The sequence below is a fragment of the Hemitrygon akajei genome, chromosome 20, assembly GCF_048418815.1.
Source record: "Hemitrygon akajei chromosome 20, sHemAka1.3, whole genome shotgun sequence".
Lineage (NCBI taxonomy): Eukaryota > Metazoa > Chordata > Chondrichthyes > Myliobatiformes > Dasyatidae > Hemitrygon > Hemitrygon akajei.
The window spans coordinates 7235597-7307685 of NC_133143.1; the positions used below are offsets into that span (position 1 = coordinate 7235597).

A 72089-nucleotide genomic window follows, 5' to 3' on the forward strand; every position below is an offset into this window, starting at 1 on the left:
CCTCCAGTGTGTCCAGTTTGACTCCCATAACAGAGCCAGCCTTTCTAATCAGTTTATTGAGCCCATTGGCATTAGCCATGTTGATGCCATTGCCCCAGCACAGCACCATGCAGAAGGTTGTACAGAACTGGCGACAACAGACTGGTAGAACTTGTGAAGGAGAGGCCTGCATACTCCAAAGGAGCTCAGTCTCCTCAGGAAGTAGAGGTGACTCTGGCCTTTCTTATACACAGCCTCTGTGTTGGTGCTCCACTCAAGTCTGTCATCCAGGTCCATCCCCAGGTACCTGTAGGTCCTCATGACATCCACCTCCTCACTATTAATAGTACCAGGGAGCAGTGCGGGCTTAGTCTTCCTGAAGTCCATCACCATCTCCTTTGTCTTACTGATGTTGAGCTGCAGATGATTCAGCTTTGCGCTATTTGACAAAGTCCTCCACTAGAGCCTTGTACTAGTCCTCCCGTCCTCCCTTTATACACCCAACTATTTCTGAGTCATCAGAGAGTTTCTGCAGATGACATGACTCGGTGTTGTATCTAAAGTCTGAGGCGTACAGGATAAACAGTCCCCGTGGGGCCCCAGTGTTTTTGCCATGTCTGACACACAGCCCTGAAGCCGCACAGACTGTGGTCTGTCAGTCGGGTAGTCCGTTATCCAGAACACGATGGAACTGCCAACCTGCATTGAACGGAGTTTTTCCCCAGCAATGGTATTGAAGACACTTGAGAAATCAAAAACCATGATCCTCACAGTGCTGTCCTGCTTATCTAAATGGGAGCAGGTAGACGACAGCATCGTTGTCTCCAACGTGGGTCAGAGGCTCTCTTCCCCCTCCCCCCAAAGGCTGTCAGCTTATTTGTAATATTCCTCTGAGGCTTCTTCATGTCTACTGGTACTTCTCTGCGGTGACTTCATTCACTCTAAACCTCAAACCTATGCCCTCTAGATCTCGATTTCCCCAACCCTGGGAAAAAGCCTGAGGCATTCACCCTATCGGTGTCCCTCATGATTTTATAATCACCTCTCAATCTCCTACGTTACTATCGTATCCGGCTGTACCACCGTCATCAGCAGCCCATTCCACGCACTCACCACTCTCTGCATAAAAAACTTACCCCTGACGTTCCTGAGGCAGAGGCAGAAATAAACAGGAGCTACAGGGAGATAGTCACCCCTAGGAGTCAGGAGACACGTAGTTGGGTGACTGTCAGGAGAGGGAAGGGGAATAGACAGGAAAAGCAGAGCACCCCTGTGGTCGTTCCCATCAACAATAAGTATACCGTTTTGGATACTGTTGGTAGGGACGACCTACCAGGGACAAGTTGCAGTGGTTGCATCTCTGGCACCGAGACTGGACCCTCAGCTCAGAAGGGAAGGAGGGAAAAGAGGAGAGGAGTAGTGACAGGGAATTCGATAGTTAGGAGAACAGATAAGCAGTTCTGTGGGAGATCGAGAATTCTGGATGGTCTGTTGCCTCCCTGGTGCCAGGGTCTGCGATATCTCAGATCTAGTTCTCCGTATTCTGAAGAGGGCAGCCAGATGTCGGGGTCCATGTAGGGACCAATGATGTGGATAGGAAGAGGGAGGAGGTCCTGTAAAGAGAGTTTAGGGAGTTAGGTGCAAAGTTGAAGGACAGGACCTCCAGGGTTGCAATCTCAGGATTGCTACCCATGCCACGTGCTAGTGAGGCTAGAAATAGGAAGATAATGCAGCTAAATACGTGGCTAAGGAGTTGGTGCAGGAGGGAGGGCTTCATGTTTCTGGACAATTGGGCCTTGTTCCAGGGAAGGTGGAACCTGTTCCGATGGGATGGGTTGCAACTGAACTGGAAGGGGACTAACATCTTTGCAGGAAGGTTTGCTAGTGCTGCTCCGGGGGGTTTAAACTAGATTTGCAGGGGGAGGGGAACCAGAGTGTTAGAGCAGATAGTGAGGTGGAGGATAAAGGTCAAGTGAGAGCTGCAAGTATAGTGCATGGAGTAAAGCCAGATCTAACATATAGAGAGGCTTTGAGGAAAGAGAAGCAGAATAAAGGGTATAAAGGTAGTAAGGTAGAAGGGCTAAAGTGTGTGTACTTCAATGCAAGAAGCATCAGGAACAAAGGTGATGAACTGAGAGCCTGGATACATACATGGAATTATGATGTAGTGGCCATTACAGAGACTTGGCTGGCACCAGGGCAGGAATGGATTCTCAATATTCCTGGATTTCAGTGCTTTAAAAGGGAGGAGGGGTGGCATTACTGGTCAGGGATACTATTACAGCTACAGAAAGGGTGGGTAATGTAGCAGGATCCTCTTTTGAGTCAGTATGGGTGGAAGTCAGGAACAGGAGGGGAGCAGTTACTCTACTGGGGGGTATTCTATAGGCCCCCTGGTAGCAGCAGAGATACCGAGGAGCAGATTGGGAGGCAGATTTTGGAAAGGTGCAAAAATAACAGGGTTGTTATCATGGGTGACTTTAACTTCCCTAATATTGATTGGCACCTGATCAGTTCCAATGATTTAGACGGGGCAGAGTTTGTTAAGTGTGTCCAGGACACATTCCTGTCACAGTATGTTGACAGGCCGACTAGGGGGAATGCCATACTAGATCTAGTATTAGGTAACGAACCAGGTCAGGTCACAGATCTGTCAGTGGGTGAGCATCTGGGGGACAGTGACCACCCCTCCCTGGCCTTTAACATTATCATGGAAAAGGATAGAATCAGAGAGGACAGGAAAATTTTTAATTGGGAAGGGCAAATTATGAGGCTATAAGGCTAGAACTTGCGGGTGTGAATTGGGATGATGTTTTTGCAGGAAAATGTACTATGGACATGTGGTTGATGTTTAGGGATATCTTGCAGGATGTTAGGGATAAATTTGTCCCGGTGAGGAAGATAAAGAATGGTAGGGTGAAGGAACTATGGGTGACAAGTGAAGTGGAAAATCTAGTCAGGTGGAAGAAGGCAGCATACATGAGGTTTAGGAAGCAAGGATCAGATGAGTCTATTGAGGAATATAGGGTAGCAAGAAAGAAGCTTAAGAAGGGGCTGAGGAGAGCAAGGAGGGGGCATGAGAAGGCCTTGGTGAGTAGGGTAAAGGAAAACCCCAAGGCATTCTTCAATTATTTGAAGAACAAAAGGTTGACAGGAGTGAAGATAGGACCAATTAGAGATAAAGGTGGGAAGATGTGCCTGGAGGCTGTGGAAATGAGCGAGGTCCTCAATGAATACTTCTCTTCGGTATTCACCAATGAGAGGGAACTTGATGATGGTGAGGACAATATGAGTGAGGTTGATGTTCTGGAGCATGTTGATATTAAGGGAGAGGAGGTGTTGGAGTTGTTAAAATACATTAGGACGGATAAGTCCCTAGGGCCTGACGGAATATTCCCTAGGCTGCTCCACAAGGCAAGGGAAGAGATTGCTGGGCCTCTGGCTAGGATCTTCACGTCCTCATTGTCCACGGGAATGGTACCGGAGGATTGGAGGGAGGCAAATGTTGTCCCCTTGTTCAAAATAGGTACTGGGGATAGTCCGAGTAATTATAGACCAGTGAGCCTTACGTCTGTGGTGGGAAAGTTGTTGGAAAAGATTCTTAGAGATAGAATCTGTGGGCATTTAGAGAATCATGGTCTGATCAGGGACAGTCAGCATGGCTTTGTGAAGGGCAGATCGTGTCTAGCAAGCTTGATAGAGTTCTTTGAGGAGGTGACCAGGCATATAGATGAGGGTAGTGCAGTGGATGTGATCTACATGGATTTTAGTAAGGTATTTGACAAGGTTCCACATGGTAGGCTTATTCAGAAAGTCAGAAGGCATGGGATCCAGGGAAGTTTGGCCAGGTGGATTCAGAATTGGCTTGCCTGCAGAAGGCAGAGGGTCATTGTGAAGGGAGTACATTCAGATTGGAGAGTTGTGACTAGTGGTGTCCCACAAGGATCGGTTCTGGGACCTCTACTTTTCGTGATTTTTATTAACAACCTGGATGTGGGAATAGAAGGGTGGGTTGGCAAGTTTGCAGATGACACAGAGGTTGGTGGTGTTGTAGATAGTGTTGAGAATTGTTGAAGATTGCAGAGAGACATTGACAGGATGCAGAAGTGGGCTGAGAAGTGGCAGATGGAGTTCAACCCAGAGAAGTGTGAGGTGGTACACTTTGGAAGGACAAACTCCAAGGCAGAGTACAAAATAAATGACAGGATACTTGGAAGTGTGGAGGAGCAGAGGGATCTGGGGGTACATGTCCACAGATTCCTGAAAGCTACTTCATAGGTAGATAGGGTAGTTAAGAAAGCTTATGGAGTGTTAGCTTTCATAAGTTAAGGGATAGAGTTTAAGAGTCACGATGTAATGATGCAGCTCTATAAAACTCTGATTAGGCCACACTTGGAGTACTGTGTCCAGTTCTGGTCACCTCACTATAGGTAGGATGTGGAAGCATTGGAAAGGATACAGAGGAGATTTACCAGGATGCTGCCTGGTTTAGAGAGTATGGATTATGATCAGAGATTAAGGGAGCTAGGGCTTTACTCTTTGGAGAGAAGGAGGATGAGAGGAGACATGATAGAGGTGTACAAGATATTAAGAGGAATAGATAGAGTGGACAGCCAGCGCCTCTTCCCCAGGGCACCAGTACAAGAGGACATGGCTTTAAGGTAAGGGGAGGGAAGTTCAAGGGGGATATTAGAGGAAGGTTTTTCACTCAGAGAGTGGTTGGTGCGTGGAATGCACTGCCTGAGTCAGTGGTGGAGGCAGATACACTAGTGAAGTTTAAGAGACTACTAGACAGGTATATGGAGGAATTTAAGGTGGGGGGTTATTTGGGAGGCAGGGTTTAAGGGTCAGCACAACATTGTGGGCCAAAGGGCCTGTACTGTGCTGTATTGTTCTATGTTTTATCTCCTCTGTACCTATTTCCAAGCACCTTAAAACTGTGCCCTCTCATGCTAGCCATTTCAGCCCTGGGAAAAAGCCTCTGACTATCCACACAATCAATGCCTCTCATCATCTTATATACCTCCATCAGGTCAAATATTACTGTTTTGCAAGGTGTACTATGGAAATATGGCCAGTATATGGGGCAATATGGCCGTGTAGTGGCTAGCACAATGTTTTACTATACTAGTGGCCCAAGTTCAATTTCTGCCGCTGTCTATAAGGGTTCTCCCCATGACCACGTGAATTTCCCGCACCTGCTCCGGTTTCCTCCCACAGTCCCAAGACGGACAGGTTAACTGGTCCTGTGACTAGGCTAGGGTTAAATCCAGAGGGGCTAGTCAACGAGCCTGGAAGGAAGGGCCGGAAGGGAAGGGCCTGTTCCATGCTGTCTCTCAACAAATAAAGAAAAATAAATAAGCAATTATGAATCACATAGTCTATCACCATGGTTACTTCTAGGGCTGTTGTCTGTAGAACCAGCTTTCCAATACAAGCCTGAAGTAATATCAGGGAACATTATTGAAGTTAAGCCCACACTTCTGGATTTTGTTATAAACCGGGGTTAAGAAAGATTGTATCAGTGTCACCTCATGAGTGTGCAGTGTTCCTTGGATTGTTTATGTTATGTCTAATTGTCTGTCTTTGGACTAGCTCTGAGTTCTCACTTTGCTTTGCAGGTGTCTCATTTGGGATCATGGGAATTGTGCTCCCTTTGTGTTTATTCGATTTGGGATCACTGAATTAGCACAGAATTTTCAATGTCTTGCATTGTAGTTGTTGTCTTTGGGGGTTCTTTCTATGTCTGGACTGTCTGATTGGTCCTGGATTCCCACATGGTGTATTTCAGAGGGACTCACTTTGCTTGTCTGGTGAAACTCTGACTGTGTATCCACAGTGATTTCAGTTTCTCAAGATTCTGTATAGTTTGCCTGGGTTCTTGTTAGTTTTACTGGTTAATTTTTGAAATAATTCTTGTGTTTTGTTTAAATTGCTGAAGTCTCTGTGATTCCTGCACTTGAGTTTGTCAGTGACCATAACATTTTGAATGTGTTCCAATATACTTTGCCATGTTTTAGCCTTCCTGTGTGTTGTAATCATACCTCAGTTAGCCGTGTCTGCTGGGATCAGAAGATCAAACTTTTGCTGCGAGTTAGTAAATTGTGCGTTCTTGCCCAACTCCAGAACCTTGAGCATCACAACTTAAGTTTGCAGTGAAAGTGTCCTGCGTTGCCAGAGTCTTTTGGAATGATGCATTGATGGATCTGTTGACTTATTATATCGGTCTTCTCAGCTGAATGTGTAAGATCTCAAAGAAGGATTAAATTATCCTGGTGCCTGGCTAATATTTATTTCCCATTGCACTTTCACTAATTCAGATTATCTCACCATCAATTATTATCTGTGAGGAATTGCTGTGTACAAATTGATGTCTTGTTTCCCATACAGCCACAATGACCACAATCCCAAACTTGATTGTTGACTCTGACACCCTTGGGATGTCCTCAGGTTGCAAAAGGGATGGCAGAGATTCGTGTCAGTATTTTGTCTCGCTACCTTGCTTGGAGATGGGCAGTAATCTCCACCATTCTCGCTGCAGATGGGCAGTAATCTCCACCATTCTCGCTGCAGATGGGCAGAGATCTCCACCATTCTCGCTGCAGATGGGCAGTAATCTCTACCATTCTCACTGCAGATGGGCAGTGATCTCCACCATTCTCGCTGCAGATGGGCAGTGATCTCCACCATTCTCGCTGCAGATGGGCAGTGATCTCCACCATTCTCGCTGCAGATGGGCAGTAATCTCCACCATTCTCGCTGCAGATGGGCAGTGATCTCCACCATTCTCGCTGCAGATGGGCAGTGATCTCCACCATTCTCGCTGCAGATGGGCAGTGATCTCCACCATTCTCGCTGCAGATGGGCAGTGATCTCCACCATTCTCGCTGCAGATGGGCAGTGATCTCCACCGTTCTCGCTGCAGATGGGCAGTAATCTCCACCATTCTCGCTGCAGATGGGCAGAGATCTCCACCATTCTCGCTGCAGATGGGCAGTAATCTCCACCATTCTCGCTGCAGATGGGCAGTGATCTCCACCGTTCTCGCTGCAGATGGGCAGAGATCTCTACCGTTCTCGCTGCAGATGGGCAGTGATCTCCACCGTTCTCGCTGCAGATGGGCAGTAATCTCCACCATTCTCGCTGCAGATGGGCAGTGATCTCCACCGTTCTCGCTGCAGATGGGCAGTGATCTCCACCGTTCTCGCTGCAGATGGGCAGTAATCTCCACCATTCTCGCTGCAGATGGGCAGTAATCTCCACCATTCTCGCTGCAGATGGGCAGTGATCTCCACCGTTCTCGCTGCAGATGGGCAGTGATCTCCACCATTCTCGCTGCAGATGGGCAGTGATCTCCACCGTTCTCGCTGCAGATGGGCAGTGATCTCCACCGTTCTCGCTGCAGATGGGCAGTGATCTCCACCGTTCTCGCTGCAGATGGGCAGAGATCTCCACCGTTCTCGCTGCAGATGGGCAGTGATCTCCACCATTCTCGCTGCAGATGGGCAGTAATCTCCACCATTCTCGCTGCAGATGGGCAGTAATCTCCACCATTCTCGCTGCAGATGGGCAGTGATCTCCACCGTTCTCGCTGCAGATGGGCAGTGATCTCCACCATTCTCGCTGCAGATGGGCAGTGATCTCCACCATTCTCGCTGCAGATGGGCAGTGATCTCCACCGTTCTCGCTGCAGATGGGCAGAGATCTCCACCATTCTCGCTGCAGATGGGCAGTGATCTCCACCGTTCTCGCTGCAGATGGGCAGTGATCTCCACCGTTCTCGCTGCAGATGGGCAGAGATCTCCACCGTTCTCGCTGCAGATGGGCAGTGATCTCCACCATTCTCGCTGCAGATGGGCAGTAATCTCCACCATTCTCGCTGCAGATGGGCAGTAATCTCCACCATTCTCGCTGCAGATGGGCAGTGATCTCCACCGTTCTCGCTGCAGATGGGCAGTGATCTCCACCATTCTCGCTGCAGATGGGCAGTGATCTCCACCATTCTCGCTGCAGATGGGCAGTGATCTCCACCATTCTCGCTGCAGATGGGCAGTGATCTCCACCGTTCTCGCTGCAGATGGGCAGAGATCTCCACCATTCTCGCTGCAGATGGGCAGTGATCTCCACCATTCTCGCTGCAGATGGGCAGTAATCTCCACCGTTCTCGCTGCAGATGGGCAGAGATCTCCACCGTTCTCGCTGCAGATGGGCAGTGATCTCCACCGTTCTCGCTGCAGATGGGCAGTAATCTCCACCGTTCTCGCTGCAGATGGGCAGTGATCTCCACCGTTCTCGCTGCAGATGGGCAGTGATCTCCACCATTCTCGCTGCAGATGGGCAGTGATCTCCACCATTCTCGCTGCAGATGGGCAGTGGGGAGATGGCTGCAAAGTAGATGTATGAACCCAGGAGGAAGCACTGTGCGAGATTTTCACACCAGCTGTGTGTGCAAGCATTTCCTCCCCACGCCAATGGCTGCCGGAAGCTGCAGATGCTCCAATTAAATCTGATGCCTCAACAATTCACTTCATAGGAGGTAACGCTTGAATGTTGAGGTTGGTCCCGTTCTCCTGAAGGCAGTCAAAAGTGCAATCAAGGCTCATCTGTTTTACCCAGTGGCTATGTCATGGTTGATCTAAAAATTTAGAAATTTCTGCCTTGTTTTCCAGTCTCTCCATTGCCTCACACCCTCCCTCTCCATGTAACTGCCTCCAAAGTTTTACTAGTCACTACCTCTTGCTGTCTCCCAAATTGAATTGCCTCACCATTGCCTTCAGCAAACAATAAGTTAACATCTGGAATCTCTCCCTAAAATTTGCTTTTGTCCTATGAACAAGTTTTGCTATTTCAACTTTAACTTGGCACCAACTTTTGTTTTGTTTTGCTTTACTCCCACAAATGTCTTGGAATGTCTGTTACATCAAAAGGCTCCACATAAATACCAAAGCATCTGTCTCTTCTTCAGTAATCAGCTGCCCTACCTTCACTAATTATGGAGAACAAAATTCCACAGAGTAACCACAAAAATACATAAGTTCAAAGAGCTTAGTGTACAACCAAACAGGGAATCCAGGGTAGACTTCAAATAGCAATGCAATGAATCTTGTGAAGTATAATAGATCTTCTGTGAGCTCGTTACAAAATACAGACTGAAAGCAGGTTGCAGCCACAGCCCAGAACAACACGTTCATTGCTCGTTAACAACAGCTTGCATGTATTACATGAAACTGGGTCAGAGCAGACAGAAATTAATCTGGAAGCCAAGAAGGAAATCTTCAGACAGTTGACCAATACTTCAGACAAAGAGTAAAATAATTATGTGCTAGAATAACTTAATAGGTCTGGCAGAAACTGTGGACAAAAATGGACAGTTTTGGGTTGAGCCCCTACATCTGGACTGAAAGAATAGGGGAGATGGTCAGTACAAAGAGTTGGAGGAAGAGCCGGTCAGTGGTACAGGGGAGATGGTCGGTACAAAGAGTTGGAGGAAGAGCCGGTCAGTGGTACAGGGGAGATGGTCGGTACAAAGAGTTGGAGGAAGAGCCGGTCAGTGGTACAGGGGAGATGGTCGGTACAAAGAGTTGGAGGAAGAGCCGGTCAGTGGTACAGGGGAGATGGTCGGTACAAAGAGTTGGAGGAAGAGCCGGTCAGTGGTACAGGGGAGATGGTCGGTACAAAGAGTTGGAGGAAGAGCCGGTCAGTGGTACAGGGGAGATGGTCGGTACAAAGAGTTGGAGGAAGAGCCGGTCAGTGGTACAGGGGAGATGGTCGGTACAAAGAGTTGGAGGAAGAGCCGGTCAGTGGTACAGGGGAAATGGTCGGTACAAAGAGTTGGAGGAAGAGCCGGTCAGTACAGGGGAGATGGTCGGTACAAAGAGTTGGAGGAAGAGCCGGTCAGTGGTAGAGGGGAGATGGTCAGTACAAAGAGTAGGAGGAAGAGCCGGTCAGTGGTACAGGGGAGATGATCAGTACAAAGAGTAGGAGGAAGAGCCGGTCAGTGGTACAGGGGAGATGGTCAGTACAAAGAGTTGGAGGAAGAGCCGGTCAGTGGTACAGGGGAGATGGTCGGTACAAAGAGTAGGAGGAAGAGCCGGTCAGTGGTACAGGGGAGATGGTCGGTACAAAGAGTTGGAGGAAGAGCCGGTCAGTGGTACAGGGGAGATGGTCCGTACAAAGAGTTGGAGGAAGAGCCGGTCAGTGGTAGAGGGGAGATGGTCAGTACAAAGAGTAGGAGGAAGAGCCGGTCAGTGGTACAGGGGAGATGATCAGTACAAAGAGTAGGAGGAAGAGCCGGTCAGTGGTACAGGGGAGATGGTCGGTACAAAGAGTAGGAGGAAGAGCCGGTCAGTGGTACAGGGGAGATGGTCGGTACAAAGAGTTGGAGGAAGAGCCGGTCAGTGGTACAGGGGAGATGGTCCGTACAAAGAGTTGGAGGAAGAGCCGGTCAGTGGTACAGGGGAGATGGTCGGTACAAAGAGTTGGAGGAAGAGCTGAAGCAACTGGTAGGTGGATCTTGATGATGATGGGTAATAGCAGATGGAGGAGAGAGCTAGAGACAGCAGCTTGGTCAAAGAGGTAGATTTCAATGTGTGTCTTGCAAGAGGAGAACGAGAGAGATAGAAAGATTTCTGAGTGAACTCCAGGAGTCCAGAGATCAGGCAGCTGATTTGTCACCAGTGGTGTGTGAAGCAGTGGTGGGGAGATGCTGAAGTGGATTAAGCTCATGGAGAGAAGATTCGCAGCTGGTGAAGGGAAAGTGGTGCAGGGATTTGGAAAAAGGCACAGAAATCTTAAAATGGAAGAACTGCTGGACCAGACCAGATGTGGGTCAGCATGCATGAGGCTGAAGGTGAATGGGTGTGAGCTAAGACAGAGTTTGAATGAGCTGGAGTTTATAAAGAGGTAATCGTTGTTTCGGATATAGGGAGTCAGAGCCCGTCACGTTGTATCGTTTGATGGTCCTTTACACTGCCCAGTTCATCATCCATGTTGACCAAACTGCCCATCTGAGTTACAGTGATTGGTTCATCGCTCTCTAAATCTTTCCTATCCACAAACCTGTCCAATTGCCTATTTCTATCTTTCATATCTCTTTTTTTTCCTTTTCATAGTTCCCTGACCTGGAGTCACATGCTGACTTTGGTTCTTTGTGGGAATGGGACCTGCTCTCATTGTCTCACGACTGGCTGTTTTTCAATAAGCCAAGGATGCGGCCTAGAAGACCAGCACGTCTTCAGGGTTCCGGGATCTCGTGGCGGGCGGACTCGAGGTCGGTGCTGCCGCAGGCAACGGATGTGTCGTGGGAGTACACGGAAGATCGAAAGCAGTGAACCCTCTGCCCTGAGCCCCGAGATCTTCCGGCACAGAGCTCGGAAAAAGCGACTTTTCACATCGTAAATCAGCGAGTGGTTTGTTATGTCTCCCCTCTGGCTGTGAAACGGGGACACCTCTTTATCCCTTATTAGGGAGAGGGAGCCTGTGGTGTGTCGAATACCGGGTGAACAAGTAGTCTTTGGGGCACTGCAAGTCCGTGTCTTAATTGATGCTTTGCTGCACGCTTGAGTGCTCGGTGGGGGTGTCAATGCATTTTGCTGGCGAGGGAGGGGGTCGTTGCTTTACTGCTGATTGTGCGGGGGGGAGCTGGGGGGTAACTTCATTCTTTGGGGCACTCCTCTGTTTTTGTGGATGTTTGTGAAGAAAAGGATTTTGGGATGTATATTGTTCATAGTTTTACATGCTTGGAAATAGGTACCGAGGGCATGTCAGGGCAAGTTTTCCACACTGAGAGTGGTGGGTGTGAGGAATGCACTGTCAGTGATGGTGGTGGAGGCGGATACGATAGGGTCTTTTAAGAGACTCTTAGATAGGTACATGGAGCTCAGAAGAACAGAGGGCTATGCGCTAGGGAACTTCTAGGCAGCTTCTAGAGTAGGTTACACTGTGGGCCGAAGGGCCTGTAATGTGCTGTAGACTTCTATGTATGTATACATTTTTCTGCCATTGAATGTACCTATTGAAACCTATTAAATGTCATAACTGCACCCACCTCAATCACTTCTCTGACAACTGGGTGCACATATCCACCACTCACCGTGGGAACAACTTCCTCCTCCAACCCCCTTTAAATCTTTTTCCTCTCACCTGAAACCTATATACTCTAGTTTTCGCTTCCCCGACTCCAGGGAAATCCTTTGGATATTCGCCTTATCTATACTTCCTCGTGACTTGACAAACCTCTCTGAGGTCCTCCTCGGCCTCCTACACAAAATGCCCTAACCTATCCAGCCTCTCCTCATCACTCAAGCCCAGTTACATCCTCCAAATGTTTTTACCCCTTTCGTAGTAGTTGATTAAGTTTGCACACACTATAATTGAGTAATAGCGTGTATGCACCTAACAAACCAGTAATTACGTATATAATCAAAAAGGCAGCGATCAAAGAGTTTCTAATCTTCCAAGAAAAGGAAAGTTTATGATGAAGATCGTTGAAAAGTTCTATCATAACGTTCTCGGCCGCTTTCCCCTGAAATTCGCTTGCTGCCGGGGTAGCTACACAGAAGATAGCGCAGCTGCCGAGCTCACCGAGAGCTGGGGACCCGGCGAACGTGGGAGTGGCCAAGCAGAGCGGAAACCTCATCAAAACCAAAGCCGCCATCCCAGCCAGCGTTTGGGCGAATTTTGGTTCGAGTTCAGCTGACACACTGTTTCAGTAACGACACAGCACCGCCAGACCGCCAGCAGCGTGAAATCTGCCTGCCGCACAGCCTGACACTTGGAGGAAACAACTCCTAAACGAGGTAAGCAGAAGAGAATTGAGTTTGGTAAGCATTCTGCTAATAGTTCGTTTCTGCTTTAAAAGACCATTGGGAGTGGGTAAAACTGGGTACAGTTCGGTGTGTGGGCTGGGCTAGATGTTCCGGAGCTGCCACGCCGGAACCTGGACACACTCCGGGGGCAGACAGCGTCTGTGGAGCGAAATGGGCAGGCGGTCTTTTCACCTGCCTGACCTGCTGAGTTCCTCCAGCGCTTTGTTATTCTGAGAAATATTCGGGGTGTTGTCTTCTTCTGTGTTTGGCATTTTATATACACAGTATTTATATTCATAAAGATAAAACACATTGCTTTGAAAATCTTGAAAAAGTTAGCTTAAAGTAGTTCCTCACAGGAAAGGTACATGGTTGGTAGAATTTTGAATGAAATAAAAATGAAGAGCGATTTTTAATAGGCGTTCTTTCTTGTCGTTAGCGTGTTCTGCAATTTGCTTCCAGATGTGGCTAAATCACAGGATTAAACTCTTGTGTGAAAACGAAATGCAGACGGTGTTGATACAGACCGGTTGCTATGTCTTGTGTTTAAAAACGCCGACATGCTGTCTTTAATTGGGGCATTCGGGAAGGAGGTCCCCGTGAATCGGTAGCTTTAGGCACAATGTGAAGATGTATTTTAATCAGATTCGCGAAATACAAAGTCTTTGTCTCGCAATGCCAAAAAACAACACAGGTTGGGGCTTGTTGCCACCCTACTGAGTTTAAACGAAATAATGTCTTGCCTGCTTTAACTGAAAGGGAGGGAAGCTGACCTGGTAGTTTGTTTTAGAAAACACATCTGACCTTGAGTAAGGGAGTCACACGACACAGAAACAGACCATCCATCCAACTGACCTACACATCTGTATCAATGTTATTTATCAGCACAATCATGTTCTAATCCTTGCAGTTTCAAGAGTCCTGGTTTGATCTTCCTGTAAACAGACCACACCATCTTTGCTTCTCAAGAACAACATTGCATTTCTATTTTGCCCTTTTAGGGGCAAAAACAGGTCCAAGATGCTTCAAGGGACTGTCAAACCAATGAGAGATGTTTGCTCAAAGTAGAAATGCCTGAAGGGGAGCAGAGGTGGACAGGTTTCGGCAATGAACGAGAGCTGAAAGCCTAGTTGCTGAAGCCTCAGGTGAAACAGCCCTGCGAAGATTGACACTGTGGAACACAAATACCTTGGAACGTTATACCCTTGCAAATATTTCTGATATTGGATGGATAAGACCATGGAGAGGTTTGCCAACGGGGACAAGGATTTTACAATTGAGGTGGTGTTTTCACCAGGGGTCAGTATGAGTTTGCAAGCACATTGGAGTGGGGGAACAGGAACGGGAGCAAGCCTCAGGAAGTAAATACAGGATGTTTATCATCTGCTAATGCCAGACTGTGAGGAAATCACTCAAGCTATTAGCAATTTACCCAGCAGTCTGAATGAATCTAAAGAATCTCAGGGAGTTTAAGACAAAGGTACCTTTTATTATAATATGATAGAACTCACCTTGCAGTGTGAGAAGGAGAAGCTAAAGTCAGATATATTAATATTACAGTTAAGTAATGGTACCTACAGAGATGAGAAAGATGCTAGCCAAAGTTGATTGGAAGACCATAAGACATAGGAGCAGAATTAGGCCATTCTGCCCATCAAGTCTGCTCCACCATTCCATCATGGCTGATCCTGGATCTCATTCAACCCCATACACCTGGCCTCTCACCATATCTCTTGACAACCCAACTAATCAGGAACTTAAACACGAGGAAATCTGCAGATGCTGGAAATTCAAGCAACACACAGAAAATGCTGGTGGAACGCAGCAGGTCAGGCAGCATCTATAGGGAGAAGCGCTGTCGATGTTTCGGGCCGAGACCCTTCGTCAGGACTTATCAACTTAGGCTTTAAATATACCCACAGACTTGGCCTCCACTGCAGTCTGTGGCAGAGTATTCCACAGATTCACTACTCTCTGGCAAAAAAAACTTCCTTCTGTTCTAAAAGCTCTCCCCTCAATTTTGAGGCTGTGCCCTCTCGTTCTAGACACCCCCACCATAAGAAACATCCTCTCCACATCCACCCTATCTAGTCCTTTCAACGTTCGGTAGGTTTCAATGAGAACCGCACACATTCTTCTAAATTCCACTGAGCACCGGCCCAAAGCTGCCAAACGCTCTTCATATGTTAACCCCCTCATTCCCAGAATCATCTGCGTGAGCCTCCTTTGGACTCTCCCCAATGACAGTACATCCTTTCTGAGATAAGGGGCAAGAACTGTTGACAATACTCCAAGTGCGGCCTGACTAGGCATTATCTACTTTAAATTATTTTCCCCTTGTATAAATGCCAATATTGCATTGCCTTCTTTACCACAGATTCAACCTTCTGGGAGTCTTGCATGAGTCCCTTTGCACCTCTGATGTATGAATTTTCTCCCCATTTAGATAATAAACTGCACTAATGGAAGAGGAGACTAATAGAGCAGCAGTGGCTGGAGTTTCTGGGAGTAATTCACTGTGGAAGACACTAGCGGGATGCCAGAGATACACAAGTGTCAGGGGGCAGAAGTGCTGTTACTAAGGAGAAGGTACTTGGGAAGCTGAACGGTCTGAAGGTAGATATGTCACAGGGATGAGATGGACTACACCCCAAGGTTTTGAAAGAGATAGCTGAAAAGATTGTGAAGACATTAGTTGTGATCTTTCAAGAATCACTAGACTCTGGAATGGTTCCAGAGGACTGGAAAATTGCAAATGTCTCTCCACTGTTTAAGAAAAGAGAGGCACAGAAGACAGGAAATTATAAGCCAGTTAGCTTCAGTGGTTGGTAAGATGTTGGGGTCCATTATTAAGGATGAGGTTTTGGGGAGCTTGGAGGAGCATGATAAAATAAACGAAAGTCACCTGGTTTCCTCAAAGGGAAATCTCTGACAAATCTGTCGGAATTGTTTGGAGAAGTAACAGGCAGAATAGACAGGAAATGTTGTGGATGTTGTTACTTAGATCTTAAGAAGGCCTTTGATGAAGTGATGCACATGAGGCTGCTAAACAAGATAAGAGTCCATGGCGTTAGAGGAGATATGCCAGCATGGATAGAAGATTGGCTGGCTAGCTGGTAGGAAGCAAAGAGTGGGAATAAACGGGGGGGGGGGTGCTTTTCTGATTGGCTGCTGGTGACTAGTGGTGTGCCGCAGAGGTTGGTGTTGGGCCTACTAATTTTAATGTTATATTTTGATAATCTGGATGATTAAATTGATGGCTTTGTGGCCAAGTATGCAAATGATACAAAGATAGTTGGGGGGGGTGGGATACAACAGGTTATGTGTTGGTGATAATTGGGCAGGGTTTTCTTCAAACAGTCCTGGTTAAAGTCACCAACTATAACTTGAAATGTGCTGGGATAGGCTGTTTCTTGTCTGCAGACTGCATCGTGCAGTTTTGCAAGAGCCTGCTTATAGTCTTCCAGTGGTGGTATATAAACTGCAGTCAGGATCATGAATGAGAACTCCCAAGGCAAATAGAACGGTCTACATTTGATCGTTAGGTGTTGTAAACCAGGGAAACAAGAGGTTAATATAATCCTTGGATTATATTTATTGGTTTAAAAGCACACGTCACCACCTTTTCCTTAGCAGAGTTCGCTGTTTGATCCATTCTGGTTGGATAGCTGCGTCCAGTGTGTTCACTGTTAACCATGTCTCAATGCAACAGACAACGGAAATCATCAATCTGATTTTCCTGTGATGTAGGGTGGAAGAGGGTTCATTCTGGTTTGACTCGTCTGCCATGTTTCTGGCCATGCTGTTGACTTTTAAAGGCCTTGGAGTATTATGAATAGTTTTGGGTCATATGTCTAAGAATGGTTGTGCTGGCATGTGAGAGAGCCCAGAGGAGCTTTACAAGAATGATCTCAGAAATGGAAGGGTTAACATATGAGGAGCATTTGAGTGCTCTGGGCCTGTATACACTGAAGTTGAGTAAAATGAAGGGGGGCTCATTGAAGCCTACCAAGAGTGGACATGGAGAGGATGTTTCAAGTAATGGGAGAGTCTTGGACCAGAGGATACAGCCTCAGAATAGAAGGACATCTCTCTAGAAAAGAAATGAGGAGCAATATCTTTAGCCAGAGGATATTGAATCTGTGGCGTTCATGTAACAGACTGCTGTCGAAGCCAAGGTATTGGGTATATTTAAAGCAGAAGTATATGATTCCGCTTTATAGCAAAATAAGATTCTGTTTTAATTCCGACTCCCATTCCAACATGCTGGTCCATGGCTTCCTTAACTGGCACAATGAGACCACATATTCTGTCTGTGTAGCCTCCAACCTGATGTCATGAACATCGATTTATCCAACTTGTAGTCATTTTCCCCCTCTCCCTTCCTTCTTCAATTTCCCACTCTTACATCTTCTCTTCTCACCTATCACCTCCCCCGATGCCCCTCCGCCTTTCCTTTCTCCCATGTCCACCCTCCTCTCCAATCAGATTTCTTCTTCTCCAGCCCTTTACCTTTTCCAACCATCACCTCCCATCTTCTCACTTTATCCTCTCTCCCTCACCCATCTGGCTTCACCTGTCACCTTCTAGTTTGTACATTTTCCCTCTGCTCCCATTCTTCCTTTCCAGTCCTGAAGAAGGGTCTCAGCTGAAATATTGATGTTTACTCACTTCTCTAGATACTGCCTGACCAACCTGAGATCTGGAGCATCAGCAAGCTATGTGATCACAGTCAAGCTCCCAATTGTGGGCAATATGTGCAATCAGAACTAGGGTAGGTGTCCACAACACAGGAATGTGGTAAATTTAGAGTGCTCAAGCCTTTCCAGCCTTACTTAAACTCACCAGGGTTTAGTGGGAAATGTATTGCCATCACTACGGCGTGGGAAAGGGGAAGAGGATATTAATAGAGCTGGTCAAGGCACCAAGCTGTCTTGACAGCCTGTTGGGAAGGACAGCACTGTCAGTGAAGTTGTTGGTGTGTAATAACTGCTCCCCTTTCTTTGCAACTTTGTCAATAGACAATAGGTGCAGAAGTAGACCATTCGGCCCTTTGAGCCTGCACCACCATTTTGAGATCATGGCTGATCATCTACTATCAATACCCGGTTCCTGCCTTGTCCCCATATCCCTTGATTTCCCTATCCATAAGATACCTATCTAGCTCCTTCTTGAAGGCATCCAGAGAATTGGCCTCCACTGCCTTCCGAGGCAGTGCATTCCAGACCCCCACAACTCTCTGGGAGAAGAAGTTTTTCCTTAACTCTGTCCTAAATGACCTACCCCTTATTCTCAAACCACGCCCTCTGGTACTGGACTCTCCCAGCATATGGAACATATTTCCTGCCTCTATCTTGTCCAATCCCTTAATAATCTTATATGTTGCAATCAGATCCCCTCTCAATCTCCTTAATTCCAGCGTGTACAAGCCCAGTCTCTCTAACCTCTCTGTGTAAGACAGTCCGGACATCCCAGAAATTAACCTTGTGAATCTACGCTGCACTTCCTCTACAGCCAGGATGTCCTTCCTTAACCCTGGAGACCAAAACTGTACACAATACTCCAGGTGTGGTCTCACCAGGGCTCTGTACAAATGCAAGAGGATTTCCTTGCTCTTGTACTCAATTCCCTTTGTAATAAAGGCCAACATTCCATTAGCCTTCTTCACTGCCTGCTGTACTTGCTCATTCACCTTCAGTGACTGATGAAAGCAGAACCACCCAGGCTAATTTCGTTTCCATCCACTCAATATTTTATGCATGTTTATCATGGTTTACGTTTGTTATCTTTTTAGGCACAAGCAGAACGAGTTACCGTGGACATACTGGAAGTGTAGATAATCTAGGTCCTAAGAGTATTTGGGGTAGTAATGATCTTTATTTATTCACTTCAGCAAAACACAGAGCTTTTGACATAGATGATGGTCATGACCCCGACTGTATAATACAGGATATCAGTGGGTAGGATTGCCCTGGTGTGTAGGAGCAAGAATAATATAGAAGTAGCATTAACTGTACATATGCATTACCATGTCTTTATTTTCTGTTCAATGGAGAATTTCTGATAGGAGCAGCTGTTGCAAATTTGTACCTCCTCCCAGTTCAAACCAGGGTGGCTTGAAAAATTTTTTGTTCAGCAGAAAATGGGAAACTGCTCTGTGGGGTATAAGAGTTGATAGGCAATAGCTCGCTTTTAAATAAGTAATACATAGTTTGCAGCAAATTTATTTCTTTAAGTCTGGAATAATCATTCAGCATGGATCACAGAGAAGTTAATGACAGTATTAAATCCGAGAAAATAACTTGTAAAGTTTCCACAGAAAGCCAAAAATGCTGAGGACTGGGAGTGTATTAGAATTCAGTAAAGGAGGGCCAGGAGATTGATCAAAGATGTGAAAGTACAAATATTTGTGCTTACTAGAAAGAGAAAGGCAGACTAGAAGGGCTTCTTTAGGTATGTAAGAAGGGAAAGTCAAGTGATTACAAATACAAGTCCCTCACAGAGACAGGATTTATGATAAGCAATAAGCAAATGGCTGAGGAATTAAACAAATTCTTTGAGTCTGTCTTCAGAGAAGAAGACATAAAATATTTCCCAAAGAGCCTCTACAAATGAAGAAATCAAATAAATAACTTTAAATCTAGGGATATGAAGGGGCCTGAAAAAATGGATAAACTCCAGAATTTTGAAAGGGGTGACAGCAGTTGTGATGGTAATCATCCAAGATTCTACACATTCTGGACTGGTTGCTGCAGTTTGGAGGGCAGCAAATGTGCATTCACTTCTTAAGAAATGAGAAAGACACAGAACTACAAGTTAGTTCACCTAATGTTCATGGTAGGAAAATTGCTAGAATCTATAATTTAAAGTTGTGATGCCAAAACACCAAGGAAGAAATAATTTGATTGATCCGAGTTAACAAGAAAAGTCACATTTGATGAATCTACTGGAGTTCTTCAAGAACGTGTCTGGTGGAGTAGTTGAGGAGCAACCAGAGATTGAACTGAATTCAGATTTTCAGAAAGTCCCACCAGGAGGTTGGCGAACAAATTAAGGAATTGGGATAGAGTGATTAATATTCTGGTATGGAGTAAGTTGGCTAGCAGATAGAAAATAAAGAGTAGGAATGAAGAAATGGATAAATGGATCTTTCTCAGCCTGGCTGGATGTGGGGTTTCATAACCTTCAATGCCTGATCTCAACTAGTCACAGTCTGAGGAAACCAAACATAAAGCCTTCACGTAAAGTGAAACATAAAGTCTGTTGAATACATACATCTAATTGGGAATTTATTAGTGATAAGGATGCAAAGAGTCTTTAATGTGATATACGCACAAGGTAAGTGAACAACAACATGGCAAATGGTGTATGGTGTGGGGAAAATGTGAGGTCAATCACTTTGGTAGAAAGTAACAGAAATGCTGAGGATTGGAAAATATTGGACATTCCCAATCAAAGACCAACTGTCGGTGTCACATAGAATGTATGCCACTAAAAACTAACATGCAGGTATAGTGGGCCATTATGAAGGCACACATATGTTAACCTCTATTGAAAGAGATTACTTATGTATAATGTAACCGGGTGATCATCGAATGCTATTCATTATCGTTAAAAAGGCATCCATCTGGGTAATGCTAGAATAGGTGCCTGTGCCTTTAAGTGGAGATGGTGACATCATTACGCACGCACGGGATAGTGGGGAGACCATTTTGTTTTCTGCGGCAGAAGCTGGTGGGGCGTTGGAATCGAGCTCCCCCCACCCCCAGAGGTACTGGGCTTGGTGAGGAAAGGTGAGCATTAATTTATAATATCCATGTGAATTCGTTTATGCTTGTTGGCGAATCGAGAATATCGGTAATTTATCATCTTTTACATGTGGATGCTTTAGATTTCCAGGAGTAAAGAACTCGACGCTGGATAGCGTGGCTTGTGAAGTTCCTCACTAGCCAAGTAGGTCAGTCTTCCTGTAATTTAACTACCAGGCAATATCTTGTAAAAGTTGTGCCAAAGTGTACCTTTTGTCTAACTTTATTGTATCATGACTGATTGTGCACGTAACAGTGTAACGTGAATGTTACGCTGCTATGTATAAGGTACAGGGTTGGGGGGATTCTAATGTAGTACTGCATTAGTTTTGTGCGGTTTTCTTTATATCTTTATACTGCATACGCAATTCGTCGATACACAAGTGTGTGGATCGAAGGTTAAAGGGAGATTGTAACGGCAGGACCTGATTGTAAAGTCATTGGTTTTGTTTTAAGACCCTCTTCTGGCACTTAACCATGTAAAACAGATAAAGGAATTAAAACCCGAAGAGGTAATTGTTGTCCTGAGTGTGTACTTTTCCCCGGGCTACAACACTTGGTACCAGGAGTGGGGTTAATTCCAAGCCAGTGTAGCGGGTCTCTGATTGTTGTATGCAGTATAATCTACAATACCTAATATGGTAGTGGTGTAGACAGGACCGTGTTCCCGTTGGGTGGAAGGAGAGAGTGCCTGTTGCCTTGTGGTCAGCGCGGTGGAGCCTCGGGACTGGGCCGGGACGTCAGGACGCAGAGCAGTGATAGACAATAGACAATAGGTGCAGAAGTAGACCATTCGGCCCTTCGAGCCTGCACTGCCTTTCTGAGATCATGGCTGATCATCTACTATCAATACCCGGTTCCTGCCTTGTCCCCATATCCCTTGATTCCCCTATCCATAAGATACCTATCTAGCTCCTTCTTGAAAGCATCCAGAGAATTGGCCTCCACTGCCTTCCGAGGCAGTGCATTCCAGACCCCCACAACTCTCTGGGAGAAGAAGTTTTTCCATAACTCTGTCCTAAATGACTTACCCCTTATTCTCAAACCATGCCCTCTGGTACTGGACTCTCCCAGCATCTGGAACATATTTCCTGCCTCTATCTTGTCCAATCCCTTAATAATTTTATATGTTGCAATCAGATCCCCTCTCAATCTCCTTAATTCCATCGTGTACAAGCCCAGTCTCTCTAACCTCTCTGCGTAAGACAGTCCAGACATCCCAGGAATTAACCTCGTGAATCTACGCTGCACTTCCTCTACAGCCAGGATGTCCTTCCTTAACCCTGGAGACCAAAACTGTACACAATACTCCAAGTGTGGTCTCACCGGGGCCCTGTACAAATGCAAGAGGATTTCCTTGCTCTTGTACTCAATTCCCTTTGTAATAAAGGCCAACATTCCATTAGCCTTCTTCACTGCCTGCTGCACTTGCTCATTCACCTTCAGTGACTGATGAACAAGGACTCCTAGAGCTCTCTGTATTTCTCCCTTACCCAACTCTACACCATTCAGATAATAATCTGCCTTCCTGTTCTTACTCCCAAAGTGGATAACCTCACACTTATTCACATTAAACGTCATCTGCCAAGTATCTGCCCATTCACCCAGCCTATCCAAGTCACCCTGAATTCTCCTAACACCCTCAAGTGCAAGCTGTCAGAAGAATCACAGAAAAGAACAATGCAGTAGTTGTGGATGACTCACAGCCCCTGACCTGACTTGGGCAGCAAGATTTTTCTGAGATTCTAAGAATTGGCACCATTAATTCCCGTAAAGAAGTCATTTTGAAATAGGCATTGAAGAAAAATGTTGTTTTGTGTTGAGAGCTGAGTAGTTGGATAGCTCGGTTCCCGGTACTGACTCTTCGTTGTGCGGGCAGAAGTCTAACAACACTTCGCACCCATTTCACGTAACCTGCCAGCAGCTCAGCTGTTTGAGATTTCAACTGCAACCCATTTAAAAAGGTTTTAAACAGATCTCTTTCATCTGTCCATCAAACATTACCATTTCTTTCATTTCCTAAGGGTGTTTTGATCCGGCCTGGTTCCACAGCTGCTCTGAATTGGAACTGCCTGAAGAAAAACCTGGAGTGGGAGGGCAACAACCCATTTGTCATGGTTGGCCTGTGAACTGGTGGGGTAAAAGAGGAGGTTCTGCTGGAGGGCAGATGGGTCCAAATTCAAATGCAGAAGCATAAAGGTAATAATCACTGAAACCACATGTAAAGTGGGCAATAAGATGAAAGAAATAGATTGGCGGGGAAAAAAATGACTTCAATTCATGGGATACGGGCATCTATACTGTTACTCTGAGACAGAATTCACTTGAAAAAGCTGGGTTCAGAATTCCATTTAATCAGATAACTAGGGCTGCCTATCTAAATAATGTTTTGGTGTTTAAACCCATCATTGTGTGTCATTCAGAGTGGTGACACGAGTGCCAACGCATCCAGTTTCCTGAGCACAGCACAGCGCAGAGCAGGGCAGTGCGGGATCTCTCCCCTGCTGGGATTGCCACACAGACCTGGTGTTCTAACTCCCAAACTGAACAACACAGTGGAAGGCAGACGAAGAGGGAATCTGGTGGGAGAGGACAGAACAGAGGTGGGGAGCCAGGGAAGCTGATGAGCTGGTGGGGAGGGGAAGAGAGTCACTAGAATGAGGGAACACAAAGGTTGGTGGGGGGGGGGGGAACAAGGAAAACAGAAAGGAGAGGTTATCGGAAATTACAAAAACAGAATATAAGGTGTTACTCTTACAGTCTGTGTCTGGTCTCAGTGTGGCAGCAGAGGAGATGTGGACAGACATGACAGTGTAGGATTGGAAGTGGAACCGAAATGACTGACTACCAGGACCTGGCAAATGCGGTAGTGAGCGAAGGTGCCTGATAAAGCAGTCACCCAATCTGTGTCAGAGTTCACTGATGTAGAGGAAGCTGTGCCAGGAGTACTGGATGAAGTACCAACAAAGTCAAAGGTTTCCTCAGCTGGAAGGACTGTTCAGGGCACTGAATGTTGGTGATGGAGGTGCATGGGCAGTTGTAGCACTTACTACAGTTACAGGCAAAAGTGTGAGGAGGGAGATTATGGGGAAGGGCAAGTGGACAAGGGAGTCATAGAGAGAGTGATCCCTACCAAAGGTGGGGGGGGGTGGGGAGGAGGGTGGGGGTTGGAAGGGATGTGCCTGATAGTGGAGTCCTGCTGGAGGTGATGAAAACTGTGGAGAGTGATGTGTTGGATGTGGAGGCTTCTGGGATGGTAGGAGAGGACAAAGAACTCTGTCCCTGTTATGATGGAGGTAGGGGAGGATTTGTAGTTGAGGGAAGACATGCAGGAAATAAAGGAGATGTGCATGAGGGTATTATTGATAATTGTGGGAAGGAAACACTGGAAAAGAGGGAGCATCTCAGTTGCCCTGGTATGGAAAGCCTCATCCAGAGAAGAGAGGCAGTAGAAGTGGAAGAACTGAGAGACGGGAATAGCTTCCTTACGTGGCAGTTTAAGTGAAGTTGACTATGCATCATTTCCTTTAACATGTATTGGACACCTACTATCATCTGGGCTTCAGAAACCAAGGTCTTACTGTAGGAGTGGGGAGAATTTAGACAAACAGAGATTAGGCCCTGCCTTTTGGGTGTTAAAACACTGCTCTGGTATATGCCAGTAGTGTGTGTAAGAGAGCAGGTGTGCCCAGCAAGTGCACACATGTCCGTGTTCAGGCAGAGGAGACTTTGCTCACTGTTACCCTCCTTGTTTTTCACCTCCTCAGCCACAACTCCACTCACACTTCAGCTCCAGCTCCCAAGCCCAGTAGCATACCCATCCCTATTCCCATCTCCTGTTCATTTACAGAATGTGGGCATCACCAGCTAAGCCAGCATTTATTGCCCATCCACAGTTGCCCTTGAGAAGGTGGTGATGAGCTGCCTTCTTGAATCGCTGCAATCCCTGAGGTGTAGGTACACCCACAGTGCTGTTAGGGAGGGAATTCCATGATTTTGACCCAGCGACAATGAAGGAACGGTGATATGTTTCCAAGTCGGGATGGTGAGGGACTTGGAGGGGGATTTCCAAGTAGTGGTGTTCCCAGGTATCTGCTGTTCTCGTGGTGGTTGTGGGTCTGGAAGGTGCTGTTTTGGTGTGTTGTTGCAGTGCATCTTGTAGATAGTACACACTGCTGCAACTGTCCGTCGATGGTGGAGGGGTTGGATGCTTGTGGAAGGGGTACCAATCAAGTGGGCTGCCTTGTACTGGATGGTGTCGAGCTTCTGGAGTGTTGATGGAGCTGCACTCATCCAGGTGAGTGGATTACACTCCTGACCTGAGCCTTGCAGATGGTCGATGGGCTTTGGGGAGTCAGGAGGTGAGTTACACACTGCAGGATTCCTAGCTTTTGACCTGCTCTGGTAGTCATGGTGTTTATATGGCTAGAGCAGTTCAGTTTCCTGTCAATGGTAGCCCCCAGGATGTTGATAGTAGGGGATTCAGTGATGGTGATGCCACTGAATGTCGAGGGACGATGGTTAGAGCCTCTCTTGTTGGAGATGGTCATTGCCTGGCACTTGTGTGGCTCGAATGTTACTTGTCACTTGTCAGGCCAAGTCTGGATATTGTCCAGGTCCTGCTGCATTTGGGTCTGAGCTGCCTCACTATCTGAGGAGTCACAAATGGTGCAGAACACTGTGCAGTCATCTGTGAACATCCCCACTTCTGACCTTATGACCGAAGGAAGGTCATTGATGAAGCAGCTGAAGATGGTTGGTCCTAGGACACTTCCCTGAGGAACTCCTGCAGTGACGTCCTGAAGATGAGATGATTGACCTCCAACCACCACAATCATCTTCCTTTGTGTCAGGTATGATTCCAACCAGCGGAGGGTTTTCCCCCTAATTCCCGTTGACTCCATTTTATCTAGGGCACCATGATGCCATTCTCAGTCAAATGCTGTCTTGATGTCGAGGGCTATCACTCTCACCTCACCTCTGGTATTTAGCTTTATGGACCATGTTTGGACTGAGGAGTGATGAGGTCAGGAACAGAGTGGCCTTGACGGAACCCATATGGAGCCTCCGTAAGCAGGTTATTGCTGAGTAGGTGCTGCATGACAGCTCTGTTGATGACCCTTTCCATTACTTTGCTGATGATTGAGGATAGGCTGATAGGGTGGTAATGGGCTGGGTTGGACTTGTCCTGTTTCTTGTGGATGGGACATTACTGGGCAATTTTTCACATTGCAGGGTAGATGCCGGTGTGGTAGCTGTGCTGGAACAGCTTGGCTATTGGAGTGGCAAGTTCTCAAGCACAAGTCTTGAAGACTATTGCCGGGATTTTTTCTGAACCCATAGCCTTCGCAGTATCCCATGCTTTCAGTCGTTTCTTGATATCACATGGAGTGAATCGGATTGACTGCATACTGACAGCTGGGATGCTGGGGACTTCCGGAGGAGGCTGAGCTGGATCATCTGCTCGGCTCCTCTGACTGAAGATTGTTGTAAATGCCTCAGCCTTATCTTTTGCACAGGTGTGCTGGCCTCCTCTATCATTGAGGATGGGGTATATGTGGAGCCTCCTCCTCCTCCAGTGAGTTGTTTGATTGTTCACCACCATTCACAGCTGGATGTGGCAGGACTACTGAGCTTGGATCTGATCCATTGGTTGTGGGACCACTCAGCTCTGTCTGTTACTTGCTGCTTACGGTGCTTGGCCTGTATTGTGGCCTCACCAGGGTGACGCCTCATTTTGAGTGCAAGCCCTCCTGCACTCTTCATTGAACCAGGGTTGATCCCCGGCCTGCTGGTGATGTTGAGTGGGGGATATGCTGGGCCATGGGGTTACAGATTGTAGGTGAGTACAATTCTGCTGCCTCTGATGACCCACAGCACCTCATAGATGCCCAGACTTGGGCTGCTGGATCTGTTCGAAGTCGATCCCATTTAGCACGGTGGTAGTGCCACGTTCTGGGATTGGTGCTGAGGATCGAGATATGCAGACAAATCTGAACTCCAAAAATGAAGGCCTGTTAGCCGGAACTAAGCCTATGAATCTCTAAGTCTGCAGGGGAGGTCAAAGCCTGGTGTCCGCAGGCCCGAGTCTGCATCTGCGGGAAGCTGGAGCTGAAGGCCTGCCCTGGGGTTCAGGTGCTGTGTGGGTAGGAGGGAGAAATAGGGCTTGATCTTACTGTTGTTGCTTTGTTGCTGTGTTATTCTGAGGGCATGCTGTGTTGGAGCCAGAATGTGTGGTGATATTTGCACGCTTGGCTATGTTACCTGAGCTACAGCTGACAGACAGAAGAAATACACCAGGCTCTCTCCTTCTAAGGAACTTTTGCCAACACATTTACCATGGTCACATGTGAAGAACTGCCTGAGTCATTTCCTGGAAATCTGCAAATACCAGGAGAACATTTCTGCAAAAGAAACTGTTTTAACATATAATTAGGTAAACTCTTCGCTTGACTGAAGAAATACAAGTGTGCAGTTGGAACCTCATGAGAAAAGCATCAAATCACATTTCCTTTCTTATCAACAGTCAGCAGAATGCTTGCTCAAATCTAAAATTTGCACAAAAATGTTTCCTGTTTTGTTTCAGAATTTACCCCAAACATTGCTATGGGCCATGTTCAGCATTCCCTGAGGGTCAACCTGCATACCCCTCTCTAGAACAGGATTATTAATTCACATCATGTAGTATCTTCGTGTTGTCTTTGCTAAAACATTGCAATCTAATGCAACAATGCCGAAGTATCAATCCTGTGGCCTAATCTGAGCCCGATTCCATGCGGACCACCATACTGCAAAAGAGTCAAAAGACATTCACATCCCTTTCGAGAGGTGCGAAGTGCGATGTGGACAGTGCTGTAATATCGAAAAGGTAGCAGCAAGCTCCCACAGAAACAATGTGAAAATGGCTAGATACCCTGTTTTATTACAGAATAAATATTGCCTACATCCACTTGTCTGTGCTTCATAACATGCTAGAATCTGTAATCCAGTAAGCTTAAATTGTCAAATTCCATAACTTTGTGCCTCAGCCACCCAGGGAAGAATGTGTTAGTGACAGTCCATGGAGGTGGTTCGAGGCCTTGGACATTTTTGTTGTAAATGTTGGGCATTGGTAATGTAGAATACTGTTCGATTCACTGATGGTGGGAGAGCCGTGTGTCCTCGCTGTGGCCCTCATGCCTGGGAGTTGCCTGTTGTGGCTGCGGGGCAAGAGGACGCCGGAGCCGGTTGTTTGGGGACTGCCCTTTCCTCTCGGTGCTGCCCCCAGTGTTCACTTGGTGGAGGTTGCGTGGGATTGCATTCATCTGCGGCTGCATTAGTGCAAGATGAGGACTGCTGAGGGCTTGTTCTTGCAGAAGCATATGGCTCCAGATCAACATCCATGCTCCATCAGTCTACAGGACATGACGGTCAAGGAGTTGGGCTATGCTTTTATCATTTTTTTTGTAACTATGCTGTTCTACTATCGTGATTATATGTGCTGTGTGTGACTGTTGGCACTGTGTTTTACGCCTTTTGGCCCCAGAAGAACACTATTGGTTTGGCTGTATTCATGTGTATGGTTCAATGACAATTAAACTTGAACTTGAAACCTAACAAACGATGGGATCTGGAGCTCTCTCCCCGTAATGCCGAATGGTAGGCTAGATGATAGGCTTTAGAGTGAAATCTACTGAACTAAGAAAATAAACAGTTGACACCTGGCAGTCTGATGCAAGCAGTTTGTTCTTGAGCATGTGGGGAAACAGCTTGTAGGCTTTTCCATCAAGTTACAGGCAGTCATGACTTTTACATAGAAAATACAGCCCCACACACCATTTGAGTGGACAGTAGGCCTTTGATACAGTTGTTACTGAGCTGTTCACATTTGGGGGGGTTCAGAGATGGTGCAGCAAGCAAACTCCTCTTTACAGCTTTGGTGGCAGATTTGCCCGTTTGTTCAATGTACTCTCTTCAATATCCTGTCCTCTCCAACATGGTGAAGATCACTTCTTTTGCACTCTCTTGGTTATTACTTGCCTTTATGCTCTATTAGTCCCTACAGACTCTTTGGATGGACTGACTTATCATCCATCATAAATACTTCAGAAAGAATCTGTGGTGGAGATACAGGGGAGTGAGAGTAATAGGATTGTTCATCATATCTTTGTTCTGTAATGTGCTATTCCCTTTTGAAACTTGACAAAGAGGGACTTCCATCACAACTTCCCAACCAAACTCGTCACATTTGGCAAGAGAGAGGTGAGCAAGGGAACATCAGAGATGATAAAAAAAGGCAAGAAGTATTAGAGAAATAACAGTCTAGTGAGAATAAGGAATTGAAAGGAATATTTGACAGAAGAACCAAACTAAAGTCAGTGTCCTCCCTCCCCTCCCCAATACCCCAGGCCTACATCATCAGCTCGGAGGCCCTATTACATGCAGCTGGTAGTTTATGATGTTTACATGCCGACAACAGACTTCAGAAACATCTTCTGAGCTTGTCACAGGAAGAGATTATCAGATATCAAAGAAACAATTCAAGGGTGTTCTCAGAGTTTCCTTGATAATGGGAACTTCTTACTGATTTGTGGCCCATAACTGCTGAGAGTCTGGAAGGACATTTAGCCGTGAGAACCATGAGTCCATTCATGGTAAAAGGGGCATACCACTCCCAAACTAACCACCCACTTATTCCCCAAGAATCTCCTGCCCCACCTGAGAAAAATTCGACATCGTCCTCATTAGTCACCTCAGAACGTAGAGAATGGGAGCGAGAAAGCCCTTCCCTACTCCAAAGTCGAGCCTAAGAGAGAAGAGCATTGTGAATCTTGGTGGGGATGTACATCAGTTACAGGAGTTGGGAGGAGATACAGGGAGGACTTCTGAGCAGAGCAATGCCTTGGAGCAGCATGGAGCGAAAGGATATAAACATACTTTTGACTGACAAATTGGCCTGGAGCTAAAAGAAATCCACAAAGTCTCCAGTCCTTGGATGTTGGCTGCAGGTATGATCCAAGGAATTTCAAATATAGACCTTTTTAAAATACTTCAGAAGAGGGCCATCTATTCCATCTCACATTAACAAGTTACACTAAGTGATGGGGGACAGATATGAACTCCTCTGTCATTATGTTTTAGAAAGCATGTAGAGTTACAGAAATTTACAATAAGCAAATTCCAGCAGAAACATAACGTAAGTGGGAATAACATTATTTTGCCAGTAGTTGTAAAACATGACCTGTTAAAACCAAAGAGGGGTCCATTTTGACCCAGATAAGTTATGTTTTCAAATTATATTAAAAATTTCATCTTACAAGGTTGTTTCATGGTCGCTTGAGGAGGTGAATGGTCAACATTGTCACCATGTCGTGGTGGAGAAGCTTGTGTGGTCCTGAGATCCCAAGAGCGATGCCATCTGGAACTATGCTCCTGGTAGAGTCACCCATGGCAGTAAGGTCGAGGGTGAGGTCCCTGACAAAGAACAATCCAACCAAGACCTCGACGGTGGAACAGGCGGACAAAGTTACTTCAAACTCAACAGCTGTGAAGGCGGATGAAGGCTGCAACAAATCCATCAGCTCCAATCGTCGTGGTTTCCATGCAACTGGAATCAGTTGGTTGATTTGTGAAGTATTGTGAGCTTCTTAGAGTGCAACATCAAGTACATGTTAAACAAATACACACACAGGCATCTTCGCTCTGTGGAAATGGAATGAAGACCATCATCCTCGACCTCGAGGGATAGCCACGACAACAATGACAACAATCAACATCCATTGGTCAAAATCACTTCGCATTTGCAGTTATTTCTGATATAATGTAGGAAATCCAGGAGACAATTTCTGTAGTCAGCTCCTATAAATAACAATATAACAATCTGTTCTTTCACTCTTACAACAATAATCATCACATTTACAGATTTATAGAACAGGGCACGTCTGCATTCTTCTCAACACAAGACAAGTCAATCAGTTAGCTTACAAAGTTTACACTCTATCAGTACAACATTACAGTTCCTTCACACACTTAAGTCCATCAAACCTAAGACTATTATTGTTGTCTATTTAATATTTCAATAATACTTTAGTAATCTTGTAAATATATAGTTTGATTAAGCATTCTTGTTTGTGGGTTATATGTATAGATGTGTGAATTGCATACGACGTCACGCTGCCACGTGATATGTGCGTACCTCACTTAATTAAACACGACGTTAGACATGCATTTCAGACTCCCGTGTCTTTTAAACTAATTTAGTGTCTTGAAGTTACAAAACAGAACAGTGGTGAAGAAATATTTTTAAAATAAACCTGACATGCTGAAGCACAGCAGGATTTTCAAACTGAGGAATGGTGAGTAAAAAACGCAGCCTAGCACATGCAGACTGTCGAGTTTTTTAAAAAGACAGAAAATGTAAGAATTCACGCATTCATAACAGTGAGGACTGGGTGAAAATAACATTTAAAAAATGCAGAAGTGGCTGGCTATGTTGGGAAAAATTGACGCGTTTGATTACATAACAGTTAACTGGATTTTATATATTGAGCCAATTGAACAGTATTAAAGCAAATGAGAAAAGTACCAATTTTGCTGAATACATTGGGTTTAAGGTATACAATTTGCTTTAAAGGTTGACTGTTGCATCAAAACCAGCAGAAATGAGCTTTGATATTGTGAAAGTAATGCAGGAACACTTAGAACTGAAACCATTACTGATTTCAGAATGCATTAGGTTTCATAAGCAGAATCACAAGGAAGGGAAGTCCGTTTCAGGGTACATGGCTGAACTGAAGAGATTGACTGAGCAATGTCAGTTCAGTGATGGGTTAATGATGCACTGAGAGATTGTTTAATTTGTGGAATATCACAAAACAAAACATTCAGAACTGGCTGTGCAGTGGTCATCACTGTTTCAATGAAAACTTCAGACAGACACACAGTTGAGCTGCAGTCAGGAATGAAAGTGAGTGTGAACAAAGTTACAGTGTCTAAACAGAAATTGGCATAGGCAAGCAAATTGTGTTGCCATTATGGCAGGAGCTCACATACACCAGGCCAATGCAGATTTTAAGGCAAAACTTGCAGAAAATGCAACAAAGTAGAATATATACAAAGAGCATGTTGGGCAGACAAAAATAAATGGTTTGCACAGGGAAGGGAAAAAGCTAAAAAGTCAAGTTGCAGTTTCAATAAGAGCACTAATCTGCATACTGTGGATGAGGGATCTGATAATGATGAGACAATGTAGCCTTGAGATTTACATTGTGAAAATTAACAATAGATGAGCGATATGGATTACATCAGAAGAATGGCAAATTATTTTCAAATAGACTTGGACATTGGATCACCTCAAAATCATTCCACAAAATGAGTTTGAATGGCATCTCAAAGATACTAAACTGAAACCAGTATATATCCAACAAATGACTTGTACTGGAGAAAAAGTAACTCCTGTGGGAATAGCATCTGTAACTGAAATATAAGAACCAACATTGAGCTTGTAAATGATAACAACCGGAGGACCAGGCTTGTGGGGGTGTGGTTGGCTGAAACTTTAGAACTTAATTGTAAATTCAACTTCCAATTGCATGCCACATCCCGTGCATGAAGCCAACTGAAAGCAAATTAAGAAGGTACTGGATGTCTTCATGCTGAACACCATGAAGTGTTGTCCAACAGAGGGCAAACAGGTGTTGTTCCCTGGTTGGAAAGCATCTTGGACCATGTTGCTCAGAGGAAGCGTGGAAGTGATGAAAGCCCTGGAATGACTACAACAGTTTTTGTAGCCAACATACCCGAGATAGCTTCTGATGTTAATCAGGCAGTTACTTGTGAAATGTGGCTTGGAAGAGAGTTCAAGGAGCTTCAGGGAATTTGCAAGCATTCCGTTTTTGTGAGTATAAAGGTCCAGAATCTACTCTGTGTGCACTAAGGATACTGCATGGTGGAAGACAAAAAGCTGCTTGTAGAAGTAGATGCAAAGGCCAAACCCAGCTGGGTGAATGGAAGGCCAAAAAGAGTCAATGAAGACATGAAAACAGAGGATTTGTCAGATTCGTTGCGGATAAGGAAACCAGAGCAGAGATCAGATTGTAAAGGGACCAATAGAAGGATTAATAAGAGATGACTCCAGTGAAATAACTACACCGTTCCAAGATCAAGATGCACAAACTAGAAGAAGAAAAAGGAAGGAGAGGAAAGGTGTCCAGAGCTGTCAGAACAACTTCCTGCAGTCTCAGAGTCAACTCCTACAACCACCATGGAGGAGGCTCCAAACTCTGCGATTGTTTACAGTCTCACCTGCTAAGTAGAGTGATCCCCTGTGTCGGGAAAGATGTTATCCCACAAGAGTAAGAAATCCTTCACAGTGATTAAATCTTTAGGCCTGAATATATAGTAGTTGTATTATCTAGTATGCTGTGTATATAGTTGAGGTGCATCCTATATTTGAAGTTTATAGCTAAGCAGGGCAGAGCAATGTGTATTTGATATATCAGTAATATTTGAGTAATCTTGTAAATATATTGCTTGACAAGCATTCTTTGTTGTTTATATAATTTATTATATGTAAAAATACATGTCATGACACTTCCACATATGTGTGCACTTTGCTTAAAGTAAGCTCAAAGTTAGATTCACATTTCAGACTTTTGTGTCTTCATTTGAATTAATTTAATGTTTTTAAGTTACAAAACATAAGTTATCCTGCTCATAAAAGCCTCCATGTTGGCTGGATCAGTGTACAGTGTATTCCTCAGCATGTAATCCTGCATCTTGGATTGTGCTAGTCGGCAACATTCGGTGGTGGGCATCTCCTTACACTAGAAGCCCAACGAGTTTCAGGCAGACCCATGTGCATTTTTCAGCAAGTTGATGATCTTCCGAGGATAGTGTGTCAGTGTGTGTCCCCGGTAACTGCTCATAGGTCACAGAGTGCTCTGTTACACAGGTGCTCAGGATAAACCTCTACGGAAATCATTTCATCTCTCCCCAGAGCTTCTCAGCAACAACAGTCCAGGAGAAGATGGGTGACTGTCCAATCTATACTGCAGTCATGGACTGAGAACGCAGGATCTGCTGAAAGGAGCTTGGCATTTGTGCGAGATTTCTAGTGATGAGGCAATTGACCAAAAGACTTTGATAGTTGGCCTGGGGAACAACTCGTCTTCTCTCCTCCCTCAGGGACTTGAGGATGTTGCTTTCTGTTCTTATGTAGAAATGTTTTGTGAGGAATAGTCCAACTAAATGGAATACTTCTTGGTAACATAGACAAGGATAAAATGATTCAGGGTCCATCTATTTTGCTCTTTAGTTTGAATAAAGATTGGCCAGGACACCCTGTTCCTCTTTAAAGTAATGCTGTTGTACTGCTGGGTGCTACTGAGAGAGCAGAAATGGCCATTTTCGAAAGGCAGTGTCTCTGACAGTACAGCACAATCCTGGCATCATACCAAGGGACAGAAATTTATATCTGTCATGCCTCGTACACAAGCAGGGATAACGGCAAAACAGGAATGGCTAGAGTTTCTGGGGGCAATTTGAAAGGAGCAAGATAGCCGTATCCCAAAGATGAAGAAGTACTCTAACAGGAAGATGATATAACCGGAGCTGACAAGGGAAGTCAAAGACAGCATAAAAGCAGAAGACAGCGCATATAATATAGCAAAAATCAGAGGCACGTTAAAGCATCGGGAAGCTTGTAAGCACCAACAGAAGGGAACTAAAAATTCATAAGGAGATAAAGGATGAAATATAAAAGTGAGCTAGCCAAAAATAACAAAGAGCGTACCAAAAGATATTCCCAATCATATAACAGAAAAAAATAGAAGCAAGAGTGGATATTAGACTGCTGGAAAAAGATATTAGAGAGGTACTAATGTGGGACAAAGAGTGGTGAATAAACATAATAATTATTTTGAGTCAGTCTTCACCATGGAAATACTAGCAGTATGCCAGAAATTTGAGGAGAGTGTCAGGGGACAGAAGTGAGTGTAGTTGCTGTTACTAAGGAGAAGGTGCTTGGGAAGCTGAAAGATATGACAACAGGGAAGTCACCTGGACTACAGATGGACTACACCCCAGGGTACTAAAAGAGGTAACCGAAGAGATTGTAGAGGCATTCTTAATGATCTTTCAAGAATCACTGGTTTCTGGAATGGTTCCAGAGGACTGGGAAATTGCAAATGACACTCCACTCTTCAAGATGAGAGGGAAGCAGAAAAAATGAAGTTATAGGCTATTTAGGCTGACTTCAGTGGTTGGGAAGATGTTGGAGTCCATTATTAAAATGAGGTTTTGGTTTAATTGAAAGCACATGATAAAGTAGTCCAAAGTCAGCATGGTTTTCTTAAGGGGAAATCTTGCCTGACAGATCTGTTAAAATTCCTTGAGGAAATAATGGGCAGAATAGACAAAGAGACTCTGTGGATATTGTGTACTTGGATTTTCAGAAGGCCTTTGACAATGTGCCAAACATGAGGCAGCTTAGCAAGATAAGAGCCCAAGCTATTACAGGAAAGATAATCACATGGATTGAAGATTAGTTGATTGGCTAATTGGCAGAAGACAAAGAGTGGAAATAAACAGGGCTTATTCTTTTTGGTTGATGGTGATGTGATGTTGCACAGAGGCTGGTATTGGGGATGCTTCTTTTCATGTTGTACGTCAGTGATTTGGATGACAGAATTGATGGCTTTGTGGCCAAGTTTGCAGATGACACAAAGGTAAGTGGAGGGGCAGGTAGTGCTGAGGAAGCAGGGAGCCTGTAGAAGGACTTGGACAGTTTGGGAGAATGGGCCAAGAAGTGTAGAGAAATGTATGATCATGCACTTTGTGACAAAGAATAAAAGCAAAGGCTATTTTTTTAAATGGCGAGAAAATTCAAACATCAGAGGTACAAAGGGATTTGGGAGTCCTTGTGCAGGATCCCCTAAAGGTTAATTTTCAGGTTGAGTCAGTGGTAAGGAAGGCTAATGCAATGTTCACATTCATTTCAAGAGGACTGGAGCATAAGGGTTAGGATGTGTTGCTGAGGTTTTATTAGGCATTGATCAGATTGCACTTGGAGTATTGTGAGCAATTTTGGGCAGCTTATCTCAGAAAAGATTAGGCATTGGAGATGGTCCAGCGTAGCTTCTTGAGAATTATTCCAGAAATGAAAGGGTTAACATATGAGGAGCATTTGATGGCTGTACTCACTGGAGTTTAGATGAATGAGGGTGGATCTCATTGAAACTTATCAAATATTGAAAGGCCGAGATAGAGGATCAGAATAGAAGGGCGTCCATTTAGAACAGAGATGAGGAGGAATTTCTTTAGCCAGAGTGTAGTGAATCTGTGGAATTCATTTTCACAGATGGCTGTAGAGGCCAAATCATTAAGTATATTTAAAGCAGAGGTTGATGAGTTTTTGGTTAGTCTGGGCATCAAAGGTTATGGGGAGAAGGCAGGAGAATGGGGTTGAGAGGGATAATAAATCAGCCACACTGGAATGGCAGAGCAGGCTGGAAAGGCTGAATGGTGTAATTCTGTTCCTATGTCTTATGGTCTAAGTAAGTCTCAAAGGAAATAAATTATCCCATGGGCAGTCAACTGAATAGATCCCGATTAGAGAGGCAACAATCAGGACTTTCATTCATTGACAACCTAATTTTCATATTGATGATGTCTCCTGTGGCAAGAAATCAAATCCTTTGTAATGGACCTTGTTCCTTTTCAAAATTAAGTCTCTCCTCCACAGGCAGTCAAAGCCATGATGCTTCTCTGAACCTGCTGCCAGGTTAAATTAGCGCAAACCATGACTGGGTTTTCAATGTCCATGATCACCCATCTACCTGAACAGCAAGACTGTGAGCTGTAAATATATAGAATCAGCACAACTCTCAACACTTGCAAGTTAGATTGTGTTGATTATCAGTTCTTGTGAACTAAAAATCAAGTCAAGGAACAGTATTAATTATCCATGCCTGTTTCTTCTAGATACTTTGAACTTATTTTTGTGTAAAGGGAATAGGTTTTTGGATAAACAATGCTACACATTTACTGAAGAGATGCTTTTAATGAGATCTCAAGAGATGCAATAGGCAATTCAGAAGTGTCTTTGTTCAGATGGTGGTAAAAATCAGGTAAACATGACTAGCAATTAGAAATTTATACCAGGAAGCTACTCAGCCTATTGTGACTATGCCTGTTAAAAGCAGCTCCCCAGCCTACTCCCACCCTCCAGTACTAGGTCCAATCATTCCAGTGCTTCTTGGAATCCTTTGAAGTTTAAAGGTTGCGGGAGTCTGCCTCAGGCAGTGTCCCAGATGCCAAAAAGCCTTGAGGTAAAAAAAATCCTTCTCAGATCCCTCAAAACATCTAATCTTTTATATCATCTAGTTTTAGGGTTTAGTTGATGGAGATGTGAGGGAATTAGAGGACAGGCCTAAGAATCAATCTCTGATTATCTGAAAGCTCCGCTGTGAACTGTTAATCTTTGAAAATAATACAAAGTGGGATTTCAGATTAGTCAGTAATGAAAATCAAATCAGAATTTAGGCCATTCATATGTAAGGCTGGCCAAGGGGGCATTGCATTGTCAGGGGAGCCAACTTTGGAAAGTGAGAGCTTAAGCTGAGGCACCATTTCCTATTTAGTGCTAGAAATGAACTTCAAAGGAGAATGAAAAGCCCTCCTATTGTCTGAGCCAATGTCTTTTTCTCAGCAACAGCACTACAAATTTTGATTAATGGGATCTTGCCATGCATTTACTTCAGAGTAGTAGTGACAGTGGCACACATGTATTTGGTTGATCACGGGATGTTCTGAACGTGTACAGGTGCTTATTCTCTTTTTAAAATGTTTTATCTGAATAATAATTTTTCTTTTGTGTCTTTAAGGAGGGCATGGCAAACGAAGATCCCTATGATTATTTTCTGAGCTACGATGACAATGGATCTTATCATGATGACAGAAACAACACCATTGACTACTTTCAGTACAACCAGCTGTGTGAGAAAGATGATGTCAGACGATTTGCAAAATATTTCCTGCCACTGTTCTATGGAGTAACGCTGATAGCCGGGCTTGCTGGCAATTTTATGGTGGTGGCCATTTATGTCATTTACAAAAGGATCAAATCCAAGACGGATCTGTACATCATGAACCTCGCCATTGCTGATTTGCTGCTGCTGGTTACTCTTCCTTTTTGGATAGCCCACTCTGTCCACGGATGGGTATTTGGAGACGACATGTGTAAAATCTGCTCAGTGCTGTTCGAAGTGAATTTCTGTGCTAGCATGCTGTTTTTAGCTTGCATCAGTGTTGATCGCTATCTTGCCATTTCCAAGACAACCAGGCCAGCCACAGTGGGGAAGAAGGCTAAGGTCATCTGTCTGTGTGTCTGGCTGGTGGCTGTAGTTCTCAGCACTCCCTATTTCATTTTCTCCTCAACCAAGAAGTATGATGACAGGCAGATCTGCAGCCTCCTTTTCCCTCCACAGAAGGCCAAGACAGCCAGGGTGATAATCCAGGTCTTTGACATCCTCCTGGTATTTGCAATCCCATCACTGGTTATGCTGTACTGCTATTCCGCTGTGGCCAAGGTGGTTTACAAGGGTGCAGGTGGAAGGAAACACAGGGCACTTAGAGTGCTCCTGGCAGTCGTGGGGTTCTTTTTCTTAACTCAGCTGCCATACAACATCATCAAATTCTGCCGCCTGCTCGACGTCATCCACGTGTTCATCCAGGACTGTGAGATCAGTAAGAGGGTGGATATCGCCATGCAGATCACGGAATCTATCGCATTGTTTCACAGCTGCCTCAACCCAATCCTGTATGCCTATATGGGAGCGTCATTCAAAGGCTACATCCTAAAAGCAGTCAAGAGGAGCAGCTTTTGGCGCCGGAACCAGGACAACACCATTGCTCTCGAGAGCTCCTTCAACTCTCTGACCCAGTCAGAGCATACAAGCAGTTTCTCCATCTAGCAATGCAACTGAATGGAGATTCTGGCAAAGGAAACCTTTGAGGATTCTTAACTGGAATTTCCACCCTGTCTCTGGTGCCTCTTGATTTCACCCCCAAGAGGACTGGCTCAAATGTGTAGACATTATTCCCCAATCCCACGCCCCTCCCCTCGCCCATCCCCCATCTTTTTGCATTATCACTCTAAGTACTAAAGAACGCAAGCCTTTTTGCATTATCGTTATTCATAATTAACCCTTAAGAGTCTAAGTATCATTCTGAGCATCTATACTCACTATCCCCAGGGGCCGTATATCCTTCCCTAGGTGTGGAACCCAGACCATTGTCAAGCCCTGGTGTGGTCTAACAAAGGGTTTACACAGACTCCCTGCATACTCAGTAGTCACCTTATTTGGTCTTCTGCTGCTGTAGCCCATCCACATCAAGGTTTGACGTGTTGTGTATTCAGAGACGCTCTTCTGCACACCACTGTTGTAACATGTGGTTATTTGGGTTACTGTCGCCCTCCTGTCAGCTTGAAACAGCCTGGAAAGTATCCTCTGACCTCTCTCATTAACAAGGCATTTTGCCCACAGAACTGGTGCTGAATGGATTTTTCTTTGTTTATCCACACCATTCTCTGTAAACTCTAGAGACTGTTGTGCATGAAAATCCAAGGAGATTCTGAGATACTCAAACCACCCCATCTGGCAAACCACCCCATCTGGCACCAACAATCATTCCACAGTCAAAGTCCTTCCCCATTGTGATGTTTGGTTTGAACAACAACTGAAACTCTTGACCATGCTTTTATGCATTGAGCTGCTAGCTGATGAACGAGCACTAGACGGGTATACCTAATAAACTGACTCTGCCTCAGTTACTATTGAAGCAGCCTGACCTTCCAGTTCTAATGTAAGTTAACAACTTATTGTGGTTGTAAATGAGCAGTCTGATTCTGAAGGCTAATTACAGATCTGTGTTTGTTTTCTATGCTTTAACTGCACAAGCTCCAACCTTGAAATTATTCCAGTCACCACTTTTACAAGGCTATCTAGCCCTCGTAACTTCTCTATCTTGTCTCCCATATATTTTGCTTCTTCTTCAAAGTCTTTTTCACCCATCCCTTTTGGACTTCCATCTACCCTTTCCATATACCCTCTCCTCTGCTCTTCCCTCTCATCACCATTTGCATTAGCTGGTGCTCAGCCTCCCTTCTCCTCAAAGCCAGAAGTTTCAAGCTTCAGTCCAGATGCTCAAGTCATCTCCATATCATTTCAAGAGGAATATTTCATTGTGGATAGCTTTTCAAGTAGGACATTGAACTGAGATTCCATTGACTGTTTCTGGTCATTGCCTCATAGTGTTTGCTTTATTTTCCAAGTGACTGTAGTATCCACACTATGAAACTACTGTACTTATTGAGCTGTAAACTATTGTGAAGCATTTAAAAAATGGTGTAGAAATATATATTTCTTGTATTTACTGATTTGATGCAAACTGAAGATGAAACTAGCATGGTTAAGATGCTTTGCCCATCAAGGCTGTTATCATACAAGTGTCTGCTGTGGTTCTGAAATGCAGCCGCCCATCTCAGAAACCAGAATCAGAGAAAGATCCTGTGCTGCGCGAGTCCATTCAACCCTAATGGAAAACAAATAAAAGTCCAGATACTGGAATCTGAAACAGAAACAAAACTTCTGGCAGAACAGCCGCAGAAAAAGAAACTATAGGTTGAAGACCCGTCCACAGCTTGAAGTTCTTCCAGCACTTTGGTATTGATTCAGAACTCATCAAGTCTATTGTGTCTGTGCCAAGAAATTCAAATGTAACACTGCCTGCCATGAGGAAATCTAACACAGTTCACATCTGCCTCTGAGCGGAATTACACAGGGAATGAACAGTTTCACCAAGTTGCTCAATAGTATCTTGATGGAAATAATACTCTTCAAATCACAAAACAATATTTCAAACACTAGCACTGGCCTATGCTTTATCCCAAAGGTTCTCAAACATTTTACAGAAGTATATTCAGCTGCTGCAATGCGGAGCAAATACTTATTCTCTTGTTACTTCATAAGTTCCCGATTGTAATCTATATATTGTAATCTATAAATGGTAACCAAATATAATTAAGCATCTTGCATATTGAAATTCAGCATCATCTATATCTTTGTATTTACAGCCATGATCAAAATCTCCTTCAATATCTTTAAATACAAATCAAGCATATTTATACATCTCATTGTTTTCCTAAACTGCATGCTGAGAGTTTGTCTTTTAAGTTGTAATATAACACTTTGTTCTACAAGAGTGGATTTTCTAATACGTTGAACATTCTCCCCATTCACTCCATTCCTGGGTGCGTCCTGTTTTTGGTGAAGGTGATTTTCCAGCGGACTGTTCAGTAGTGTGAGCATTCGTCACTCCGGATACGTAGCTGTTGAATATTTTTGGACACTAAGTGAATCAGGAAATATAGGCACTGGGTGGAGAAGGACACCAGAAGAGGATCAGGGTCAAGATAATACTGTAAATGAACTACTTCTGATTCTATTACTCATCTTTGCTAATTGACAAATCACTGTTCATTCACATGGTGGTCATCATTGGCCATGCCAACATGATTGGTCATCCCTAGTTGCCCTTGATCCAAGTGACTTGCTAAGCCGGTCAGAGGGCTGATAAGAATTAACCACATAGCTGAGAGTGCAAGGTGGTGCCCAGTTTCCTTCCCTAAAGGACAACAGAGGACTTGTTTTTTACATCGCTTTAGTATGTCCATGATTACCATTACTGACAGGTTTCTTTCTATAATTTGAAGTTGTTTTCAATTAATTTTAATAGAAACTAAATTTACAATCAGCCATGATGGGATTTAAATTCTTGTCTAAACATCATTCAGCATCTCATCCAGGAAATCAAACTAAGTGTTTACCCTACTCTTTCTTCTCTTAGTGTTTTCAGCAGAGCTACAGGGCAAGGAAGCCTGGCTGCTAGCTCCTTCTGTTATCCAGTGATTCAGTCTCTACCCCTGGCTCACTGATGGATTCTGAAGCCATCCAAAGAGTACTGACCATGATATTTCACCTCAGAGTACAGGACAGGATTCTTAGATTCATAAATCTACAGAATAAAAATTGGCCCTTTAGACATGGTGGACTATGCTCTCCTTATTGCCCAGCTAAGTATTCCTATTTGCCCAGATTAGATCTGTTGACTTCTATTGTCACGTACCCCATGACCAGGTTACCAAACCAGCAGAAATGGAATAATACATTGGAGTCTGGTATTACTGTAACTAAAAGTGTTTATTAGTAAACTAAGTAACACAGTACTATAAAATGCAAATATATATATATATATATAAAACAGGTTAGCAATGATATATACAGAAGTGTGGAAATAGGAATCAAAACCAAGCTCTGTCGAAGTCTAGGGGTAAATGAATAGTCTTATGATGGTGCAGAGTTCAATTCAGTTTAGTTCAAGTCGAGGTAGTTGCTGTTGTACCATTGTGGGGGGAGAGAGAGAGCGAGAGGTGATGCAGTTGCGGGCAAACCTTCCGTTGTCTTCTTGTCCTGTTGTGGTCACCGACTGTGACCCCTCCGTACCAGGCCAGACCAGACCGTTCTTCAGTGGTGAGCCTGTCACCTAGGCGAGGGTGGACACACACACACAAGCCCCCACCGGTCTGCCTTAACACACTGTGAGCCTCTAAACGATTCCCCGGAATCGATCCTCTGAACCCCCACCTTCTTGTGGGTGCACAGCGTTCTTTCAGTGTCCCGTGGCGTGTCTGCCGGTGTCTCAGCAGACTTGCTTTTTATCTCCCCTGCCAGGGTACCGTCCATCCATCCACTGTCTATCACCTGGTCCAGCCTTGCTGTCTCAGCAAGAATCTTACAAGCAGGCAAAGAAAGTGTCCTTGGAGCAAAAGTAAATAATCAGCAATGGAGCCATAACTTTAAATCTTTGTCTGTCTCTCTCTCTCTCACATCTGCTCTGGGTGCCCCCCCCCCTTTCTTCTCTCTTATTAGCAGCACAAACAGTGTCCAAAAGCCAGTCTCATTCTCCTGACATTTTAAAGTGGCTGTCCACAGAAACTATGAACCCTAGGGGTACCTAACACTTTGCCTTGTCTAATTGACTGGAAAAAGTTCCTTTAGCAGCTGGCTTGGGCCATAGCAGAAAGAAGATCATCATTCTCCCTATGAAACAATAAACAAAAAGCAAAGATTCGAATCTGCTCTGGTATACAAGGCCATTTGGTCTGTAGGATCAACTTGGACGAAGCACCCAACCAATGTACTGCAAATATATCACCTTCACATATTTTTGAACGTCACTGCTGAAAATTATTCTGACCTCAATCCACTCTGTGAAAACTGCTTTCATGTACCGTCTGGTTCTTTCGCCAACACACGTCATTGGTCACCAGACATTCTGGCACTGGAAACACCTTCTCCCTAATCACAGCACACAACCTCCCTTAACATTTTCAACACATCCACCAAATCATTTCTTAAGAACGTCTTGCTTTTCTATGGTAGTGCTCATTGCTTCGGTCAGGTCATCCCAGTGTAGCCAATGGAATAGACTTCATCAGAACATTAGAAACAGCACGCAGCAAACTCCGAGAGGCAGCAGTGTGGGTTCAACACTGGCCTGAGACTGTTCTTGGGAATGGAAGGTTTTACACCTACGAGGCACCAGATAAAACTATGGTTTTAATGTCTCATTTGAAAGATGGAAACTGGGATCAGGGAGGAAATTTCAATTTCAGTACTGTTGACCTATAAGTTTCCTCATCCAGGCTACAACCCTGGGGGGGTGTTTCTTTCATATCCTGGGAATCTACTACAGCACATAGGAGTTTAGAAAGAAAACATATTTTGACCTAATTTCCAGGAATAAAATAATCTGTATGTGAAACACAAACTCCTTTTCTTTATGGCTAGTGTCCTTCGATTTTTTGCTGAAGTCAACAGACTGACTGCTTGGATGAAGTTTGTCAGGTGGAGAGAAGTCAACAGACCGGTTGTGCTCTCCTCAATTTTTTTTTACAAAAGATGACCTCATTAAAACATATAAAATTTTTACATGTACAATACATGCAGGAATTCCCTTTCTTGCAGTACCTAAAGCCAGCAGCACAGTCCAAAATAACGGTTTGACCATTTACAACAGAGAGGAAAGACATTTCTGCACCCAGTGTAGTGATCTGTGGAATTATCTGCCCAAAATGGCTCAATTGCTGAAATTTTCAAGAGGTTGATAGATTTATTTAATATACTAAGGAAATAAGTGAACCAATGAACACTACCTCATTCCTCTTCTGCACCATTCCTTTCCCTCCAAGAGGACCACAACCTTGTCGAGGTTTGGAGGCTTGCGTGCCTCAGTGACCCGGAGAGCTACACCGGCTAGCACCACAGTTTTGTGCTCTGGCACGTGGTAGGGTTACCTATGCCAAACAGGTCAAAGGGTGGAGTGGTTTACTGGTCCTGCAGTTTTGGGGGAGGGGGGGTTCAGCTCAGGGCTAACAACCCTGACTAGTAAAACAAAATTGTTATGGAAACAACAATGAAGAATCCTTCTACATCTGAGTGCGACGGCATTCCACCTGGAACCTGCATGGCTAACAGTAGTGAAATCTGAGCTACTGACACAATGAGGAAAGCCCAGCACACCACCAGAGATGGAGAATGGGGACCTTCATTGCCACCCTAACCACCATCAGCGTTACAGCAGTAAGTAGGTACTATTCCTTTTATTGTAACTTTGAGTAATTTTTATGTCTTGTATGGTACTGTTGCCATAAGTCAACAATTTTCACATCACGTGTCTGTAATAATAAACCCAGTTCTCATTCTGATGGAAAGTGTCAGCCATGATCTCACTGAATGCGAGAACAGCTATCAGGGAACTAATGGCCAATTCCTCCACTGTTCCTTAGGGTCTTTTGTCAATCTTGCAGACGTGAGAAATATAGAACAGCTAAAGGCTTCAAAAGAGCAAAGTATAATATCAATTGTCCAGTTATGTTTTTACGATTGCAAAGGAAATCCACAAGATAGAGCTGAGATTAGCAATCGGGTATTGTGTAATTGAGTGGTAAAGCAGGCCAGAGGGACCAATCACTTGCTGCTATTCCCTATGCTGTTATGTTTATAAAACATTGATTTAGTTCCACTCTTCAAGGAGATGAAAGTTCTAACTAGTGATAGGTATACATGCCACTGATTTGAGTTGAAGACTGTTGGCAGAAGGATCAAAACTTCCAAAGTCTCAGAGTGACCTTACCCAGTTAAGTTGTGTTGTTAAGAATCAACCACATTGCTGGAAGTTTGAAGGCAGGAAATGGAACCTGATTTCCTTCCCTGAAGGACATCAGCAAACCTAGTGGAATTTACAGCAACATACAAAAAGCTGAAGGAACTCTGAGCCAGGCAGCATCTATGAAGAGAAATGGACAGTTCACACAAAAAGGGGATTTCACACCACTTTAGTAACTACATGGCTCCGGAACTCCCAAATTCCTTTATGAAACAAGTGCTGTGCCTCGAGGTGAGCAAGATAACATGGGTTAAAGTCTACTGCCAATCCTTCTGTGGACAATGGATTTCTATGGCTTGTGGAGACTAGCTGCTTGTTTTGAAATAATGGAAGGTTATGAAGAGATTAAATAGAAGTGTTCACAGTTACAGTTCAAAGGACTTTGAGAGTAAATAAGCAAAAATTGTTGCCAATTGCAGAAGGCTCAAAAATGAGATTTCACAGATATAAAATGAAATGGCATTAGACCCATTGTTACATGGCAGATTTCCGTTTATTCAGAACTTTGTGCATGGCAGGATGATACAACCATAATTTTCACAAGAAAATACTTGAAAATGAAGAATCTGCAGAGTAATGAAGGAAGATCAGGATTACCTACACAGTAAGCATTCTTGAGGGTGGTATAGCAATGGTCACCTGTGTTGGCTCCTCTGGTTCCACAGGTGATGTGTTGGGGGTAGCTGTTCAGAGACCTCTTCAAGCGGGCCTGGTTGAGATCTCCCACAATGATAGGGAAGTCATCGGGGCGGGTGTTTCATGACTGCTCGGGTTCTTCAGTACCTGCCTGGCATTGGCCAAGGGTGGAATGTACACCACACCAGGATGGCAGCAGAAACCTCCCTCAGTAGGTAAAATGGGCAATACCAGCTAGGTGTTCCAGGTTGAGTAAGCTGGACAGAGACAGAACCACTATGAGTTTATCACAAAGTATACTCCACCTCCTCTACCTTTAAAAGACTCAGCTGACAGATGATTGGGAAATTTTTAAGGAACAACAGAACTTAACTAAAAAGGCAATACGGGGAGGAAAAATGAGGTACGAACACAAGCTAGCCAGGAATATAAAGGAGGATAGCAAAAGCTTTTTTAGGTATGTGAAGAGAAAGAAGATAGTTAAGAACAATGTTGGGCCCTTGAAGAATGAATTGGGTGAAATTGTTATGGGAAACAGAGAAATGGCAGAAGAATTTAATAAGTACTTTAGATCTGTCTTCACTAGGGAAGACACGAGCAACCTCCCAGATGTATGGATGGGCCAAGGACATAGGGTAACTGAGGAAATGAAACAGATTGACATTAGAAAGGAAAAGGTGATGAGTAGACTGATGGGACTGAAGGCTGACAAATCCCCAGGTCCAGATGGTCTGCATCCTAGGGTACTAAAGGAGGTGGCTCTGGAAATTGCGAATGCATTGGTAATCATTTTCCAATGTTCCTTAGATTCAGGATCAGTTCCTGAGGATTGAAGAATGGCTAATGTTATCCCACTTTTTAAGAAAGGAGGGAGGGAGAAAACAGAGAACTATCGTCCTGTCAGCCTAACATCAGTGGTGGGGAAGATACTAGAGTCCATTATTAAAGATGAAATAGTGGCATATCTAGATAGCAGTGATAGGATTGGGCCGAGCCAGCATGGATTTACCAAGGGCAAATCATGCTTGACTAATCTATTGGAGTTTTTCGAGGATGTAACCAGGAAGTTAGACAAGGGAGATCCAGTGGATGTAGTGTACCTCGATTTTCAGAAGGCATTTAATAAGGTCCCACATAGGAGATTGGTGGGTAAAATCAGAGCTCATAGCATTGGGGGGAAGATATTGACATGGATAGAAAACTGGTTGGCAGATAGAAAGCAAAGGGTAGTGGTGAATGGGTGTTTCTCGGAATGGCAGGTGGTGACTAGTGGGGTGCCACAGGGCTCGGTATTGGGACCACAGCTGTTTACGATTTACATCAACGATTTAGATGAAGGCATTGAGAATAACATCAGCAAGTTTGCTGATGATACTAAGCTGGGTGGCACTGTGACATGTGATGAGGATGTTAGGAGAATTCAGGGTGACTTGGATAGGCTGGGTGAGTGGGCAGATACTTGGCAGATGATGTTTAATGTGAATAAGTGTGAGGTTATCCACTTTGGGAGTAAGAACAGGAAGGCAGATTATTATCTGAACAGTGTAGAGTTAGGTAAAGGAGAAATACAAAGAGATCTAGGAGTCCTTGTTCATCAGTCACTGAAGGTGAATGAGCAAGTGCAGCAGGCAGTGAAGAAGGCTAATGAAATGTTGGCCTTTATTACAAAGGGAACTGAGTACAAGAGCAAGGAAATCCTCTTGCATTTGTACAGAGCCCTGGTGAGACCACACCTGGAGTATTGTGTACAGTTTTGGTCTCCAGGGTTAAGGAAGGACATCCTGGCTGTAGAGGAAGTGCAGCGTAGATTCATGAGGTTAATTCCTGGGATGTCTGGACTGTCTTACGCAGAGAGGTTAGAGAGACTGGGCTTGTACACGCTGGAATTAAGGAGATTGAGAGGGGATCTGATTGCAACATATAAGATTATTAAGGGATTGGACAAGATAGAGGCAGGAAATATGTTCGAAATGCTGGGAGAGTCCAGTACCAGAGGGCATGGTTTGAGAATAAGGGGTAGGTCATTTAGGACAGATTTAAGGAAAAACTTCTTCTCCCAGAGAGGTGTGGGGGTCTGGAATGCACTGCCTCAGAAGGCAGTGGAGGCCAATTCTCTGGATGCTTTCAAGAAGGAGCTAGATAGGTATCTTATGGATAGGGGAATCAAGGGTTATGGGGACAAGGCAGGAACCGGGTATTGATAGTAGATGATCAGCCATGATCTCAGAATGGTGGTGCAGGCTTGAAGGGCCGAATGGTCTACTTCTGCACCTATTGTCTATTGACTTGTCTTTGCAGTGAATGACGAACTCCTGAGGCTGTTGCACTGCATCCAAAATAGCCATGTTCTGTGAAGCAAAGTACACACAGTTCCCGATGTCCCTCTGGTACCGTAATCTTGCTAGGAAGTCTTCAGTTTTACCCTACATTCACCAGAAGGATAGTAGGGAATGTGGGGCGGGGGCGTCTAAGGGCCCTGCATTTCAGTTGTACCTGAAGATTGTATTCGTTCCTTACTTCCTTTTTCTAAAAGGGAAACTGCACTTGCGACCCAAGTATGACATCCAGGGTCTGCCGAATTTGGGGGTTGATAGATTCTTTTAAATGTCATAAAACAATGTTGCTTACTGAAGTAACCATGGCTGTGACAGTGGATTTCAGCTGTAGTAGTCCTAAGCATAAATATTTGATGATTCCCATCAGAGCTGCACACAAAGAGTCACCACTTATCAGACCATCTTAATTCTTCTCCGTCTCCCACCATCTTCTGCCTCTGTAGGAGATCATAATGGCTAGGGTTCCTTTGGAGAATAATTAGACAAGTATGAACAATTACAAATGCTGAAAATCTGAAAGAGGTGCAAAAAGATCAAAGTTTAAAGTAAATTTGATATCGAAGTATCCTGAGATTCATTTCCTTGTGGGCATTCACTGTAGAATCCCAACAGAAACGATGAAAAACCACACACAAAGGCAGACAAACAAAAAAAGATAAAATATGACCATACAAAATAAACAAATAATATTAATAGTAAATAAGGAATAAATAATATGTTGAACTACACAGGTTTTGTGTTTCAGGTTCCTGCACCCCTCCTTTTAGCAACACACACAAAATGCTGAGGGAACTCAGTAGGCCAGGCAGCATCGAGGAACCAGAGTAAAGAGCTGACGTCCTTCAGGTTTAATCCTTTTCCACATGAGAGTCATCAAGTTGTACGATGTAGAAACAGGCCCTTCTGCCAGCACATTCATGCCAATCATCATGTCCACCTGCACTCATCCCACTCATTCTACATCTTCACAACCCTTGCTCATTAAAGTACCTGTTCCCTTCACCTTTAAACCTCCTCCATCATAAACCTATGCCACATAGTTTTAGACATCTGTTACCATGGGAAACAGATTCCTGTTATCTACCTCACCTTCACAAAGAGCAAGCACGTCTGCAGATGACACTAAGATTAGGGTGCAGTGGATAGTGAGGGAGTCTATCACAGCTTGCAGTGGGATGTGGACCAGCAGGACTTACAATGAGCAGTAGGACAGTGAGGAGTGTGGTCGAGCAGAGGGATCTTGGAACACAGGTCCATAATTCCTTGAAAGTAGCATCACAGGTTGATAGGGTCATAAAGAGAGCTTCTGCTCCTCGGCCTTCATAAACCGAAGTATCGAGTACAGAAGATGGGATGTAATGTTGAAGTGAGACCAAATTTGGAGTATTGTGTACAGTTCTGTCACCTACCTGTAGGAAAGATATCAATAAGATTGAAGGAGTACAGGGAGAACTCACAAAGGCGTGGCTGAGGTTTGATTCTCCGGGTTACAAGGTCGAATACGTTAGGATTATTTCCCCTAGAACATAGAACGAGAGGAGATTTGATAAGGGTACACAAAATTATGAAGGTATAGATAGGGTAAATGCAAGCAGGGTATTTCCACTGAGGATCGGAGAGACTAGAATTAGAGATTTTGGATTAAGAGTGAAAGGCGAAATATTTGTTTATTTATTTAGCGATTCAGCATGGAGAGGGCCTTCCAGCTCCAAGCCACATCGCTCTGCAACCCCGCAACCCAAATTAACACTGAACCAATCCTGGGACAAGTTACAATAACCAATTAACCTAACTGGTTCATCTTTAAACTACGGAAGGAAACTGGAGCACTCAGGAAAAATCCAAGCATTCCACAAAGATGCCTCACAGAGACATGCTGGGGTTGAACTCCAAACTCTGGAACACCACAGGCTGTAATAGTGTCATGCTAACTGCTACACTACCGCTTAGTTGGGATCAGTGATTGCCCACTGTTCGGCCTAGTCAAGGTGGGCTGAGTGGCCTGTTTCCATACTAGAATGGGCAGAGGCGGCAAGCTTGTCGGCAGTGATTCCCTAGCAATCCAAGGCAATGTGAATGCATGACTATTGAGCGCCATCTGGTGCCCATTCGGGTTACAGACAGGCCTACGTGAGAGTTGACATGCGATACCGAGTGAAATCAAAATAAACAACCTTGCTTTATGATCTCTGAGAAAACAGTATGAAACAGACCGGCTTCCTTGGCTGTGGAAGTCTAGGGAAGACACTCTCAGGTTCCGCCAAGACAGCTCGTCCCACCCCAAACCCGGTTTGTGTGGATGCTGTGTAATTTGCTACCCTGTTACAAGTTAGGGCCACAAAATAACAGACAGTACACTGCATTCAATTAAAGGATTATATTTATAAATCTTAACTAAAGGGCTAGTAAACATAGCACTGCCCTGGAGTGATTCTCTCTGTTTTATCGATATCCTAACCAATGGGGGGGGAGGGGAAGGATGAGGACCCTCCCCACTCACACAATGGCTGCTCCACCAGCCTTGCTAATCATTTCCATTCTCCAATTGACTTCACCTCAAAATTTATTGAAAGTGTTAATTTGCTAAATTATTGCATTTGATGTCATTGAATATTAATGAGAATAAAGAACCCCGTCTGGTTAGGAACCGCTGGAATCAGTAATGCAAAATACTCAGACAGATTTACACAATGCGATTTTGCAGTACCAGTACTGTAGGAACACAAGTTCAAGTCCCACCAAGGCAGCTGAAGAATTTAAAGTTAGCTAAACAAAACTAATAAACTAAGATTGATAATGATGACTTTAAAATTAACCCATCCTTCTGCACTTTAGAAAATTTGCTTTCTTACCTAGAGGGTGAGTGACTCCACACATCAGTATTAGGATTGAATTAACAGCACTTCAAAATAGCTCGGGAAGTATAAAGTGATAATTGCTCATCTTTTCATTAGCAATAAATGCATATTGTACAGAAATGCTCACATCCTACCAGTGAAATAAGAGCAGTCCTCGAAACGTGAGGAAATTTCTGCTGCTGCTCCCATCACATGCAGGTTAAAGTAAACATGACGGACACCAAAATCATGAGGCCGTTTCAATCTCCATGCAATAACAAACTCTGGCAGTTCAGATAGAAATTAACTCTCTCCAGTGAGGCCAATGTAAAGAGAACATTTATGGACATAGAGGCATCATTTCCACAAAGGTGATGACAGGCTCCGTGTCTGCTTTGCTGTGATAAATACTGTTTTGTTAAATCTCATATTTGTTGAAGCACTGAAGGCTAAATAAAAGTTCCTAGCAGTAGTAGACTGCAGGCTGAAGCAACCCATCTTCCTAAATCATATTTTCAGGATTAGCAACCAGTCTGCTTCAGATTGTTTACAAGGAACTCCAGTTTACGTGGAACATTTGCTGAAAGCCAAGAGAATCGCTCCCTGCCGATCTCTGCGACTAGTAGTGTTGGGCTGGATTGACAAGAGTAGAGAGTAGCATTGCAATCTAAGATTTTATAGGCAGCCCTTCCCGTGCCAAAGTTGGAAAATACAGTTACACCAAGAAAACGGCAAAGATTTGTAGTTGCCTTCCCTCATGGAAATAAATGGCTGGTTGATTGGAAGGGGACACTAGCAGGGACGATGGCAGAATAGCAATGGCTGAAGTGTCTGGAGCAGTTCAGAAGTTGCAGATAGAACATCCCAAATAAGAAGAAGTATTCTGAAGGGACGATAAGGCAACCGAAGGAAGCCATAGAACATAGTAAAATTCTGAGGAAGCTAAAGGAACGGAAAGCTTTTACAGACCATGGAAGGCAACAAAAATGCAATGAGGAGAGGAAAGGTAAAATATGAAGGTGCTAATATAAAAGAGGAGAGCAAAAGTTGTTTCAGATATACGAAGAGCAAAAGAGAGGCAGAGTCAATATCAGACCACTGAAAAATGATGCTGGAGAGATAGTAATGGGGGCAACGAAATGGCAGATGAACTCAGTAAGGAATTTGCATCTCTTCACTGAGGAAGACACTAGCAGTTTGCCAGAAATTTGAGTGTCAAGGTGCAAAAGTGAGTATAGATGCTATTACTAAGGAAAAGCTGAAAGGTCTGAAGGTTGATAAGTCACCTGGACCAGATTGACTGCACCCCAGTATTCTGAAGGAGGTAGCTGAAGAGATTGTGGAGGTATTAGTAATGATCTTTCAAGAATCAATAGATTCCAGAATGGTTCCAGAGTACTGGAAAATCCCAAATCGTATTCCACTCTTTAAGAACAGAGGGAGGCAAAAGACTGGAAATTACCGGCCAGATAGCCTGACTTCAGAGGTTGGGAAAATGTTGGAGTCCATTATTAAGGATGAGTATTTGGGGTACTTGGAGGCGCATAATAAAATAGGCCAAAATCAGCATGGTTTCCTTACGGGGAAATTTTGCCTGACAAGTTTGTTAGAATTCTTTGAGGATAGACAAAGGAAAGTCCGTGGATGTAATTTACTTGTATTTTCAGATGGCCTTTGACAAGGTGCCACACATGAGGCTACTTAACAAGATAAGAGCCCATGCTAGCATGGATAGAAGATTGGTCGACTGGCATGAGGCAAAGAGTGGGAATAAAGCAGCCTTTTCTGATTGACTGCCGGTGACTAGTTCTGTTCTGTAGGGGTCATTGTTGTGTTACGAACCCCATAACTGGGTCACTTACCAGCAAAGATAGAGAGGTCCGTTGAAGTCTGATGATACTATTTTTAACAGTATTTATTAGTAAAAATACACAAAAATAATATCAATGCAAATATACAGATAATATACGTCGTCAATACTAAATCTAAAAGTGCGGGTATAATAATAATCAATAAGAAATAAGCTCTATCGTTGTCTAGGGGATAATATATTGTCCGATGGAAATATAAAGTTCACTCAGTTCATGCAGGCTGCAGCCGTTGGGGACCGCTGTGTTGCAATGGTTGGAGAGAGAGAGAGATTTGGAGAAAAACTTGCCGGCTCTCCTTTATGATTTCAATCCGTCAGGAGTCTCGTTGGTGTGGCCGTTCACTTGTGGCCTCTCCTTTAGCTAAACCATTCTTCCGTGATGAGCCCGCCACCCAGGCAAAGGGAGGACGCACACGAGCCCCCCACCGGCTGTCGCTATTAAACGCTGTCACAGGATTTCCAGCATTTCTCCTGGTACGTCTAAAGGGGTTGTTCCCCAGACCCTCTTTTATCCTTACTCACGGGGTCTCAGATGTCAATCAGGTTGGGATGATGCAATCCCTCAACCAGACCACTCTGGTTGTCCCCTGAGGGGCTTCAATGAATAGTACAGTACTCAATACACAATTCCGTCTCCAAGAGACAAAAGCCGTTATCAGTGGTTCCGTTCCGCTGAGGCCAGGACACATTCCAAACCCTTGTGGATTCTGCGTGTCTCCCTCTCATTTCCTGGGTCCCAGACCCGAATTAATAGCGATCTTGCGATTCTCAAAAAGGAGGGGGCGACTTTGTACCCTTCGGCCCCTCAGAGTTGCTTCACATTCATAACAGTTGGGACCGCAGCTTCTCACACTATATGTCAATGACTTGGATAATAGAAGTGATGGTTTTGCAAGCTTATGGATGAAACAAAGATATGTAGTGTTGAGGGAACAGGAAGTCGGCAGAAGGACTTAAACAGAGTTGAAGAATGGGTAAAGAAGTGGCATTAGAGAAATGGATGGTCATGCACTTTGGTGGAAGCAATAAAGGTGCAAACTATTTCCTAAATGGGGAGAAAATTTAGAAATCAGAGATTCATTTTCATAGCTTGTCACACCAGTCAGCCATTGTTGTCTGGCGCGTGGTGTCAGGATTGGTCTCCTTTCGGATTAACCGGGTCACAGTATGAACATTCCTGACTCGACCCTTGTATTTTTTGTGAGGCCGAGTGGCTAGCTTGGTGCTCAACTGGACACAAATGGAAAGCGTGCCCAGGGGAGGTCCCGACTGGGTTCGAACTCGGGAGCCTTGACTTCCAAAGTCCGGCGCTGATGCCACTGCACCTCCAGCTGGCTGCAAAGGGATTTGGAAGTCCCCGAGCAGGTTGAGCCGGTGATCAGGAAGGCAAATGTAATGTTAGCATTCGTCTCAAGAGGACTAGAATATAAAAGTGAGGACGTAATGCTGAGGCTTTATAATGCATTGGTCTGCACACATTCGAAGTATTGTGAACAGTTCTGGGCCCCTTATCGCAGAAAAGATGTGCTGGCATTGGAGAGGGTCCAGACAAAGTTCCTGAGAATGATCCCAGGAACGAAAGGGTTAATCTATGATGACTGTTTGAGGCTGTGAGCCTGTACTCAGTGAAGTTTAGAAAAATGAGGGGAGATCTCATTGAAACCTATTGCATTTTTAGAAGACTAGACTAGATAGAGCGGATGTGGAGGGTTGGGGAAGTCTAGAATCAAAGGGCACAGCCTCAGAAGAGAAGAACATCCCTTTAGAACAGAGATGACGAGGAGTTTCTTTAGCCAGAGGGTGATGAATCTGTGGAATTCTTTGCTACTGATAGCTGTGGAGGCCAAGTCATTGGTCATATTTAATTTGATATGTTCTTGATTCGTGAAGGTTATGTTGTGAAGGCAGGAGAATGGAATTGAAAGGGATAATAAATCAGCCATGATTGATTGGTGGAGCAGAGTCAATGGGCTGAATGGCCTAATTCTGTTCCTACACTATGTGTTATGTTATTAGGTGTTTGGACAGCAAGTGATGCTTGTTTGCTTCAAGATCTATGACAAGAATGACCGCACAACAGAAAAGTGGCATAATTGTATTCTTGGAAGGGGTCGTTTTGTGCCTATGTGAATAGGACTAGTGCCTCATCTTAGTCATGATGTCATAGAGTTGTTCAGCCCAAATTGTTCATGCCAACCCAGTTGCCTACCCGAGCTAGTCTCATTTCCTTCGGTTGGCTCTTTTCCCTTTGAGTCTTTCCTATCCATGTTCTTATCTGAATGCCTTTTGAACATTATAATTGTATACACTACTCCAAACACCAACAACCCTTTGTGGAAAAAGTTGCCCCTTACATTCCTTTTAGACCCCATGCACCCCTCATACAATCTCTTCTCCCTCCTGCCGTCTGGGAAAAGGCACCGAAGCATTCGGGCTCTCACGATCAGACTATATAACAGTTTCTTCCCCCAAGCTATCAGACAACTCAATACCCAGAGCCTGGACTGACACCTTACTGCCCTATTGTCCTGTTTATTATTTATTGTATTACCTGCACTGTTTTGTGCACTTTATGCAGTCCTGGGTAGGTCTGTAGTCTAGTGTAGTTCTTTTTTTTTTGTTTTTTACGTAGTTCAGTCTAGTTTTTGTACTGTGTCATGTAACACCATGGTCCTGAAAAACTTTGTCTTGTTTTTACTATGTACTGTACATAGCAGTTATGGTCAAAATGACAATAAAAGTGACCTGACTTAACTAACCTTAAACTCAGCCACAGAACGATAAAACATTACAGCACAGAAACAGGCCTTTTAGCCCTTCTTGACTGTGCCGAACCATTTTTCTGCCTAGTCCCACTGACCTGCACCTGGACCATATCCCTCCATACCCCTCTCATCCATGTACCTATCCAAGTTTTTCTTAAATGTTAAAAGTGAGCCTGCATTCACCACTTCATCAGGCAGCTCATTCCACACTCCCACCACTCTCTGTGTGAAGAAGCCCCCCCAATGTTCCCTTTAAACTTTTCCCCCTTCACCCTTAACCTATGTCCTCTGGTTTTTTTCTCCTCTAGCCTCAGTGGAAAAGCTAATTGCATACACTCTATCTATACCCATCATACTTTTGTACACCTCTATCAAGTCTCCCCTCATTCTTCTACGCTCCAGGGAATAAAGTCCTGACCTATTCAACCTTTCTCTGTAACTCAGTTTCTCAAGTCCCGGCAACATCCTTGTAAACCTTCTCTGCACTCTTTCAACCTTATTAATATCCTTCCTGTAATTCGGTGACCAAAACTGCACAAGATACTCCAAATTCGGCCTCACTCAGGGTAAAAGGCCTAGAGTTCGTCTCAAAACTTTGCAATTAGCAAAGGAAAAGGGGGGATGGGGCCTACCTTCTCTTAGAGATTATTATTTTGCAGCACAGTTGAGAGCTGTGATATGTTGTTGCAACCCATCATATGACGCTCAATGGAAAAACATTGAGGAGCGGGTACTTCCCATCCCCATACAAGCAATTTTGGCTGATAACAACCTGCAAAGGTACATAAATACTTTTGATAATCCATGGGTGAAATTGACTGTTAAAATATGGAAAACTACTGTAAAAGAATATAATCTAGAGGGAGATATTGCAGTTCTTAAATGGTGTGCATATGACTTCGATTTTACACCAAATAAACTGGATGCTAGATTTAAGAACAGGACAGCTAAAGGAATAACAGTTCTTTGCAACATAATGAAAGAAGGAACACTGTTCAGTTTTGAAATGCTTAAAGTGAAACACTTATTAGAAAAACAAGATTTTTATTGGTATTTACAGATGCGACAATATGTTAATAAGATACTTAAAAATGTAACCAAGGCAAGTACATGCTTGATAGAGCTATTTAGAGAAGCATATAATTCAGATAATGGTAGTAGAATAATTTCAAGCATGTATAAGGGTTTGTCAAATCTTAAAACACATTCGACTTCATACATTAAAAAAAATGGGAGAAGAAAGGAGGGATAATTATATCTGAGGAAGAATGAACAATAATATGGAGGTATCAATGGAAGTGTACCGGTTCACAGAAATGGAGGGAGTTCAGATGGAAAAACTTGATAAGATATTTTATTACACCCTCTCAGAAATCCCATTATGATAGTAACCTCCCTGTTTGCTGGAGAAATTGTGGAAATCAAAATGCAAACCATTATCATATTTTTTGGGACTGCCCTGTTATCAAAAACTATTGGAGGGGGATACACAATGCCCTACAAGACATCTTTAAATGTGAAATACCTTTAGAGAGTAAGGCCATATATTTTGGGTATATACATCAAGAATGGTTGAAAAGAGATAAATATTTAATGAATATACTGTCAGTGGCTGGTAAAAAGACTCTTACTAGGAAATGGTTATCACAGGAGAGCCCAACTTTAAATGCATGGATGGAAATTACAATGGACATTTACAAAATGGAGAAGATAACAGCATCTGTTAATCATAAGTTGGAACAATTTGATTCATACTGGGAAAAATGGTTTAACTACATAATGCCTCATAGGCCTGATTTTATTCTCACAAATCAATGAATCTGTTGTAAAAAAAATCACTCCCTACTTGTACATAGTTTTCTCCTTTTACCTGTTTTTTCCTTCCACTCTTTTCTATAAGTGTATACCTCAAATAAATAGTGTGTGGAGATTTGTGACTTATATGATATATATGTACAATGTCTGAAATACATCTTATGGAAATGTTTGTTTGATGATGAACTTCAATAAAAAAATAAATTACAAATTCAGCCTCACCGATGCCTTATACAACCTCACCTCAGCTGGGAAAAAGATTGCAACCATTCACCTTATCCATGCCCTTCCTGATGTTATCAGCTTCTAAAGGCCACTTTTCACGTTCCTTCACTCCATGTAGAACAATCCCAGCCTATATAGACTCTTCTTGTAACTTAAATCCTGGCATTATCCTTGTGAAACTGTTTATGCCCCTACTTCACCATCCCTCCTAAAGCTGGGTGACCAGAACTGTGCAGAAGTGCCGTTTTCATCAACATATTGTCCCAGAAGTCCCAACTCCAAAGCTCAGCACCCTGGCCGATGAAGGCAGCATGCCATACACCTACTTCACCATCCTGTTTCCCCGTGTCACCACTTTCAGGGAACGATGCACTTGTATCACTTGTATTCTGGTCCACCTGTTCTACTGTTATTGGGTAAGAATTTCCCTGCTGTCATTTCACAAATGTAAAATGCACTCTTATTCCATCTTCCTTTCCTTGCCCCCCTTCCCAGATCTGTTGCAATTTGAGCTAACTCACTTCATTGACCACCCTACCCCCTATTTCATGACTTCTGCAAATTTAACCATTGTCAACTCATCCAAATGGTTAATACAGATGACAAACAGTGGACCCAGCACAGATCCCTATGGCACGTCCCTGGTCGCAGGCCTCGAATCTGAAAACCAACCACCCTCTGACCCCTCCCACTGAGCAAATTTTATATCCACTTGCCTAACTGTAAATACCCATCCATGTTAAGCTTAAAATGTAGAGAATATGTGGGACCAGAGCAGTCTGGTGCAGACAGTACCACTGGAGCTATAGCTGGAGCAGGTGGGAGCAGGGAGCTGTAGCTTGGCTACCAAACACAAAGGATAGCAGCAGTGAACATGAGGAGGAAGACTGCAGGTGCTGGAATTCCACAGCAACACACACACACAGTGCTGGAGGAACTCAGCAGGCCAGCCAACATCTATGGAAATGAATAAACAGTTGACATGTTGGACTGAGACCCTTCTTCAGGACTAAGAAGGAAGGGGGAAGATGCCAGAACAAAAAGTTGGGGGGAGGGTCCCTGTGAGAACAGCCAGCAGGCACAGAGGGACAAGGAACACACACAAAATGCTGGAGGTTGTATTGACGGAAAAGACTGTGCAGTCAACGTTTTGGGCCAGTGAAGGAACCACCACATTGGAAACCTATCCCGATCCTTCACCCATGCCTGATCAAAAGAGTATGACTTATTTCGACTGACTCAGACTCTGGAACCCCAAAAACTTAACAACATGCTTCCTGTAATCCTAAACCAGAAAACCATTAATTAGTTACATGTAACAAATTAACTATTATATCTCTACTTTTGTGAGATAATCGAAACAGGAATCAAAACAATGGGGTGGGGGTGGGGGGTGAAATCAATGGTACTCTGTTATAATCTTTGAAAGGTACCAGCAGAAGCCAAGGAAACTGCGAGAGGGGCGGGTGTTAGTGTCAGCGTTCAGGGATGGGTGGTGATACAGCATACACCCTTCATTCCATTGGGAGGTTCAGCGGAGCAGTTACATGTAGCACCGGTGGAGAGGAAACCATTGCAATAATATCACAACACATTTGACTCCTTCCTTAACTCAGGTGTTGAATTAGACCATTGACATGAGGCCATGGATCTTTGAAATTCAGCAGTACTGAGATTTAAAATAACTCTTTGATAGGCAAATGTGACTTGGTGCTCATTTTCAGATTTGCCACAACACCCCTGTTGTTGGGTGAATCACAGATTACAAGTTAGCTTACTGGAGTGAGACAGGACACCCGGTAGAGTGGTGCCGTAATAACAACCTCTCACTCAACATCAACTAAATTAAAGAGCTGAGCCTTGGCCTCAGCAAAGGGAAGAAGGATAAGCAAGCGCTGGTACATACTGATGGTGCAGAGAGTCGGCAACTTGAAATAACAGATCAGATGAGTTGTCCTGGGCCCATACAATCTCACCAGTGCCTTTACTTTCTTAGGGTAAGGAATTACGGATTGTCACCAAAGATTTCCTGTTGAAACGATCTTGACTAGTTATATAACGCTCTGGCACAGCCAGCAGAATGCACAAGAAATGATGAAGCTGCAGAGTGTAGTGGATTCTGCTTAATGTTTCATTGACACATCCCTCCCGACCATCGGAACTAGCTACAGGAGGTGCTCCCTTAAGAAGGCAAAATCCATATTTTACTCCTCTCTTCCCTTTCTTGACCATTCTAACTCCAACCCAGAGGGTACTCTGATGATCATTATCATCATAGGCCAACAGACCCCAGTTCCCTTGATTGCATTTCCTACCATTTTACTTTTTGTAAGAACCATTCCATTTTCCCAGTTACTCTACAGTATCTCTATCATATTTATTTTTGTCCCTCTGTTTCTTCTATTTGCCTTACCCATGTTTTCCCCTCTACCATAATTGATAGCTGCCTCACTTACATCTCATTTATTTCTTCAATGTCTGCTCTCACCTTTTCTCATCCACAAGTAGGCACATCTTCCCCTCTCTTTCCCTTTCAGCTTCCCAATCGAACAGTTACCTGGTTAATTCTTTTACCTCCACCATCCGCTCATCTTTTATAACCATCTAACCATATAACAATTACAGCACAGGAACAGGCCATCTCAGCCCTTCTAGTCCATGCCAAAGGCTTACTCTCAGCTAGTCCCACTGACCTGCACTCAGCCCATAACCCTCCATTCCTTTCCTGTCCATATACCTATCCAATTTTTTTTAATGACAATATCAAACCTGCCTTTACCACTTCTACTGGAAGCTCGTTCCACACAGCTACCACTCTCTGAGTAAAGAAGTTCCCCCTCGTGTTACCCTAAACTTTTGCCCCCTAACTCTCAATTCATGTCCTCTTGTTTGAATCTCCCCTACTCTCAATGGAAAAAGCCTATCATGTCAACTCTATCTATCCCCCTCATAATTTTAAATACCTCTATCAAGTCCCCCCTCAAACTTCTATGCTCCAAAGAATAAAGACCTAACTTGTTCAACCTTTCTCTGTAACTTAGGTGCTGAAACCCAGGTAATATTCCAGTAAATCTCCTCTGTACTCTCTCTATGCACCTTCCACGCACAAATCCATGTTGACTGTTCCTAATCAGACCTTGTCTATCCAGATAATTATATATACCATCTCTAAGAATACTTCCCATTAATTTACCCACCACTGACATCAAACTGACAGGCCTATAATTGCTAGGTTTACTCTTAAAACTCTTTTTAAACAATGGAACCACATGAGCAATACGCCAATCCTCCGGCACCATCCCCGTTTCTAACGACATTTGAAATATTTCTGTCAGAGCCCCTGCTATTTCTACACAAACTTCCCTCAAGATCCTAGGGAATATCCTGTCAGGACCTGGAGATTTATCCACTTTTATATTCCTTAAAAGCGCCAGTACTTCCTCCTCTTTAATCATCATAGTTTCCATAACTTCCCTACTTGTTTCCCTTACCTTACACAATTCAATATCCTTCTCCTTAGTGAATATCGAAGAAAATAAATTGTTCAAAATCTCCCCCATCTCTTTCAGCTCCCCACATAGCTGTCCACTCTGATTCTCTAAAGGACCAATATTATCCCTCACTATCCTTTTGCTATTAATATAACTGTAGAAACCCTTCGGATTTATTTTCACCTTACTTGCCAAAGCAACCTCGTATTTTCTTTTAGCTTTTCTAATTTCTTTCTTAAGATTCTTTTTACATTCTTTATATTCCTCAAGCACCTCATTTACTCCATGCTGCCTATATTTATTCTAGATCTCTCTCTTTTTCTGAACCAAGTTTCCAATATCCCTTGAAAACCATTTCTCTATTACATCCTTCCCATAAAACAAATTGTCCCAATCCACTCCTTCTAAATCCTTTCGCATCTCCTCAAAGTTAGCCTTTCTCCAATCAAAAATCTCAACCATGGGTTCAGTCCTATCCTTCTCCATAATTATATTGAAACTAATGGCATTGTGATCACTGGACCTGAAGTGCTCCCCAACACATACCTCCGTCACCTGACCTATCTCATTCCCTAACAGGAGATCCAACACTGCCCCTTCTCTAGTCGGTACCTCTATGTATTGCTGCAAAAAACTATCCTGCACAGATTTTACAAACTCCAAACCATCTAGCCCTTTTACAGAATGGGCTTCCCAGTCTATGTGTGGAAAATTAAAATCTCCCACAATCACAACCTTGTGCTTACTACAAATATCTGCTATCTCCTTACAAATTTGCTCCTCCAATTCTCACTCCCCATTAGGTGGTCTATAATACACCCCTATAAGTGTTACTACACCTTTCCCATTCCTCAATTCCACCCAAATAGTCTCCCTAGATGAGCCCTCTAATCTATCCTGCCAGAGCACCGCTGTAATATTTTCTCTGACAAACAATGCAGCACCTTCCCCTCTTGCCCCTCCGATTCTATCATGCCTGAAGCAACAAAATCCAGGAATATTTAGTTGCCAATCACACCCCTCCTGCAACCATGTTTCACTAATAGCTACAACATCATATTTCCAGGTATCAATCCATTCTCTAAGCTCATCCACCTTTCTTACAATGCTCCTAGCATTAAAATAAATGCATTTAAGAAACTCTCTACCTCTTACTCTCTGTTTATCCCTAACGGTGCAAACAACTTTATTATCTTTTTCTTCCTTCTTCCCTACATCTTTGGTCTGAGTGCTCCCCTTCTCTGTCACCTGCCTATCCTCCCTCAAACACTGTCTACAAGCTTTCTCTATTTGTGAACTAACCTCCTCTCTCCTAGTCTCTTCAATTTGATTCCCACGCCCCAACCATTCTAGTTTAAAGTCTCCCCAGTAGCCTTAGCAAATCTCCCCACCAGGATATTGGTCCCCCTAGGATTCAAGTGTAATCTGTCCTTTTTGTACAGGTCACACCTGTCCCAATGATCCAGAAACTTGAATCCCTGCCCCCTGCTCCAATCCCTCAGCCACGCATTTATCCTCCTCCTCATTCCATTCCTACTCTCTCTATTGCGTGGCACAGGCAGTAACCCCGAGATTACTACCTTTGCAGTTCTGCTTCTCAACTCCTTTCCTAACTCCCTATGTTCTCCTTTCAGGACCTCTTCCCTTTTCCTACCTATGTCATTGGTACCTATATGTACCATGACCTCTGGCTCCTCACCCTCCCACTTCAGGATATCTTGGACGCGATTAGAAACATCCCGGACCCTGGCACCAGGGAGGCAAACTACCATCCGGGTCTCCTGATTGCAGCCACAGAATCACCTATCTGACCCCCTAACTATCGAGTCCCCTATTACTACTGGCTTCCTCTTCCTTTCCCTACCCTTCTGATCTACAGGGCTGAACTCTGTGCCAGAGGCACGGCCACTGTTGCTTCCCCCAGGTAGGTTGTTCCCCCCCCCCCAACAGTACTCAAACAGGAGTACTTATTGTCAAGGGGTACAGCCACTGGGGTACTCTCTAGTACCTGACTCTTCCCCTTCCCCCTCCTAACCGTGACCCACCTGTCTGCCTCCTGTGGCCCCAGTGTGACCACCTGCCTGTAACTCCTCTCTATCAACTCCTCACTCTCCCTGACCAGACGAAGGTCATCGAGCTGCAGCTCCAGTTCCCTAACACGGTCCCTTAGGAGCTGCAGCTCGGCGCACCTGGCACAGATGTGGACGTCCGGGAGGCTAGGAGACTCCAGGACCTCCCACATCCGACAGCGAGAACAACAAGCTGCCCTCACACTCATACTTCCCCCTTTCCTCAAATAACAGGAAAAATTGAAAACTAAACCTACCTTGTCTCGCCCGTTTCCACCTAAGCCCGTTGAGCCCGAGCCCTTAAGCCTTCACTCTGCTCCCAGCTCACTCCGCTGCCCGCTGTATTCCTTTTAAATCTTTCGCGCTTCACTGCCTGACATCACATGCCTGCGCAGTCCCGCCTCTCTTAACCATGATGAGAAGAAAAAATCAAAATGGCTCCCGCAGGACTCCTGCTCTGATTCTCAGACTTCCTTCTCCAAACATTCCCATGTAATTGCAGAAGGTGCAACACTTTCCCTCTTGTTCACATTATTCTGAGACCGACCCATTCACCCCATTCAGGTGCAGCAGTGATACACTTGCACAATTTCCAATCTACGTACTGCATTCGGTCCTCTACAACAAAGATACAAAATGGAGATGGGGGGAAAACTTTGCAGAAAATCTCATTAGTCGAAAAGGGTGATCACGTGCTTACCGTTTAACATTCTACTCTCACTTAGACTCCACTATCTTTGGTCTTTCATATATTCCAACAAAGTCCAACATCTTCCATTAAGGCATGCTGTGATCTTCAACCCTCAGTCATTTCAGTCATTTTAAATCACATCTTTCCTGTATTATCAGAACTGGCAAGTTTAAATGCAAAGATGCCCAGCAGTAACATTAACTCAATTTCTTTCTCCGCAAATACCACCTGATGTGTTGATACTTCCTGTGTTCTCTTTTGTTTTGGGCTACAGTTCTATCCTACACTTCCATTCCAACATCTTCAGCAGGCTGAAACACCAGCATATACTTAGTAAGAAAGAGGATGTGCTGGAGCTTTTGAAAAGCATTGAGTTAGATAAGTTGCTGGGACCAGATGAGATATACCCCAGGGTACTGTGGGAAGTGAGGGAGGAGATTGCTCAGCTTCTGGCAATGATCTTTGACAGATGAGGGTTGCAAATGTTGTTCAAGAAAGGCAGTAGAGATAACCCAGGAAATTATAGACCAGTGAGTCTTACTTCAGTGGTGGGCAAATTGTTGGAGAAGATCCTGAGAGGTAGGATTTATGGGCATTTGAAGAGACATAATCTATTTAGGGATAGTCAGCACGGCTTTGTCAAGGGCAGGTCATACCTTTCAAACATTGAATTCTTTGAGGATGTAACTAAACACATGGATGAAGGATGTAACTAAACACAGTGGATGTAGTGTATATGGATTTCAGGAAGGCAGTTGATAAGGTTCTCCATGCAAGGCTCCTTCAGAATGTAAGGAAGCATGGGATCCAAGGAGACCTTGCTTTGCAGATCCAGAATTGGCTTGCCCACAGAAGGCAAAGAGTGGTTGTAGATGGTTTGTATTCTGCATGGAGACCGGTGACCAGTGGTAATCCAGAGAGATCTGTTCTGAGACCCCTCCTCTTTATGATTTTTATAAATAACCTGGATGAAGAAGTAGAAGGGTGGGTTACTAAGTTTGCTGATGACACAAAGGTTAGTGGTGTTGTGGATGGTCTGCAGGGTTGTTAAAGGTTACAGCAGGACATCGATAGGATGCAAAACTGGGCTGAGAAGTGGCAGATGGAGTTCAACCCAGTTAAGTGTGAAGTGGTTCATTTCGGTAGGCCAAATTTGAAGACTGAATATAATATTAATGATAAGACTCTTGGCAGTGTGGAGGATCAGAGATCTTGGGGTTCTTGTCCATAGGACACTCAAAGCTGATGAACAGGTTGACAGTGTTGTTAAGAAGGCATACGGTGTATTAGGCTTCATCAACCATGGGATAGTGTTCAAGAATGGTGAGGTAATGTTACAGCTATTTAAGACCTGGGTCAGACCCCACTTGGAGTACTGTGCTCAGTTCTGGTCATCTCACTACAGGAAGGATGTGGAAGCCATAGAAAGGATGCAGAGGAGATTTACAAGGACATTGCCTGGATTGGGGAGCATGCCTTATGAGAATGGGTTGAGTGAACTCAGCCTTTTCTCCTTGGAGCGACAGAGGATGAGAGGTGACCTGATAGAGGTGTATAAGATGATGAGAGGCATTGATCGTGTGGATAGTCAGAGGATTTTTTTTAGGGCTGAAATGGCTAACACGAGGGGTCATAGTTTTAAGGTGCTTGGAAATAGGTACCGAGGGGACATCAGGGTTACGTTTTTCACACAGAGAGTGAAATGCACTGCTAGAGGAGGTGGTGGAAGCGGATACAATAGGGTCTTTTAAGAGCCTCTAAGATAAGTACATAGAGTTTAGAAAAATAGAGGTCAATTCGGTGGGGTAATTCTAGGCAGTTTCTAGAGTAGATTACATGGCTGGCACAACATTGTGGGCCGAAGGGCCTGTTATGTACTCTAGATTTTTATGTTCTATGTTTATTCCTCTCTAATTTCCTTAGTCATCTGTTAACTAGATTGCTTTGAAAACAATTAACAAGCAAGTATGGATCTTGATTGGACAGGGCATAAAGGGATACATGGAGAAGGCAGGAGATCGGGGCTGAGAGAAAAATTGGATCAGCCATGATGAAATGGCGGAGCAGACAGGATGGGCCAAATGGCCTAATTCTGTTCCTATATCTTATGGTCTTATGGTCTAAATAGGTGAAGCTCCTGTACCAAGATATTTCTTTGCAACACATGCATTGAAACATATAGGGAAATGTTTCTTTGGCGCCAGCAGCCAGCATAGTCCGAGGATGTGCTGGGGAAGCCTGCAAGTGACGCCACACTTCCAGCGGCAACAGAGCGTGCCCGCAACTTACCGCTAACCTGTGTAGCTTGGGAGTACGGGAAGAGAGTGAGGCACCCAGTGGAAAGACACACAGTCATGGGGAGAGCATACAGATGGCAATGGGAAATGAACACTGATCTCTGGCACTTCAAAGCATTACACTAGCTGCCAGGCTACCATGCCACCCTACAGCATTGATTAAAGAGCACTCAATTCAATCAGCTGAAGACCTGTTTAAAGAACGATAGAAGAACTAGAAGCTGCTGTGAATTTAATATTTCAGAATATTTGAGTAGTATTGTAAATATAATGTTTTATTAAGCATTCTTTGTTCTTTACATAATTCATCACAGGTTATATGTAAAAGTACGTGAATGGCATACGTCACTATGCCACCAGCATATCTGGTACCTCACTCAAAGAAAATATGAAGCATTCCTGGCTCTCAGTTTCCTTTCAATTCATTTTATGTTTTGGAGTTACAAAACCTAACAGTAGTGACAAATAAGTTTTAAAACAAACCTGAGACAACAACCTTCCTGTTGAAACACACCCAGATGTTCAAGTTTTTAAGAAATACAGCAAGAAATGGTCAAGTAAAAAAAAGCAGCTTAGCACGTGCTTCTTCAGGAAAGGACAGACGGCTGAGTTAAAAAAAGACAGAAAACGGACAAATTCATGGGATTATAAAAGCAGAAATTGACAGAAAGATAGACATGTTTTGATTGCACAAGAGATAACCGGATTTTGTATAATGAACAAATGAGCTTTATTTTAAAGCAAGTGAAATAGCCAATTGCTACAAGTGTGTTGAGTTGAAAGACTTACAATTTGCTTAGAAGTTTAACTGTTCCAACCAAACCAGCTGAAATCAGCTTTGCTAATATCGTGAAAGTAATGCAGGAATATTTAGAACAGAAAACGTTATTGATTGCAGAATGCTATAGGTTCCATAAGCGGAATCAAAAGGAAGGGAAGTCCATTTCAGCAAACGTGGCCGACTTGAAGAGGTTGTCTGAGCATTGTCAGTTAGGTAGTGAGCTTAACGGTGCATTGAGAGATCATTTAGTTTATGGATCTTACCAGAAAACATCCAAAATCAGCTCCTAACTGAAGCAGAACTGACATTTAAAAGAGAAGTTGAAATTGCTGTATCAATAGACTGGGACACAATTGAGTTGCAGTCAGGAATGAAAGTGAGCATGAAGAAAATGGCAATGTTTAAACAGAAATTGTGTTACTGTTGTGGCAGAGTCTCATACACACCAAATCAATGCAGATTAAAAGGTGAAACTAGTAGAAAATGCATTTTCACATACAAAGAGCATGTTGGGCAGACAAAATTAAATGGATTTCACAGAAAAGAGAGAAAGATTTTTTTAAATAGTCACATTTCAGTTTCAAAAAGAGCACTAAGCTGCGTTGTGTTGATGAAAAATATGATAATGTGGAGAGTAACATGAGAGTAGCACTGAGAAACAATGTGAAAACTAACAACAGACGAGCAATAAGGCTTACACCAGAAATGAACTGCAAATTAATTTAAATGGATTTGGAAACTGGCTCAACTGTTTCAGTCATTCAAAAAAGTAAGTTTGAATAGCATCTCAAGGATACTGAACTGAAGCCTGCAGATCTAACAAAGAACTTATATGGGAGAAAAGATAACTCCTGAAGGAATGACATTTGTAACAGCAAAATATAATAACCAACAAGCTACATTGGGCTTGTAAGAGGTAAAAACAGGAGGACCAGCATTGTGGAACTGTGATTGGCTGAGACAACTATAACTCGATTGGAGATCCATCCACCATTTGCATGTCACATCTCCTGCAATAGAGTCAACTGAACATGAATTAAGAAAGGTACTGGATGATGCCACAGCAGTGTTCAAGGATGTCATTGGAAAACACAAACATATCAAGGGTAAAATAGTGCTACATGAAAATACCACACCCAAGTTTTGCAAAGCCCGTCTGGTTCCTTATACCATCCATGACTGAGTAGCTCGTGAGCTAAATCACATGGAGGCTGAAAGGATTCTTTCCAAGGTTGAGTTGAGCCCATAGGCAACACCAGTGGTCCCAGCAGCCAAGAAGAATTTGTCTGACAGGATGTGTAGTGATCTTAAGGTCACTATCAACCCAGTACTGAAATTAGATCAATACTCTCTTCCCAGAATAGAGGATATCATTACAAACCTGTCTGGAGGAAAACACTTCAGCAAAGTGGACTTAGCTGAGGCCGACCTACAGATGGAGAAGACGAGTCCAGAGTGTTTCTCACTATGAACACTCACAAAGGCCTTTATGACTATAATAGGCTTATTTTTGGAACAGCACCTGCACTCCACCAGAAAGTTATGGACCATGTGCTACAAGGCTGTCTAGACACTCAGTGTTACCTGGATGACATCATTGTTACTGGTAAGGATGACAAGGAGAATCTCCAAATCTCAAGATAGAGTTAAAAAGATCAGAAGATTATGGGCTCAGAGCGCAATGCAACAAGTGTGAATCTTTAAACCGAGCAGCACTTACTGTGGTTCCACCATCAACACACCAAGAATTACACATTTGTGCTGAGGAAATTCAAGTCATGGTGGATGCCCCAAGGCCAAAAGACATGCCACAGTTTTTAGGATTTGTCAAGTACTACAACAGGTTCCTGCCAAACCTGGCCACTGTGCTCCACCCCTTGAATTCATTACTACAGTTCAGGAAGAAATGGCAACAGTGGCTTTCAAAAACTTAAAGGAAACGGTGATGTCAGACACTGTACTCACACACTGTGATCCACACTGTCCAGCAAAGCTTGTCTGTGACGTCTCACCTTACGATAGAGGTGCAGTCATGTCACACGTTATGAGTGATGGAAGTGAACACCCCACAGCCTTTGCATCATGTTCCCTTACCGCCGCAGGAAAAAATTACACATATTGACAGAGGCCTTCAGTCTAGCTTGGGTGTAAAATGTTTCAACCAGTACTTGGATGGGAGAAAGCTTACCTTCATAACTGATCATCAACCACTGGTGTCTATTTTCAATCCGCGGAAAGGTGTTCCACGACCAGCAGCGACACAAATGCAGAGATGGGCTCTGTTTCTTGGAGGACACAATTACAGGAGGACAATTGATCATGGAAATGCAGACAAATTGTCCTGTTTACCTTCAGAAAGGAAATACTTGGAAAAATTTATAAAAGAGATCACTCCTCTTGAAGTATTGCCCCTAATGCAAACCGAAAGCCTCTCTATTATGGCAGAGAGGATCCGAAGGGAAACCAGAAAAGACTCCACGTTGTCTCAGGTCTACATGGCAAAATAGCTGGAACATGTAGCAGAAATCCCAGTTCCCCGTTTTTACCACCATCAGGATGAATTTCCCCTTGATGGGATTGGGAGTTGTTGTACCATCCAAACAGAGAGCTAAGGCATTAGAGGATTTACATGCCAGTCATCTAGATGTGGTCATTACAGATTATACGTAAAAGTACGTGAATGGCACACGCCATCACAGCTCCACATCATACGCGTGTGCCTTTCTTAAAGTGAAAGCAAAGTTAGACATGCTTTCCCAGCTCCGTCTTTCCTTTCAAGATTGCAACTCACCATCACCTTCTCAAGCAAAACCAAGTATAGACAACAAAGGCTCTCCTTGACACTCCCATACAAATAAACAGTAAATAGAATAAAATTCCAAATTAGAACTACTCGCTCTCTTAGAGTGAGATACCTAATCTTTAGCAGTTGTGGAGTCACTCGGGAAATCTAGCAGGGTTGATTTTGAGTTAATTTCTGGGGATTCACTTGAATTAACATTCAACAGCTGTCAGCAGAAGCAATGAAGAAACCCAGGGCACAAAGAGCAGCTGATCATTATGGTCACTTTCTTCAAAGTTAGAGACGGGCATGGGAACATCAACACACAATTCTAGTCCATTGAAGTATATTCACTAGAATAATGGTGTCATTACTTGGAAGTGGAATTGGTGATGAATCTGTGGAATTCATTGCCACAGGCAGCTATAGAGAGCCAATTATTGGGTATATTTAAAGCAGAGGTTGATAGATTCTTGATTAGTAAGGGTGAAAGTTATGAAGAGAAGGCAGGAGATGGGGTTGAGAGAGAAATTAAATCAGCCATGATTAAATGATGGCCTAATTCTGTTCCTATGTCTTATGAAATTGGCTTATTATTCTCATATGCACAGAGATAGAGTGAAAAGCTTGTCTTGCATATTGTTCATACAGATCAGATCATTACACAGTGCACTGAGGTAGAACAATAACAGAATGCAGCATGAAGTGTAACAGCTGTGCAGGTAAACAATAATGTGCAAGATCATAATAAGCTAGATATTGAGATCAAGAATATCTTCTTACTTTGCATGACTGAAGCTCCTAGCTTCAACAGATTTTCAATCATCACATCGCTCAATGGCTCCACCACACAGGACATTTCGCTGAGAACTAGCTTTCTCAAAGTTCAAAGTACATATATGTCACCATTTACAACCCTGAGATTCATTTTCTTGCAGGCATACTCAGTAAATCCAATTTAGAATAATAACCATAATAAAATCAATGAAAGACAGCACCAACTTGGGCATTCAACCAGTGTGCAAAAAAACTGAACTGCGCAAATACAAAATGAAAAGAAATAATAATAATAAATAAATAAATAAACAATAAATATCAAGAATATGAGATGAAGAATCCTTGAAAGTGAGTCTGTAGGTGTGGGAATATTTCTGTTAAGGGGCAAATGAGGTTGAGTGAAGTTATCCCCTTTGGTTCAATACCCTGATGGTTGAGGGGTGGTAACTGCTCCTGAACCTGGTATTGTGAGTCCTGTACCACCTTCCTGATGGCAGCAGCAAAAAGAAAGCATGGTCTGGATGATGGAGATACCTCTTTTCCTGTGACATCGCTCAGTGGTGCGGAGGGCTTTATCCATGACAAACTGGGCTGTATCTGCTACTTCTTGCAGAGTTTTTCATTTAAGGACACTGGTGTTTCCATACCAGGCTGTGATGCAGCCAGTCAATATACTCTCTACTGCACATCTGCAGAAGCTTGTCAGTGTTTTAAATGTCAGGCTGAATCTTCACGAATATCTAAGGAAATAGAGACGCTGCTGAGCTTTCTTCAGAATTGCACTAATGAAGTAGGTTATGAGGGCCCAGGACTGGTCCTCTGAAATGATAACACCAAGGAATTTGAATTTGCTGACCTTCTCTGCCTCTGATCTTCCGATGAGGGCTGGCTCATGGATCTCCAGTTTCCTCCTCCTGAAGTCAATAATCAGCTCCTTGATCTTGCTGCCATTGAGTAAGAGGTTGTTGCTGTGACAGCACTCAGTCAGATTTTCAATCTACATGCTGATTCATCACCACATTTGATTTGGCCTACGATGGCAGTGTCATCAGCAAACTTGAATATGGCATTGTATCTCTGCGTAAGTGTGAAGTGAGTAGAGCGGGGTCTGCGCTCACAGCCAAAGTGGTGCAGCTGTGCTGATGGAGATCATGGAGAAGATGTTGTTGCCAATCCGAACTGACTGGGGTCTCCAAGGGAGGATATTGAGGATCCAATTGCATAAGGAGGTATGAGGCCAAAGTCTTGAATCTTATTGTTTAGTTTTAAAGGGATGATAACACTGAACCTAGAGCAGTAGTTGATTAAGAGCATCTTGACATCCAGATATTCCAGGGTTGAGTGAAGAGCCAATGAGGTGGTACCTGCTGCAGACCTGTTGCTGTGGTAGGCAAAATGGAGTGGATTGAGGATGCTTCGCAGGCAGGAGTTGATATGTTTCATCACCAACCTCACAAAACACTTCATCACTGTGGATGTAAGTGCTACTGGGTGGCAGCTACTGAGGCAGGTTACCACGTTCTTCTTGGGTGCCAGTATAATCGAAGCCTCTTTCAAGCAGCTGGGCACCTCAGAATGAAGACGCAAGAGAACAAAGATCTCAATGAACACTCCAGCCAATTGTTCAGCACAAGTCTTTTAGTATTTGGCCAGGTGCCCTGTCTGGCCCGAATGCTTTCCATGGGTTCACCCTCCTGAAGGATCCTTGCAAGTCGGCCTCAGAGGCTGCAATCACAGGATCATCGGGGCTGTGGCATTTTGTGATGGTTCCTCCATGTTTTAATGTCAAAACAAGCATTGAGTTTATCTGGAAGCAAAGCCCTGTTGTCACCTACGTTGTTTCATTTAACCGTATAA

General features: G+C 43.9%; 1 protein-coding gene across 4 annotated transcripts; it reads left to right on the forward strand.

Moving 5' to 3' along the window:
- The first annotated feature begins 12619 nt into the window (after nt 1-12619).
- Nucleotides 12620-40675, forward strand: LOC140742198 (atypical chemokine receptor 4-like). 4 transcript variants are annotated; one of them, XM_073072999.1, is made up of 2 exons: nt 12620-12800; nt 37456-40675. In XM_073072999.1, exon 2 carries the CDS (start codon nt 37462-37464, stop codon nt 38542-38544), a length of 1083 nt encoding a protein of 360 aa, XP_072929100.1. In that variant the 5' UTR covers nt 12620-12800; nt 37456-37461; the 3' UTR covers nt 38545-40675. The 4 variants fall into 4 exon arrangements, with proteins under 4 accessions (XP_072929100.1, XP_072929099.1, XP_072929102.1 ...); XM_073072998.1 differs by having other exon boundaries at nt 12620-12776; XM_073073001.1 differs by lacking the exon at nt 12620-12800 and adding an exon at nt 20725-20742.
- Nucleotides 40676-72089: the final 31414 nt, after the last annotated feature.

Coding starts and splice junctions, on each gene's coding strand:
- LOC140742198 (XM_073072999.1), top strand. CDS start 37,462: ATGGCAAACGAAGATCCCTATGATTATTTTCTGAGCTACGATGACAAT.